Raw genomic sequence first — 71,199 nt, forward strand, 5'->3', positions numbered from 1 at the left:
AACAAGATCCAATATAATTTATATTAATCTTATCAAAACTGGAGAGAGACTACAGAGATATTGTGCCACCAAATAAATATAGGGATACTATGAACATAATCAATTTTGATTGGTTATATATGAGGTATATTTATCCATAACATTTTATGTTGCAGGAATATTTAAATTGGAGCATAGACTAGACTAGTTTTTTTGAAACATTAACAATATAATGTAGATTTATTATCAACATCTTTTTAATATCATGGTTTATATACACTGTAATAACGCATTGTTAGGCTCTCTCTCTCTTTTTTGAAAGCCGATGTTGCCTCTCTTAATTTGGCAGGGGTTCTTGGTTTCAGCTTTAGCTTTCTCTGGCTCTTCAGATGAAATGTTACTAAACATTAGCTCATAAAACGGGTCAATTGAAGAGGCCTTTTTTGTACTAGAGGAGTGTGACTTCTCTGTTTCTATGTGAAGCCCATTCAATTCAGGGCAGGGACGTCGGGTGCCTGGCTGCTCTCGGGTGACTTCAACATGATTCACCGTGCCAGCGACAAGAGCAATGGCAGGCTTGACCGAAGGGGCAAGCGCAGGTTCAGAAACTTCATCAACCAAGCACAGCTCGACGAAATTCAGTTGGTTGGCAGGGCCTTTACTTGGTCCAATGCGCGTGACCAGCCCACGCTGGAACTGTTGGATCGAATGTTTGTGACTCAAGAGTGGCTGGCTAGGTTCCCGGCTCACTTCCTGTGCCCTCTCTCCTCTGATTGCTCAGACCACTGCCCGATCTTGCTTCAAGTGGTTGTTGGAGTGAAGGCAAAACGTCGGTTTGGCAAGTGTGCCGGGGTTCATAGAGGTCGCAGCCTCACCCTGGGGGAACTCCCTCCCGGGCGCCGATCATTGCAGACAACTAGATTTCAAGCTCCGTAACACCGCCAAGGCTCTCACCAAGTGGTCCAGCGAGAAGATTGGTTCAGTGCGGTTGCAGCTCGCGGTTGCAAGGGTCGTCATTCTCAGGTTTGACACGGAGGAGGAACACAGGCAACTTCAGCAGTGGGAGTTGGAGCTGCGTAGGAAGTTAAAATTTCGGGTGCTTGGCTTGGCTTCCCTGGCACGTTCCATCGCCAGACAGCGTTCGAGGGTGCTGTACCTCAGAGAAGGGGACGCAAACACGAGATTTTTTTCACCTGCAAGCATGCCGCCGGGGACGGGTTAACACAATCTCATCGCTAAGGGTGCACGGGACCGAGGTGATTAACGATGATGCCATGGCGGACGCCCTGTATGAGCACTACAATGCGATCCTCGCCACAAACTTCGTGCGCTCAAGGGCTCTCAATCTACAGCTGTTGGGAGTACCAACTGAGGAACTCTCGCATCTCGAGACGCTGTTCTCGGAGGACGAGGTCTGGGCCGTTATTAGGGAGCTACCCAACGACAAGGCGCCCGGCCCAGATGGATTTACATGCAGATTCTACAAGAAGGCCTGGCCTGTCATCAAACTGGAAGTGATGAACGCCGTTAACACATTCTAGGCCTAGGATATGAGAAGCTTCCATCACCTAAACGATGCATATATGGTGCTTCTCAGGAAAAAGGACAATCCGGAGGAGATTAGGGACTTCAGGCCAATAAGCCTCATCCACAGCTTCGGCAAGTTGGTCACAAAGTGCATGGTGAACCGGCTTGTAGGCATTCACGATCGCCTGGTGCGCCGGAACCAGTCCGCTTTCATTAAGGGCCGTAGTATCCACGATAATTTTCGGGCAGTTAACCTGGCTTGCAAAGCTGTCCATGCCACAAGAACACCTTGCGTCCTGCTAAAGATTGATATAGCGAAAGCTTTTGACACGGTGTCTTGGGAGTTCCTCCTCGACGTCCTCCAGCACATGGGGTTCGGGCTCAGATGCAGAAACTGGGTTGCAACAGCTTTGTCGTCGGCAAGCACCAGGATCCTGTTAAATGGCAAAGCAGGAAGGAGGGTGTGCCATGCACGTGGGCTGAGGCAGGGCGATCCGCTGGCCCATGCTGTTCGTCATCGTTATGGACGTCCTTAACCACTTCAAGTGGATTGAAGACCAAGGCTTCCTTTCGCCGACGCCCGGCCTCAGCTCCTTCAGGGTTAGTCTATACGCGGACGACCTGGTACTCTTTGTGACGCCACATGAGCGTGACCTGGAGGTCATCAAGGCGACTTTGCAGATCTTCGGTAGGTCCAATATATAACCTGCTATGGAAACAAATTAAACAACCATAAAGTATACTATATATGTCTAAACTACCTTGTTATATCACTGCTAAATATAAAGTAAACATAAATTATATGTGTCAACATATTTAGTAAATATACTTATAATGGGAATTTATGTTAAATTACATTCAAATTCTACTACATTGAATTTTGCAAGTTGTTACTTTAGGTAAGTTTATATATTTTTACTAAAAAAAGCATGACATATACAATACATGTAGAGTGGACCTCTATTGTTTTCATAAACCAATACTGCTACACTTTTAATTATAATTCTCTGATACGTGAAATCATATCTTGAGTGCCTAAAATAATTATTTTTCGCAAAAGGGTTCAACAAGATCCAATATAATTTATATTAATCTTATCAAAACTGGAGAGAGACTACAGAGATATTGTGCCACCAAATAAATATAGGGATACTATGAACATAATCAATTTTGATTGGTTATATATGAGGTATATTTATCCATAACATTTTATGTTGCAGGAATATTTAAATTGGAGCATAGACTAGACTAGTTTTTTTGAAACATTAACAATATAATGTAGATTTATTATCAACATCTTTTTAATATCATGGTTTATATACACTGTAATAACGCATTGTTAGGCTCTCTCTCTTTTTTGAAAGCCATTGTTAGCCTCTCTTAATTTGGCAGGGGTTCTTGATTTCAGCTTTAGCTTTCTCTGGCTCTTCAGATGAAATGTTACTAAACATTAGCTCATAAAACGGGTCAATTGAAGAGGCCTTTTTTGTACTAGAGGAGTGTGACTTCTCTGTTTCTATGTGAAGCCCATTCAATTCAGGGCAGGGACGTCGGGTGCCTGGCTGCTCTCGGGTGACTTCAACATGATTCACCGTGCCAGCGACAAGAGCAATGGCAGGCTTGACCGAAGGGGCAAGCGCAGGTTCAGAAACTTCATCAACCAAGCACAGCTCGACGAAATTCAGTTGGTTGGCAGGGCCTTTACTTGGTCCAATGCGCGTGACCAGCCCACGCTGGAACTGTTGGATCGAATGTTTGTGACTCAAGAGTGGCTGGCTAGGTTCCCGGCTCACTTCCTGTGCCCTCTCTCCTCTGATTGCTCAGACCACTGCCCGATCTTGTTTCAAGTGGTTGTTGGAGTGAAGGCAAAACGTCGGTTTGGCAAGTGTGCCGGGGTTCATGGAGGTCGCAGCCTCGGCCTAGGGGAACTCCCTCCCGGGCGCCGATCATTGCAGACAACTAGATTTCAAGCTCCGTAACACCGCCAAGGCTCTCACCAAGTGGTCCAGCGAGAAGATTGGTTCAGTGCGGTTGCAGCTCGCGGTTGCAAGGGTCGTCATTCTCAGGTTTGACACGGAGGAGGAACACAGGCAACTTCAGCAGTGGGAGTTGGAGCTGCGTAGGAAGTTAAAATTTCGGGTGCTTGGCTTGGCTTCCCTGGCACGTTCCATCGCCAGACAACGTTCGAGGGTGCTGTACCTCAGAGAAGGGGACGCAAACACGAGATTTTTTCTCCTGCAAGCGTGCCGCCGAGGACGGGTTAACACAATCTCATCGCTGAGGGTGCACGGGACCGAGGTGATTAACGATGATGCCATGGCGGACGCCCTGTATGAGCACTACAATGCGATCCTCGGCACAAACTTCGTGCGCTCAAGGGCTCTCAATCTACAGCTGCTGGGAGTACCAACTGAGGAACTCTCGCATCTCGAGACGCTGTTCTCGGAGGACGAGGTCTGGGCCGTTATTAGGGAGCTACCCAACGACAAGGTGCCCGGCCCAGGCCTGGCCTGTCATCAAACTGGAAGTGATGAACGGATGAACGCCGTTAACACATTCTGGGCCTAGGATATGAGAAGCTTCCATCACCTAAACGATGCATATATGGTGCTTCTCCGGAAAAAGGACAACTCGGAGGAGATTAGGGACTTCAGGCCAATAAGCCTCATCCACAGCTTCGGCAAGTTGGTCACAAAGTGCATGGTGAACCGGCTTGTAGGCATTCTCGATCGCCTGGTGCGCCGGAACCAGTCCACTTTCATTAAGGGCCGAAGTATCCACGATAATTTCCGGGCAGTTAACCTGGCTTGCAAAGTTGTCCACGCCACAAGAACACCTTGCGTCCTGCTAAAGATTGATATAGTGAAAGCTTTTGACACGGTGTCTTGGGAGTTCCTCCTCGACGTCCTCCAGCACATGGGGTTCGGGCTCAGATGCAGAAACTGGGTTGCAACGGCTTTGTCGTCGGCAAGCACCAGGATCCTGTTAAATGGCAAAGCAGGAAGGAGGGTGTGCCATGCACGTGGGCTGAGGTAGGGCGATCCGCTGGCCCATGTTGTTCGTCATCGCTATGGACGTCCTTAACCACTTCTTCAAGTGAATTGAAGACCAAGGCTTCCTTTCACCGACGCCCGGCCTCAGCTCCTTCAGGGTTAGTCTATACGCGGACGACCTGGTGCTCTTTGTGACGCCACATGGGCGTGACCTGGAGGTCATCAAGGCGACTTTGCAGATCTTCGGACTCACCTTGGGGCTTTTCTCCAACCTTGAAAAGAGCGTTGCTACGCCGATGCACTGCTCTGATGAGGACATGTTGCGTGTTCAGAGCGTGGTGGCCTGCGGAGTCCAGCAGTTCCCGAGCCGCTACCTAGGGATTCCACTTTCTGTTCACAGACTAAAGCGCGCTGACGAGCAGCCGCTCGTTGATAAGGTGGCTGCGCGGATTCCAGGTTGGAAGGGTCAGCTGCTCAACGCGGCGGGAAGAACGACGCTCATTTCAGCAACATTGTCTGTCGTGGTGTGCCTGTCCCCTTGGGCAGTCAAAGCGATTGACAAGGTCCGTCGGGCGTTCCTTTGGTCGGGCACTGAGTCTGTCAGTGCAGGCCGGTGCAAGGTAGCATGGGCGACTTGCAGCCGTCCCAAGCAGCTAGGCGGGCTGGGTATCTCTGATCTTCGTCGCGCCGGGGTCGCGCTGCGGGTGAGATGGCTTTGGCGGGAGCGCTTGGAAGGCCGCGTGTCCGCGCAGGCCGACCCGACGGCGCTCGCTCTTTTTCGTGCAGCTGCTGTGCTCAACATGGGGAACGGTAGGTCCACCCTCTTCTGGAAAGACAGGTGGATGACGGCCAGTGTATCAAGGACCTCGCGCCGGCAGTGTTCCAGGCCGTCAAGCCCAGGAAGAGAAACGTGACGGTGGCGGAGGCTCTACAAAATGATGTTGGGTGCGCCATCTTCGTGGTCCGGTCACCGCGCAGCTGCTGCTGGAGATCAGCAGGTTGTTTGATCGGCTCGTGGACGTCAACCTTTCCTCCGAGCCCGACACGTTCCGGTGGGGGCTCACGGCGGACGGGCAGTACTCGGCGGCGTCGGCGTACGGGGCTATGTTTCTGGGGTCGTCTACAACCGTTGGAGCTAAGCAGCTGTGGAAAACCAGAGCTCCGCCAAGGGTTCGTTTCTTCGTCTGGCTCATCCTTCATGTGCGGTGTTGGACTGCGGAAAGGAGGTTCCGCCATGGGCTGCAGAACAACGACGTTTGCATCATCTGCGACCAGAGCTCAGAAACGATGGACCACTTGGTTCTAGGATGTGTTTTAAGTAGGGAGGTCTAGAGCATCCTGCTGCGCAGGCTTCACCTGGGGCACCTTCTCGTCGACGAGCAGGCCAGTCATCGATTGGTGGCTGCAGGCAAGGAAGACTGTCGATAAACCTTTCAGGGCCGGCTTTGACTCCTTTTTCTTGATGGCTTGGAACCTTTGGAAGGAGAGAAACGCTAGGACTTTTCAGGGGTTCAGAGAACAGCGTCGAGGCTCGCCAACGATATCCAGCAGGAGCTGAACTTGTGGTGCTCAGCAGGGTACAGGGGCCTCACCGCGCTGGCTGCTCGTTTCGCGTAGGCTGTTGTAGAGCCTGTCGAAGGTTCTCGTTCAATGTAGTCTCTTCTGTCTTCGAGGGGTGAGGAGAGTGCTCGTTGTTGGCTGGTAACCTGGATTACCTAGTCGTTCTTTGGATGTACTAAAAACTCTTCCTGCTTAATGAAATACGCGCCAAGGCGTGCTTAAAAAAAAGCAAAACAGGGCCCTAGAGAAGTGACGACCAATAAAAACATAATCCATCTGTGAAGTAACCTATTAATAACTGACATCGTCTCTATACACATACCATGGTCTTGTTTAGATCCAAAAAATTTTTAGATTTTGACACTACTATAGCATTTTTATTTGTATTTAGTAATTATTGTTCAACTATAGACTATAGGCTCAAAAAATTTGTCTTGAAAATTAAAAGCAAATTGTACAATTAATTAATTATTTATTTATCTATATTTAATATTCCACGTACACTAAACAAGTTTTTTGAATTTTGTTGTCAACCAAACAAGGCCCGTGTTTACGTACAAAAGCATCTTCCAATTTTGTAAAGGCGACGATATAAAATATGGCTAGAGGAGACCACCTGTTCACGCGATGAAAGAGCTAGCTAGCCCGGCTAATTTGATCAGAAAAGCTGAGCTTTCACTAATGTTACCTGGCTACATAAAACCTGATTTCTGTTTCGATTTCCCAAGAATTTTTCAAGGTTGGTTTATGCTAGCTGCTCTTGTGCTCTATGTTATGGTTAGCATGATCGAGTCATACTCGTGAGACAGTAATCCATGTCTCTAGTTTGGCAAACATTTTTTTTCCTGCAGCGTAATAAAAAAAATGATGTCTTTATTTTCAATACAAAAGTGTCCATTGTTAAGAAAAATATATTTGTAAAATTTATTACATTATATTCACAACAGTCAAGTTGAAGTCCAGAAATAAATTGAATTTATTTATATTTTATAAACCTATCAACATTCTAAGTTCTGTCTCATGAGGGTGTTTTCTCCTGGAACTAAACTTTAGTTTCTATTACATCGGATGTTTAGATGCTAATTAAAAAGACTAAATATGAGCTAATTATAAAACTAATCGTATAAATTGTAATTAATTCATGAGACGAATCTATTAAGTCTAATTAAGAACTAATTAGCACATATTTACTGTAGCATCACATGAGCTAATCATGAATTAATTAGACTTAATGAATTCGTCTCGCGAATTAGTTTCCATTTATAAAATTAGTTTTGCAATTAGCATATACTTAATATTTTTAATTGATCTCCAAATATCCGATGAGACATAAACATATGCTAGTCCGTACTTCAGTATCACCAGTAGCAATAATATATGAATGTCCGTACGTTTTGATGGGGAGTACAACTCCGGTCTCGTTCGTTTACAGTCGTGATGGGTAGTACAACTCCGGTCTCCTTCGTTTACAGTCGTTCTGTGCTAGGAATAAATTCTGATGCAGATGGCCTATACAAAATACAATAACGTTCCCGGCTGAAATATTTCCAGATCTTTATTCCCCTTGAAACGAACGCCCCTATGCCCCCTAAGGCCTTGTTCGTTTCGGCCGGATTGAGGCCTGGAACGACCCAATCCGGGTGGATTGGTGCGACCCGTTTTCAATGCAGTCATGAGCCCAAATCTACGTTCGTTTCGGTAAAATCTGGAACCAAAACAGGCCTGGCTTGGATTCTCATCTGCACAAAACGCCCTGGATCGATTTCGGACCTCCAGACCTCCGGAACGAAGTCGCTCGTGACCGCGAGCGACCGCGACCGCGCAAGCGCGAGGCATCCGCTGCTCCGCACACCTGGGGGCGCAGGAGGCGACGGCGCGACGGCGCAGCACGACCACCACCGTGACGACAACGGCGAGGGTGAACTCTTCCTCTCTGACGTCCACGCGCCCTGCCGCCTTCTCTCCGGTAAGGCACCGCGTCCTTCCCTCTCCTCTAGCGCTTTAGGGTTAGGGTTCTTGGTTCTTGGAACTACTGGTTAGCTTCGGCGGCGGCGAGATCCGGCCTCCCGTCGTAGGTGGCCACAAGATCAGGCTCTGGTGGTGGCTTCTCGTCGTTGGTGGCCACGAGATCCGGGCTTCCATATATGACCATTCAGTTCAGTTATTCTTTGCTTCGGACTATGTTTAGGACAAACTGGTTGACGGCAATCCATTTGTCAGTTGACCCGATCTACTAATCCACACTCAGAGTTGAGCCGTTACATTTTGTTAATCATCGCCTGCTCGCTTCTCTTCTTTGTTGTGGAAGCAGCACGCACGCATGTCCCCCGTTGCTAATTCAAAGACCTTTGTTTCAGTTTCAGAGGGCCAACTTGACACCTCACTGAGAAATTCATTGATTCATGACTTGACACCTAGAGGCTAGAAGCTCTCTTGTTTCTTTTTGGTTCGTTCATTCAGTGGTTTGTGCCACAGCAGTTCAATTGTAGCACCTTTCATGTCACACAAGATGTGTACGTACCATTTGCCATCATCTTATACTTAGCTATTTATCTTTATTTATTTACTGGGAACTTTAGCAAGCAGCTGTGGATTTTTTTCACGACCAAGAGTCATAATTTTCTTTGAGGCGCCTCCACTTTTACTACATCTCACATAGAGTACCTTTGCATAATAACAATAATAAAATCTAAAAAGGAACAAGCTTTCTTCACCTTTTATTTCAACAAACAAACAACCAGACACAGGTAATAGTACCTTACAGCAACAAATTAACAAGGCGAATGGATCAATCAGATGGAACGCCACACATCGACCAGACGCCTAAGTGTCACCAAATACCCCTCTGGACTCTGGTAGCAGCAGACTAGAGGCCACTCTCGGGCGCCAGACATCTAGGTGTCACCAAATACCCCTTTGAACTGGTTGATGACAAAATGTGTGGTAACCTGACAATCTTGACCGTGTGGCTAACCTGCGTGCTGTTATTTTGGGGAGTGTGTGTGGTCTAATTCTTTGCCGGTTTGTCAATTAGTGACTATTCGAGCACGATTTGATTTGGTATTTCGAAGTGCTGAAATGTATCTACGTTTTCCTTCACTGAGCATAGATGTTGTATGACTAACAAAGTTTCTTTGTGTGTAGGAGCTGGGATCATAGTTAGAAAACACTATGCTTGTGCAATGACAGAAATTGTGAGCATATTTTAAATTCTAGCATGTTGTTTTCAGCAATTTTTCAGTTTCCAGAAATGTAGCATGCAATGCTAAATGTATTGTGTATCCTCCAGCACTATTTAGATGTAGTTATTTCTTATCAATTGTAGCTATTTCTTGTTACTATAGCACTATTATGTATTCTCCAGCACTATTCTGTCGACGAAAGCTAGTCGGCAGTCTACCTTGGGGTATACCCACGGTAGTAGTTTATCGGTAGACGGTGCGCAAACTACGAACTCGATGGTGACACAAGACACGGACAAGCTTTTTATCCAGGTTCGGCCGCCGAGTTGGCGTAATACCTACGTCCTGCGTCTGGTTGTATTGATTTGTGCTGAGAGAATATGATGTATGATCCGTCCTAGGGGGTCCCCTTGCCCCTCCTTATATAGTCTGGAGGGCAGGGTTACAGATCTAGAAACTAATCCTAGCCGGTTACAATTGCCATAGATAATTCGATATCAATTCCTATTCTAACCGACTAGAATCCTGCCTGATCTCCACGTCTTGTTTCCTTGCGCGAAACTCGGGCTGTCGGATCAAGCCTTGAACTCGTCTCGTAGTGGACCAAGCTTCCTGGCTGAAGTCTAGCCGTAAGGGTATAGGGGTTTATACCCCCACAGCTAGTCCCCGAGCGCCATGTATTGTGATGCAACACGCCGTCTTGAGCTTCTTCGATCAGCGTGGCCTGTCGTCTTCAATGAGCGGGGAAATCGCCCGAACGGTTCATTGATCAACATTATCATCGAAGAAGCAGGTTGTTCGAAGAATGCATGGTGCTCTAAAAAAAATTTCTTTCCTGGTGAAGTGTGCCCACTTTGCCCTTTTTGTAAGGTAGCAGCATCCAAAAAAGGCAAGCAAATTCACCGCCAGGTGAAGTGTGCCCACTTAGTCCCCGAGCCTGGTAGTAGGTGACGTAGGCACGTGGTGCCAGGGTCAAGAGAAAATTCCCCAAAGTAGTTTTGAGATTGAGATGCATCGCTAGATGCATCGTACCGATGTAGTCCCCGAGCTTGCTGGAAGGCGAAGTATGAGCCTTGTAGCAAGGTCTAAAAAAATTGAATTCAACAGTCCCCGAGCATGTCATGCTCGTCTGCAATCGGAAAGACCAATCGACCAGTCCCCAGGCACTTAGTGCGCTGCCTGGAATTATATGTTTCTATACTGCACGACCAGTCCCCGAGCGTCGAGTGCTCAGTGGTCGGTGCATGCTTTAAAGCTTTGAGCTGATAGACTGAGCGACCAGTCCCCGAGCGTCGAGTGCTCGGTGGTCGGTGCAGTCCTTGAGGTTCCGAGCTGATTGACTGGGCGACCAGTCCCCGAGCGTCGAGTGCTCGGTGGTCGGTGCAGTCCTTGAAGTTCCGAGCTGATTGACTGGGCGACCAGTCCCCGAGCATCGAGTGCTCGGTGGTCGGTGCAGTCCTTGAAGTTCCGAGCTGATTGACTGGGCGACCAGTCCCCGAGCATCGAATGCTCGGTGGTCGGTGCAGTCCCCGGATTGCTTACTCACTGGTGTATGTGTCTTCTTACTTTTGAAAAAATCTTTCCCATTAAAGTTGACATGACGGGGTCTCCTGACGATATGTCAGACGGATGCATAAAAAGCCGCACCTGGCAACTGTACAACCGCTCTTTGCATGGTTTGAGAAAAGGAAACCATCAATTGGTACGAAAACTCCGCCGCATTAATTGCCTATAATCATTGTAAACCGAAACGCCGCGTCCGCCGCATGGCCTGCCCACTTCCCGAGAATACAGGAAGTGGGAGAGGTGGGGTCGCGGGTTTATAAGGGCCTAATAGGACCGCCTGTACCGCTTCTCCTGCCATTGCCTTCAAATCTTCCGCTCTCATCTTCTCCAATCTCCTGCATTTTCCTAGCTCCAGCTCACATTCGCACCTCTAATGGCGAAGAGCGATTCCAGGAAGAGGGCCGAGTTGATGGCCAAGGAGTGGAAAAAGTCTCGCAGCACCACAAAGTCTCTTGGTGACCTCGTCGACATGGGGCTTCTGCACGGCGCAGAGCTCGGCGGCTGGAGGGCGCCGGAAGGGGAGAGCTACCCCGACCCTCGCGCCGGTGAGATCGTCGTTTTTGAGGATTTCGTCAAGAGAGGCTTTGGTGTTCCTGTTCATCCCTTTCTTCAAGGTCTTCTTTTGTACTATGAGATCGGGATTTGCAATCTGCACCCGAACTCAATTCTCCTTATTTCCACTTTCATCCATCTGTGCGAGGCCTATGTTGGCATAGAGCCGCACTTTGATCTTTTCCGGTACCTTTTCTGTCTGAGGAAGAAGGGAGCAGTTGGAGGCTCCAAGGTTGCAGGTGGAGTATACCTCAACCTTCGTGATGGGATGAAGAATCGCTACCTGCACTGCCCATGGAACACCTCCTTGACCGAATGGTACAGGAAGTGGTTCTACGTCAGGGAGGAACCGGGCAGCTCCACGTTCTGCGACGTGGGGTACGTTCCCGAGAAGAGGGCGAGCTGGACTGACCGCCCAGAGTTCGACGGTCAAGTGGCAGATCTGATGAAGCTGATCGACTGGTCGCGCCTGGATGGGCTTAGCGTGGTCGGCAACTTCATTTGCCGCCGGGTGATGCCCTGCCAGAAGAGGGTGCACTCGGCGTATGAGTATGCCGGAAGCACAGACCCGACCAGGATGCGGTCGGAGATCCTGGAGAAGGCGGAGGTACAACAGCTGCTGAACGAGCTGTTTAACTTCGCGGATGGGGGCTTCACCCGTAGCAGTGATCGGGTGCAAGCCTTCAAGTTAGGACGACCAGCACCAAAGGTATGTAGCAGACTTCGTTTGATCATTCGTATGTCGTCTGTAGTTGGCTCATCTCTGGTACTTTTGCAGGTCGGTGATGTCGACCGGTGCGTAGTGTACGTATCACTGGCACCGGGGATGGAAGATCCTGTGGGAGAGGTCCCGCCAGAGGAAGGCCGAGCCCGCCCCGTCCCGACCTCCGAGGAGAGGGTGGCGGGGAAAAGGCCATTGCCGGTGGATCCCCTGCCGACGCCGGAGCTGCCGGCAGACCTACCGGCGGAGAGCAGCCAAGCGCCGAAGCGTCGTCGGCTCGTGCGGATCGTCGACGACGACGACGACGACGAGGAGGCTGCGCCGTCGTTGGTCCGACGGCCTCGGGGCCGCCCAGACGCTGCACCGGTCGCCACTGATCGAGTGGCCAGCGGCGCAGCTGCCCCGCAAGTTGCCGAGGTGGGGGCACAGGCGCCGACCGGCCGGGCGAGGAGGAGGTTCACCGCGACCCATCGCCGGTCAGACCTGTAAGTGTTCAACTTACGTATTTTGGACTCCTTTTTTTTTAACTTTTGTTCCTGTAGTGCGGCATCGGATGTCGACCCTGGCCAAACTGCCGGCCAGGGAACGGGCGAGCCTGCCCGCGGTTCTGGGGATGTGGCCCCCCAGACCACAGAACAGCCGACTGCTGCAGTCGCGCCTGGGAGCACCGAGGAGCTCCCGAGCGCGGCGCCGACTACAACAAGCGGCCCGACCAGGGCTGGGGAGGCTCCCCCAACTGACTCCTCAGAGAAGGGAAGGTCTCCGACCGCTCCTCCTGCCGGGGGAGTGAAGTCCCCCCGCCGCCCCGAGCAGGAGCCTCTCCGGCTGCGGGCTCCCCAGGTCTGGTCCAAGGGACGGTGACGCCTGGGACCACCACCGGGGGTGACGCAGCCCAGGAGGAGGAAACCAGGGCGGCCTCCGACGACGAGGTAGAAGAGATCGAGGGTCGTCCCCGTGATGGCCGCCAACACGTGTATGTGTGGCGCCAACGCGGGGATCACTTTATCGGTCATGAGGAGCTTGCCGAGTCCGAAGAGGCCGCCAGGGTGGAGCGCGCGGCCAAGCGCCTTGTCGACGAAGTCAAGGTAAGCGGCGTTTTGAGCTGCCGCGCATTCTTTTGCCTTGTCTTCTGCGCATTGTTATATGCTTGCTTTGTAGGACGTTATGAAAACGGCGAAGTACCGGAAACGGTGCTTTGACCAGATAGAAGGCGTCATGGCCGAGAACAAGGCCCTTGCCGCGGAGGTAGACCGGTTGCGGGCGGAGGTCGGAGAGAAGGTGGTCGAGATGAGCACCGAGAAGGAGCGTCGTCTCGACCTCGCTCGTCGCCTGGCCGACCAGTACCGGCTGCAGGAAGGTTAGTCACACGCTCCGAGCAGTTTCGCATACTTGTATAGTTTGCTTCGCTGACCAGTTTAGGATTCACGCAGACTTGGAGGAGGAGGTGGCGAGCCTCCAACAAGAGAAGGAGCAGCTCGGTCAACAGCTCGCCAGTGCACAGGAGTCCGGACGGCGAGCGGAAGAGGAATTAAGTCGGAAAGATCGGGAGTTAGCTGGTAATGGGTGCCGCCTTGTTGGTTGCTACCTGCTCCTTTGCTTGTCTGGTATGCCGAAAGTAACGTTTCGTTTCGTTTGCAGTGCTCAAGGTGAACGCCAAAAAACACCTGGATGAGCTGGTCAAGGACCGGGACTCCTGGAAGGTCAACTGTTGCAGGATCTGGAAGGGAGTGTCCCCGGTCCTGGACCTGATCAGTCCCGAGCTCCCGGAGAGCCAGCCCCGCGCGCCGCAGTTGACCCCGGTCCAAAAGGCGCAACGGGCGTGGGACTGGCTCCAGCAGTTTGTGAAGGACGCCGGGGAGTTTGCCGGCGCGCACGTCCTCAGCATGGTACGCGCCCACTACCCCCTGGTCGACTTGAGCAGGCTGGAGAAGGGGTACCCGAAGGAAGTCGGCCCACAGGAAGCGGACGAACTTCGGGGTAGTCTGCTGGACTTGTCGTCGACAGTGATCGGCGACATCAACCTGTGCGGAACGGCCACTCCTCCAGACCAGCCGAGCTCAGATAGGTCGGCCAGGGAGTTGTCGGGCGCGTCCTTTGCTGGAGATGGGCGGTCGACGCCTGCGGTCTCGACCAGCCAGGCGCCGGTGGCCCCGACCCCTTCGTCCGGGCAGCAGGGCCAGGCGGGTGATCAGCCCGAGCAGCTAGGCCAATAAAGTAGTCTGTAGTAATAGACTAGTATCTGCCCGTCAGGGTATTTATTGTAAACTTTGTATGTAAAGTTTGTAATAAAGTTTTCTTTTTGTCATGACTGTTGTTTTGAGCGCTGTAAAAATATCTGAGTGACGTGTCACCGTATTTGTCTTGGTTGTCGCCAAGAGCATCCATTGCGGGAGTTTTGCCGAGTGCTGTGTATGACAAGGTATAGGCAAAAAAAATAGAGAATTTTATTGTCACAAGTTATAAGACACTTACAAAAGAAAGTCGCTAAAACTTTATGGATAGAAACGTCGCAGTTTGTCGATGTGCCAAGAGTTAGGCACTCGTGTTCCGTCTGGGTATGCCAATCTGTAGGACGTAGGTCGTGTGACTTCGGACACCACGAAGGGTCCTTCCCAGGGAGTAGATAACTTGTGCATTCCCTCCTGGTTTGTTTTCCATCGAAGCACCAGATCGCCGACCACGAAGGAACGGTCCTTGACGTTCCTGTTGTAGTATCGCCTGACTGCCGCGAGATATTTTGCTGTTCGGAGACATGAAACTAAACGCTTTTCCTCCATGCAATTGATTTCGAGTTCTCTGGCGTTGTCGGCGGTCACCTGGTCGAAGTGCTCTATTCTAGGGGATCCGAAGTGTATGTCGGACGACAAAACCGCCTCTGCGCCGTACACCATGAAATAGGGAGACACCCCCGTGTTTCGACTGGTCTGAGTTCGGAGGCCCCAGACCACTGCCGGCAATTCTTTCATCCATCGACCGGGTGCTCTGTCGTTCTCGGTGTACAATCTTTTCTTTAGGGCGTCGACGATCATCCCGTTAGCACGTTCAACCTGACCGTTGGCACGTGGATGTGCCACTGACACATATTTTATGACTATGCCTCTGTCATCGCAGAAATCCCAAAAAGTGGTGCCAGTAAACTGAGTGCCCAGGTCGGTGATTATGCTGTTCGGGATGCCGAATCTGTGTATGATTTGATTGAGGAACTCCACAGCCTTCTCGGAAGTTGCCTTGACCAGGGGCATGTATTCAATCCACTTGGAGAACTTGTCGATTAACACGAAGACAAACTTGAAGTTGCCCGGGGCTGGTTTAAATGGTCCGATCATGTCAAGCCCCCAGCAGGCAAAGGGCCAAGACGACGGGATGGTTTGAATTTCATGGGCAGGTACGTGGGTCCTCTTAGCAAAAAACTGACATCCTTCGCAACGCCGAACCAGTTTTTCTGCATCGCTGACCGCGGTCGGCCAGTAAAAACCGGCTCGGAAAGCCTTTCCGACCAGCGTTCTAGATGCGGCGTGGTTGCCGCAGGATCCGGCGTGTATGTCCTCCAAGAGCTTGATACCATCGTCTTGGGGTATGCACTTGAGCAGTACCTCGGAGCTTGCGTTTTTCCGCATGAGTTTTCCGTCGACCAGGATGTAGTTCTTTGATCGTCGGATGAGACGCTCGTTCTCTGTTTTGTCCTGAAAACCTGTCCCGTCTGAGATGTATTTGATGAACGGGATACGCCAGTCGCGCCCACCGGTTGTCGGAGTGGCGTCATCTATGAGCATTGCCTCGGTGGGTTGCTTGTCGACCAGGGGGGAGCTTACGCTCGGCTCATGGATGTCCTGGACGAAAATACCGCGCGGGATTTGGGCCCGAGACGAGCCTAACTTTGACAACGCATCTGCTGCTTGGTTCTTATCCCGGACCACGTGGATGTACTCTATGCCATAGAAGTTAGTTTCCCATTTGCGAATTTCTTTGCAGTAGAGATCCATCTTCTCGTGGGTTGCGTCCCACTCCTTGTTGAGTTGGTTGATGACCAAAGCGGAGTCGCCGTAGACGTAGAGGCGCTTAACCCCCAGCTCGACGGCTAGTCGTACGCCATGTAAGCAAGCTTCGTACTCGGCGACATTGTTTGACGCCGGAAAAAGGATCCGAAGGACGTAGCGGAGTTTGTCCTTGTTTGGTGATACGAACAATATCCCAGCGCCTGCACCGTTGATGTTCAAGGACCCATCAAAGAACATTGACCAGTGGTCTGAGACATCGGGAACGGACGGTTCGTTGAGATCCGTCCATTCGGCAATGAAATCGACCAGGGCTTGGGACTTGACAGTGGTGCGACTCTGAAACTCTAGGGAAAATGGACATAATTCCATTGCCCATTTCACGATTCTGCCATTGGCGTCTTTATTGCGCAGGATGTCACCGAGGGGAAAGCTGGTTGTCACCAGGACTCGATGGCCGTCGAAGTAGTGCTTCAGTTTTCTTGACGTTATCAGGATGGCGTATATAAGCTTCTGTATTTGTGGGTACCTGGCCTTGGATTCGTTTAAAACTTCGCTTATGAAGTAAACGGGTCTCTGGACCTTGAAGACGTGTCCTGGTTCATCTCGCTCGACCACTATTGCCGTGGAAACAACTCTGTCGGTTGCAGCAATGTAAAGGAGCAGGTCTTCATTGGGCTGGGGCGCTGTGAGAACAGGCGGTGAAGTGAGGAAGGTCTTAAGCTGAGTGAACGCAGCGTCGGCGTCTTCTGTCCAGGAGAATTTTTCTGACGCTTTCAATAGTTTGAAAAAAGGGAGGCCTTTTTCTCCCAGCCTTGAGATGAAACGACTGAGGGCGGCCATGCATCCGGTTAGCTTTTGAATATCCTTGACGTTCTTCGGTGGTCGCATGTCGAGTACGGCTTTGACTTTTGAAGGGTTTGGTCGTATGCCGTCGCAACTGACGACGTTGCCGAGCAGTAGACCGGAAGGAACGCCGAAAATGCATTTCTTGGGGTTGAGCTTCCACTTGTACCTATTGAGTGCCTTGAATGTTCGGTCTAAGTTGTCGATTAGGGTGCTCGCATCCCTTGTTTTTACGACCACGTCGTCCACATAGGCCTCGACGAGGTCATCGCGAATCTCGTCGTGGAGGCATTGCTGGATGGCCCTTTGATAAGTGGCCCCGGCGTTTTTAAGTCCGAAAGACATGGTAGTGTAACAGTATGCGCCGAAGGGTGTGATGAAGGATGTTTTGATCTGATCTTCTTCTTTTAACGAGATCTGGTGATAACCAGAGTAGCAATCTAGAAAGGAGAGGAGTTCGCATCCGGCCGTTGAGTCGACCACCTCGTCGATGCGAGGAAGACCAAAAGGATCTTTAGGACAGTGTTTGTTGAGATCGGTGTAATCAACGCACATTCTCCATTCATTATTCTTTTTGCGTACAAGAACCGGATTGGCGAGCCAATCGGGATGATACACCTCTTTTATGAATCCGGCTGCTAAAAGCCGTGTTATTTCTGTCCTAATAGCCTCCTTTTTGTCACGAGCGAACCGTCGCAGTTTTTGCTTGATTGGTCTTGCGGTCTTCGAGACGTTTAAGGAGTGCTCGATCAGGTTTCGTGGGACGCCGGGCATGTCTGCGGGTTTCCATGCGAAAACGCTCACGTTGTCCCTTAGAAACCTGACGAGCCATGGCGACAGTTGTCGGGGGAGCGGCTGATCCCTGTGTTGATCGTCTTCTTCCTGGCCGCGTACGCGGTTCTGCTGGCGGCGGCCATCGGCGTCTCGACCACCATCGTCGCGCCGTGAGTCCCCTCGACGGTTGTCGGGGGAGCGGCTGCGGCGACGCCTGCTGGGCGAGGCCCGGCTACGATGAGTATGGTCGGAGGCGGCTTCCGTATAAGAGACGTCCTGGACTCTCTTGAGCAGAGTCGCTGTCTGTCCCATCGCGGCGATCAGGTGTGCTCGGATACTGGTTCGGACTCCCTGGCATTCGGGTGTGTCAGGAAGCCGATCCAGGTTGGCCATGGCGACAGCCACGTTGGCGCTTGGCGTTTTGTAGACCGGCTGGTCCCCGACCATGTCAAAGGCATCGTTGAGGTTACCTGGTGGCGTCTGTTGTTGCTCGTCCGCACGCCGTCGGGCGCGATCGGCGTTACGCTGTTCGCGGAGTTGCCTCTGGTCGTCTGTTTCTCCGTCAACAACCGGTTCGTCGGCGCTGACATTGAATACAATATCCCCTCGCCGGGGGGGGAATATCGGGAACCGGTCGAAACCCGGAGGGTGTGAAGGGAAATCCAGGTCGTAGTCCTCGTCTTCGGTGTTCACAACCTCGGTAGGAACGGAGCCGGTGCTTGAGTTGGTGCTAGACACCTGGCCGTCCCGTAGCTCTCGGATGGTCACCATGTTGACATGGTGACGATTGTTCCTTGTCGGCGACCAGCCCGCTTTGCTGAAAACGAATTGGACATGCTGTGAGTAAACAGAGGCCGAGTTGTTCAGGCCGCAAGGATAGTCTTCCTTTTTGAGCTCGACGGATCGTCCTGCGGGGGTTGAGGTTATCGTCAGGGACGTTCCTAGCCGTTCGTGTGTGGCGACACGAGTTGGCCGGCGGAATTTCGAAAAATCTGCTCGAGCGGCTTGGTCGGGCTGGCGCAGAACTCCATCTATTAGTTGGGAGACTTCGAGTAGCTTGGAATCAGCGCGATCGAGCGCTTGGAGGAGGTCCGAGCAGTCGATCTCCTTTCCCTTGTAGAGCGGGAACGGTGGTCGGGAGCTTGGTGCCGTCATGCGTGTGGTCGGAGACGGCGTGATCTCAGATTGGATCTGGATCTCTTTCGGAACCGTGGTCGCGAAACCGCCGCTGCACGTCGTCCACGTGATCTGGCCGACGGTGAACGTGAGGCCTTCGGGCACGGTCGCCGAAGCTGGGATCGTGACCATCTTGTTCGCCGGAAAAGTTGTACGCACACCCCCTACCTGGCGCGCCACTGTCGACGAAAGCTAGTCGGCAGTCTACCTTGGGGTATACCCACGGTAGTAGTTTATCGGTAGACGGTGCGCAAACTACGAACTCGATGGTGACGCAAGACACGGACAAGCTTTTTATCCAGGTTCGGCCGCCGGGTTGGCGTAATACCTACGTCCTGCGTCTGGTTGTATTGATTTGTGCTGAGAGAATATGATGTATGATCCGTCCTAGGGGGTCCCCTTGCCCCTCCTTATATAGTCTGGAGGGCAGGGTTACAGATCTAGAAACTAATCCTAGCCGGTTACAATTGCCATAGATAATTCGATATCAATTCCTATTCTAACCGACTAGAATCCTGCCTGATCTCCACGTCTTGTTTCCTTGCGCGAAACTCGGGCTGTCGGATCAAGCCTTGAACTCGTCTCGTAGTGGACCAAGCTTCCTGGCTGAAGTCTAGCCGTAAGGGTATAGGGGTTTATACCCCCACATATTCAGTTTCCAAAAATGTAGCATGCTATGCTAAATGTAGCTATTTCTTATTACTTGTAGATCTCTCCACCACCATTTAGAGTTGGGGAAGGTGAACCTCCGCCTTCGTGGGATCAGTACCAACTCCAAAAGGTACACTAGAATATTTAGCTTCTATATGACATGGTTAATAATATCTAGCTTCTTTATGACTATAAAATTATATGCTTCAGTTCTACAATGAGTCTATCACTGCGAGATCGCATTAGAAAGAGGAGGGAGGAGGAAGATGATGACATGATGCTATTTATTTTCCCTACCTTATATCTTATGAGTTCTATTAGAGGGGGAGAAAGGAGGAAACGCCATACTTCGGAAGAAACAGGCGAGGTTAAAGTTCGTAGACTCCTCAAGGGACATGTCAAGAACTGTCAAGTTGCATTTAGGATGGAACCATACATCTTTAGAGAATTGGCAACTTACCTTAGAAGGAAAAGGCTTGTTGTTGATACTAGGATCATGGTGGAGGAGAAGTTGGGTTTCTTCCTATATATGTTAAGTCACAAGTGTTCTTTGGGCACAGCAATGACACCTTCCATCATCACATCAACCACTTCTTCAAGGTTGTCATTCCTACACTCTCTCGCCGTTTCCTTCAAGCTCCTAATCCTAATCAAGTGCATCAAAAAATCCAAGACAATCCTAGATTCTATCCATTTTTCAAGAATTGTCTAGGTGCCATTGATGGAACTCATGTTCCTATTTCCATAGCCTCTGAGAAAGCTTCTCCATTTAGAAATCAGAAGGGCACACTAAGTATTAATGTGATGGTGGCATGTGATTTTGATCTCAACATCACTTTCATTTCTAGTGGATGGGAGGGATCGGCTACAGATTCTAGAGTGCTACGATCAGCTATGAGCAAGGGCTTCCAAGTACCTCCAGGCAAATTCTATCTAGTTGATGGAGGGTATGCGAATACTCCATCTTTCCTTGCTCCATATCGAAGAGTTCGATATCATTTGAAAGAATTTGGGTCTGGACGTCGAAGGCCACAGAACCCGAAGGAGCTCTTCAACCACCGCCATGCACTGCTGAGGAACCATGTGGAAAGGGCTTTGGGGGTGCTTAAAAAGCGCTTCCCTATTCTAAAAGTTGCCACATTCCACATGTTGGAAAATCAAGTAAAGATACCTATAGCTGCTGCCATCATTCATAATTTGATCCGATTACTTCATGGAGATGAGGAATGGTTAGATCATCAGCCAGATAATATCCCTCCAAGTACCTTAGTTGTTTTACCAAGTGGTGATGAATTGGATGTCCTAAATGTGGGTTCAGTAGAAGGCAACAGTTTAAGAGACACCATCGCCGAAGAAATATGGGTTCAGTACCGACAACATTTACATTAGTCTTTGAATAGGTTCTAATAAGTTAATAAGTTTGCATTGTAATTAAGCAGAGACTTCTTTTTAGTCTTTAAATTAGTCTTTAAATAGGTTGTAATAAGCTTTTGTCATGAATAAGCTTGTAATAAGATTGGCTTGTAATAAGTGAATAGGCTTGTGTCATATTTGACAACGATGGTTGGGAAGAGCTCACCAAAGCTCAATATAATTGCAAGGGCATCACCAAAGTTGCAAAAGTTCTTGGCAAACCCAAGTGGTATTAAAAAGAAGGCTTCACCTAAATGCAGTAAGGCAAAGAAAACTGGAGGTTCTCCAAGAGGTATGGTGTTTAATTCTCTGTTATTTCTCCGTTGCTATTTGCTATAAGGCAAAGTAAACTGGTAGTTGTTGTTTCACTACTATAAACTATCATTTCTATGTAACCTGATGTTTGACCATTGTTTATGTAGTAGTAAAGCAAAGAGCAGAGTGGAATCCAGCCCTTGAGAAGTCCCGGGTAGACATTCTCCATGAGTATAAAGATAGTGGTTATAGAGGTGACAATGGTTGGAGCTCAGAAGGGTGGAATAAGATGGTGAAGGAGTTCCATCTGAGGAACAAGTATGTCAACTACACAAAGAGTCAGATTCAAGACAAAGAAGTGCAACTAAAGAAAGACTATAGGATGCTAAAAGAGGCAAGACAACAGAGTGGGGCCACATGGAATGAAGATAGGCATATGGTTGAAGGAACACCAGCTCTGTGGGCTAACCTCAAAGTGGTAAGTTGATTTCTTGAAGTAAATCTATATATGTCCTCATAGTGATAATCTCATATTTGATCAATGGTTCTCTTTGAATGTGTAGTCATACCCTAAAATCAAGAAGTTCCGGAACAGTAAGGCAAGATTTCCACTATTTGATGCTTTGGGTGAGCTTTATGATGGTAGGTTCTATTTCCTCAAAAATAACATGTCATAATATTTTTTCTATATATGCAAATGCAACACTATTTGGTTTAGCATGTAATGTTTTGGAATCACAATATATTATTTGGTTCAACATGTAGTCTGTCGTAGCTAGTTGTTGAAATCTTTCTCTATGTCCTGGTCTTGCATATATCATTTCTTTCATCCTATTGTCAACTGAAGGTTGCAATGAGCTCTTTTTCTTCGTTGTGCCTTTGGTTCAGCATGTAACGATTTGGAATCACAAAAGTAATGATTGTCATCTTTTGTCCTAGGTTTGTTGTTGTTCTCAGGCAAGACCACTTTATAATATAGAGCAACAATAGTAAAACTTGAATTTCATCTGAGAGCAGCAATAATAAAACTTGGAATCACAAAAGTAATGCTTAATCTCATATCATGTTTGTGTAGGTCATTTAGCTGAAGGAACTTACAATCTCACCTCCCTTGAGCCACCACAAATTCATGATGTAGATGACTTGGACAACATTGAAGCTCATGAGGTACTAGATGAAAATGATTCGGTCACTGAGATACAAATGAGTTAGGCTATTGTTGAAAGAAGTGGACAGTGAGATTCTCTGTCACGAGATCAAGAAAATGAGGTCGTAGATGTTGAAAGAAGCGAGCAGCAAAGAACTACTAGATCAAGAAAAAATCATGAGAAGCAACAAAAGAGGCCTAAGAACAAGGGTGAAAGGATTGAAGAAATGATGGGGAGATACCTTGACATGAGGACTAAACAAGTACAAAATGAGTCTGCGGATCTAGCAAAAGAAAAGGAGGATCTAGCCAAAGGTTGCTCAAGGCAATGACTTCTCTATCAAAAGGTGTATTTCTGTTTTGAGCACAATGGATGTGACAAAGGAAGAAAAAGCAAAGGCATTTGCTGTCTTCATCAAAAGCAAAGAGAATAGAGAGGCCTTCCTAACTGGTTGTGAACTAGATCAAGAATCAACTTTGATTTGGCTCAAAAATGCGATGGTCTAACAGGTCAGTCTACTTAACTGCTGAAAACTAGATGTTTTCCTTCTATTTGACTACAAGAGTATGTTTGTAGATATGTCAGTCTACCTAACCTTAGGTATTTAGTTCGCATATGTTTGTAGATATGGACACAAGTTTCTCTAGGCCTGAAAACTTGATGCATTTTGCAACTGCGACACTACTCTAGAGATATGAAAACAATTTACAAATTTGAGGGTGACATGCTACCATAGCTTAGGTTCATATTTGTATCTAAAGCTAGTAGGAACCTATGTCCCATTTTTTTTAAAGAGTTTACTGCTCTACCAAGCTAGCAGTTGTGCTGAATGTACTGACTAGTACTAATTGCATATGCACGGTGGTTCTTGTACACAACACAAACAAGTGAGTTCAGAGTCACTCGAAAAAAGTGAGTTTAGAGTCATGCATCTATACAAATGCCATTATTTTTCTCAAGTTGTGATCTAAAGGACCTTTTCTGGATGCATGAAAATAATTTAGAATTTGAAACTACTATTGCCTAGATCCTTTTTTATCTTTACCCTAGTGAAGCCATGGAGTTATGTAGCACTATAGTTTACGGATGACATGCTACTGATGTAGGCTAGGTCCATATTTGTCACTAAACTTACAATATCATGTCTAGGTAGTGACTAGTGAGCTTGATTCTTTTAAACTGATATATTGATTTAATTATGCTTTGGTTGACTACATTGTGAGTCATTTTCGTTTAATTATTTAGTAATTTATAAAAAAGCTTGCTGTCATTTTCAAGGAGGAGGCAATGATCGAGAAACATTGGATTCGACAAAGAGCCTAGACACTTGAGTAGGCTTAGACTAGTTATCTACTTGTTTAAATTATGCTTTGAAATGTGCACTTTTGTGATGGTTTGTGTGAGAAAAGATTGTAATTTCATGAGTGGATCATGAGAGCATTTTGGTGCACCTTGTCACTTTCGGCACTAGCTAGCATGTCCTTTATAGACTTGCAGATCAAGAACCCCAAAATATGGGAGTATTTGCAACGTATTTTATGCAGTACTCAAATACTTGTGATAGTTGGTACATGGTTGAAGATCCATGCCTAGAAAAAGAGGTGTTTCTCAGTGTCCCAAGCAATGCCTGTTTTAAGGCCTGTTTAGTTCCCCATCTAAAATTTTTGTATGCATCTCATTGAATCTTTATACACATACATGGAACATTAAATATAGATAAAAAAAAACTAATTACACTGTTTGGTTGAAAATCGCGAGACGAATTTTTTAAACCTAGTTAGTCTATGATTAGCCTTAAGTGCTACAGTAGCCCACATGTGCTAATGATAGATTAATTATGCTTAATAGGTTTGTCTTGCAGTTTCCTGACGAGCTATGTAATTTGTTTTTTTTATTATTTTCTAAAAACCCCTTTCGATATCCTTTCAACACATCCGATATGACACCCAAAAAATTTTCATCAGCAATCTAAACAGGGCCTTAGATCCCTGTCTAATCGAACAGCATATGGTTGAAGCAGGGATTAGTTACAGACAAAAAAAAATTGTTATAGGGTGGGAACGAGTGACAGGCACGGTTTCACTCGTTCCAGGACTGGAAGAAATCCTGGCCGCCAACCGTTCCCAAGTGTGTCGACCGACGGATTAGACCAGGCGCAAGTAGTTCAATCAATCTCATGTAGTAGTATTCGATATATATTAAATATAAATAAACCACCAAGAAAATGATCTACCGCCGTCAAATGCGGCCACCACAAAGTAACCACTAAGCTTCCCCTAGAATTTCTAGGAATATCCTCCGGAGAGCGACAAGTAACCACACAACAACTCGCCTACGAAGAATCCAAAATTAATTAATATATAAGAGCCTTCTTAAACCTAATAATTATCTAAATTTTAATTTCTAGAGTTATTTCAATAAAAGATTTGCTCTATATTTCTCCGCCCTTCAAAGCAACTTCCTTATATCTTACCTGCCATTTTGGAGTCCCATTTCCGTTCTTTATCTTCAGGAGGAATGTTCGCTGGCATCGCTGCTGACCAGGTGTCTGTCGTTGCGTTGTTTTTAATTCGGTCCAAGTGATTAAGTGGCCCATCAGGAGTATCGGCCCAGCTATCCTCATGCGACTCGGTCCGATTCCGGTGCCGTTCGCAGGCACGCAGGTAAGGATGAAAACGGTTGGAAACGGTCGAAAAACTTCTAAATTGTTTTCTATTTTTATATTTAAAATACGAAAACGAAAACGAAAACGGTAAAATCGGACACGAAAACGAACGCGAACTTACGAAATATTAAGAATTTCGAAAACGAACCAATTCGAGCGGATTTATGTCGAATACGGTCGATATACGAAAACTCAATACGAAACACCGATATGTAGTACTAAGTGCATAACTAAGTATATACACGATCAAGTTTAAGTGCATATAATAATTAAAAAGTGCATGATTCTTGGTCTTAGGTATTTAATACAATAGCCCACACATAAATAAGAACAAGTAATTAATAGCTAGCAGGAACATAGCTAGCCACTAGTAGAAAGAACACAGATGCATAGTGAGTACTCTGTAATTAGGCTGTGTGACCATGCAATCGACTAAATTCGGTTTAAACCAAATTTTGAATTCGAAATATTTCAAATTAAAAGTAGAAAAGTAGAAAACGGTTGAAAAATATCTAAACCGTTTTCTACTTTTACATTTAAAATACGAAACATCTAAAATAGGAAAACGAAAACGGTAAAGTCGGACAAGAAAATACGAATTCGATCGGATCCAATATAGAAAGCGGTTCGGTTCGGTTCGGGATATTTCCGTTCCGTTTTCATCCTTAGGTACGGGTGTGTTCGGTGACTTTTGGTTTAGCTGGGCAATGTAGATTGTTTGGTTGGCTGGCCAGCCTACTTAGCTAGGTTTTAGGAAGCTAAAAGTTCCTTCCTAGCCAGACTTAGACTGAATTACCACCAGGTTGGTAATTTTTATAGAGACAGGTTACATTCGGTCTTCTTCGGGTTTCTCCTCACCGCCCCCAACTCCGCTCCGCCTCACCATCCCATCCCTCCTCCACCACCGCCGCTCTCCTCCACGCACGCCCTTTTTCCCCGCCGCCGCACACGACGCAAGCAGAGTCGAGCCGGAGGCGGCACTGTCGCCCCCAAACTCCCTCCCAACTTCGCCTTCTCCTCCCCCACATCCCATGGCGCCCGCCGCGCCTGTCACCGATGCCGAGAACTCCGACCGTCTCGCATCCCACGTGGCGGTGATGGTGGTGGGGGAGGCTCTGGATGTTCTCTCCCTCGCTCTCCCCACTGTCAAGCCCAATGGGGGGGGGCGCCCGCGCGACATAGAAGGTGGTGGAGGCCCTGGATCTCCCCTTCGCCGCCTCCTGCCCCCGCTCCGCTGGCGCTCCCGCCGCCGCCGCGAGCGTGCTGCACGGCCAGCCACAGCACCGCGGTGGGGAGGAGACGCCCGAGGACCGCCACCACCCAAGGGGTCATCGACGCCGATGACTCCGATTCCAACTCGGAGAGCTCGGAGTACGACGAGGAGCAGTAAGTGTCCCTGCCCCCACAGCACACGCCGTCGCACCACCACCACGTGCTGGTGCCGGTGGCACAGCAGCCCCAACCGTCGTCCTACTTTGCGGCGGTGAGGAGGAGGCAAACGACGGTGATCTCCATGCTCATCCTGCTCGAGGAAATGTTTGAAAGAGGGTAATCCTACCAATTGAGAGAAGAGGTAACTCTATCTCAACAAATCAAGCAACCAAACAAAGTCTAAGGCTAGCCAGACTGATATAGTACACGCAACCAAACAAGCAAGGATTGGCAAGCTAGGGACAGACTTGGACTAGTTAGGCTTAGTTTGGCTAGCCAGGCTTATCAAACACGTGTTCCTATTTGTTTCCTTTCTTATTATATTTATTTTTTCTTTTTCTTTTCATTTTATTTTCTTCTCTTTTTTATTTTATTATGTGACCTTTGATTCATCTTTTCACTTTTTTTATTTTTAACCTTTTTTATGTTTACCTAATTAATTTTTATTTGATTTTGTGTTTTCATGTTTTTTCTCTTTTCTTCTATTTACTTTTTTATTTTCATGTTTCATGTAGATTTTTTTCCATTTTGGTTTTCACTTTCTAGTTTTACTTTACTCTAATTATTTTTGTTTTAATCATTTTCCTGCTTTTGTTTTTTCTATTTGCTTTTATTATTTAAGTTCTTTATTTTTTTTATAATTAGCCTTTGTTATTTATGCTTTCATTTCTGTTTTTGTTATTTTATGCTATTTAATTACTCTAATAATTATATCTTTTACTCATTTTCAGATATGTGTGGATTTTCTATGATACTTTTTGTTTTGTTCTTTTATTTATTTCGCCATATTTATGTAATATATATATATATATATATATATGATGTTTTATGATATATTTTTGTCATATCTATGCAGTATACATGTCCATAGACTTTTGGGGCACTGTAGTGCATGTAATTATTTTTTTTATCACCTAGTTGCCGTGTGGTTCCCTGCCATTGTTGGGCGTATAGGCACAGAAGAGCACTACTAGAAAAATGATTCTAGAAGATAGGCTCTCTAATTAATGGAGGCGGGCACATCTAACGATTACATCCAGCTAGGCTATGAGCTTACTTGTATGTACAATTGCAGGCGGGGCGGGCTCTTAACGAGACCCGCACGTTCGCTCTGCAAAATTTTCTTTCGCGGCTGTAGCGGTCGAGCCGTATTTTTTTTTGGCCCAACATCTTTAGATCCGCGAAGCCCGTTGGCCAAGAGAAAAAAATCGTGAGAACCCGCAAGACCCGCAACTAACCCTATCTGTCTCACGACGCACCGTCGCTCTCCTCCCCTCGTCGGCTCGCCCTCAGTCTACGGAGATCTCACATACGGGCAACCGCAGCAGCCTCTGGTGGCGTCGGGCGTCACTCTCCTCCCCTCGCCCTTCCAGCTCGTCCTGGCCCTTACTTGTATAGTTGTATGCTTGTTTTTACTGGACCAGAGATCTCATACATAGTACATACATATCTGAAATACTATCTGGAATTAGGCCCCTTGTTTTTAAAGGCCGAAGTGCGGCCGCCCAGCTCGACCCCTCTCAAGGCCGGGCTTGGAAAGAATATGCCCAAAATATATTTGAGTAATGGTACATGCTTACAATAAAAGCATTGGTGGACCATATAAAAATTGAATTGTAGAGTGTTGCTTGCTACATCGAAATATCTGCCATGACAATTCCTTCTCCCAAGCTCCATCATCCCTACCTCTAACATATATTGTTTCAGCAACTCCAAATCCCTATCCTACGAAACACTCTAGGGAAACACATCCCCTAGGGTATTTTAAGACTTTCTCTATGGTTTTTTATCCTAAGAAAATAGGTGGATTCTAGTAGTAGATGGCCTTTTTATTTGTTAGTTATTGGTCTATTGTTGACTCTATGAGAAGTTTATGCAGGGACAAAGAATCCTCAGATTGAGACAAGGATGAGAAAAAATAGATCTGATAACATTTAGAAGGTTGAAAATAGAAACCTAACCCCCCATGAGAAATTCCACATTCTCATCTCTAATCGTCGGTCATCCAAACACTAGCACCAAGGGGTCATCCTATTCCATCTTCAATTATTCCTGCATCCAAACACATGTTAGGCTACATGCTATCAATAATTCCACTATATCTCTTATATTGTATTTTCTATAATCTTTATAACTAAAAATTATGGAGAGGATCCGTCTAGCACAACCGTGGTGAAGCCATAACTCCCGTCCCTTTTACTTTGTCATGATAGACTATACCATCAACTCAGGCCCCACTCACCCCTATATGCAAAATTATTTTAGCGAATTAAAAAAAAGTCATAACTCTTAAACCGAAGATATAAATTAAATTCTGATTGCACCATTAAATTTTTTATAACAAATCCTTTAAAACAAGATCACACATGGATATATTTAGATAAAATTTTATTAATAAATATTTATCTCTACAACTAAAAATTATAGAGATGACCCGTCCACAACTCACATCCCTTTGGTGGTCTTTTTACTGTACGATGACACGCTATCCCATCAACCTAGGCCCCACTCACCTATGCATGCAAAATTATTTTAGCAAATTAAAAAAGTCATAACTCCTAAACTAGAGATATAAATTAAATTCAGATTGCACCATTAAATTTCTTATAACAAATCCTACAAAACAAGATCACACATGAATACATTTAGATAAAATTTTATTAATGAATATTTATCTTATAAAGATAAAATATTTTCTTTTATTAAGTAGAGACAATATTCTAAGTTCAACAGACAATGTTCTGTCTTTGTAAAAAATGTTATCGATTTAGAAGAATAGTATTTTGGTTTTAGGTTTATGAAACTGATATTACAATATACATAAAAATACACAAATACATGACATAGATAAAAATAATAATAAAATCTAGAGCGAAAAGCATAAGAAAAGAATAAAACACAAAATATAGAAAAAATTCAAATAATGTCAAAGTGTTACTTTTCAAATATCGTAAATATATTTGTAGAACATTTACATAACTAAATACATCATATAACATCATTAAATATATTATAGAACATCACATCTATTATAGATTACATGTATACTAACTAAACACCAAAATAAAAATCATAGAACATCACATGTATACTACTTAAACATAACATAACACAACATAGAACACTAAATATATACTATATAAATATGACATATATATAAAAAATAAAAATAAAAAATTAAATTACTAAGAAGAAAAAATATAAAAACAAACATGATTAACAAATGATAAAAAGTGCAAAGAGCAAATAAAATAAATGAATAATTTAAATAACAATAAAAAGAAGATTAAAAGGAAATAAAATATAAAATAAGAATGAAGAAACATAGAAAACCTAAAAAGAAAAAAAAAGACAAACAAATAGAAGCAAGGAAGAACAATAAAAATAAAACCAAAAGAAAAACGAAAATAAAAGGTAAAATTGAAAAAAAAAGAATAAGAAAAGGACAGAAAATAAAATAAAATCGAAAAACAAAAACTGAAATGAAATGAAAAAGAAGAATATAGATAGAAAAAATAAAATAACAATGAAGGCCTTGTTTAGTTCCAAAATATTTTGAGCTAATGCAAAAATTTTTGCTATTTTGCATTTTGAAAGTAAACATGTCCAAAATATTTTGACACTAAACTTTTTGCAAAATTAAATAGGGACATTGGTCTTGTTTAGTTTCAATTTTTTTGTAAAATGGACATAGTAGCACTTTCGTTTGTATTTGACAAATATTATCCAATGTTTTAAATAGTGTGCTATTTTCGCGCTATAGCGCCGCTATAGCGGCCAAAATAAGTCGACGCGAAGCTATACCTCATTTTTACGCTATCGGCGCTATTGGCGCTATAGCGCGCTATAGCGCCGCTAAACTGAAATAGCGCTATAGCGCCGCTATTTGCGCGTTATAGCTGTTTATCTGCTAACAAGAAAAAAAGGCGGTTATGCACTTATTTGTTGTGCAGTGCTTATGCACTATGCAGTCATGCATTATGCTTATGAGTTATGTATTAAACTGTGAAACATCTATGATTTGTGATTTGTGATTGTGAAATATGATGGTTGTTTGAACTTGTTACTGTCTATTATATAGTTTGCCTGTTTCTAAATAAATAGCGCGCTATAGCACCGCTATAGCGTGGACTGTAGCGCCGCTATAGCGTTTGCTATAGCACAAATAGCGTCAGGAAGACACTATTTTCTATTGCCCACTATTTAAAACATTGATATTATCCAATAATGGAATAATTAGACTTAAAAGGTTTGTCTCGCAAATCTATACCTACTACTAAATTGTGAAAATTTCAGTCTGCCCCCAAAACTTTTTCTGCCTCCTTCCGTCTCGGTCCGACTCGCGCGCCGCTTCCTTTTTGTTCGGGGGTGGCTGGGTGGCGTCAACGCTCCTTCCGTCTCGGTCCGACCCGCGCGCCGCTTCCTTTTTGTTTGAGGTGCGGGTGGCTTCAATGCGGCCCTCCCGCGACGACGTCTGTTTTGGCGCTGGTGCGAGGTGGAAACGGCCGGGGGTGCTTCCGTAAAGGGAAGAGTTTCAACGCCTTTTTCGGGCTATCCCTGGCCCAGCGCCAAAGCGTGTTTTCGGGCAGGGCAGCGGCAGCCGGCAGCAGGGCAAGGAGCCAAGGCGAGATAGGCAAGCTGGCCGGCAGCACGTCGTGTCGCGGGGACATGGAGCGACATGGCGCCAGGCTGATCGCTGCGGCGCTTTGCGGCAGCCTTTGGGCCTTGGAGGAACGGAACAGAATTCTACTGGACGTGGCTGCTTTTCCATGTTCCCATGGGAACGTAACTTGTAGGTTGGTCAGCGAAAAGCGTCGGCAGCCAGAACGCTGCTGCAGGAGTGGCTTGCTTGTTGCCTGCTTGAAAAATCTCCGTTCCGAGAGGAGACAAGCCGATTAAACTTTAGCTAAATTTTCCCTAATTATTGTGAAAATTTCTGTCCGTCAATCTTCTCCAGAATCCGCCCCCTCTGCTTCTTCAACAATAAAAGAAGAAAAAAGACTAGAAGCTTTTTTAGGTTCCCAATATAAAATTTTCTGTACACATTAGAGAAATAAGGAAAGTACAGGAGCCTAGGTGCAAAGTATTTATTCTATTAATTTAATTTTTTTATTCTTTAAATCGACTAAAAATTGATAAATACATAGTAATTCATAGACTCCTTTCAACTAGAGAGTGTAAGGTGCCATTACGCCGTGAAATAAAAATCCTAAAAAGTCTAAGAGCATGTATATAAACTATATATGGACAAACTGTTTCAAAGTCAGTTTTAAAAGCTTAAAAATTGTCAAATGTAATACAAAGGATAAAACACAAATAAATATAATAAAGTGCTCGTTTTCTACAAATGTCTGTTTGCTCCCGTAGCAACGCACGGGCATATTTTGCTAGTTACATATAAAATATGCAATTAGTTATTTTTTATCTACATTTAATCCTCTATACATGTGCCGTAAGATTTGATGTGAAGGGAATATGAAAAGTTTTGTAATTTTTTTTAGTAAGTGAACACCAAAACTAAAAGATTTTAGTATTAGAATTTTGATGGGAGTCTCAAGATTTTGGGTTTTTGGTTTTTTTTAAAATACTTCATAAACTAAACAAGGCCGAAGAAATATGAACTAAGGCCTTGTTTAGTTCCGAAAATTTTTTAAATTTCGCTACTGTAGCATTTTTGTTTTTATTTGATAAATATTGTCCAATCATGAACGAACTAGGATCAAAAGATTCGTCTCGCGATTTACGGACAAACTGTGTAATTAGTTTTTATTTTCGTCTATATTTAATGTTTTATGTATGTGCCGCAAGGTTTGATGTGATGGGAAATCTTAAAAACTTTTTGGATTTCGGCTGAACTAAACAAGGCCTAGGTGGATTTTAAAACCTGGCGGAGACTGAAAACCCAATCCGATGTTTCAGGTTCTGGCCGCCACCCATCCATCCTGGCCGCACGCGCTCGGCACACGGTCCACATGGGTGAAGCAGAGTGACGGATGAGTGAAGCAGAGTGAGCAACGGGCCGTAGCCGAGCCCGCCATGGCGCCACCGCCGCTACCCCTCTTCTCCCCGTCCCCAAAGGCCCCGCCTCCGCCGCCATGGCTCCACGGGTCCTCCACCCAAAGCCGCGACTCCGCACCCCCGGTGCCTCCACCCCCCGCCGACGCAACTCCTCCCAAGCCCCGCACCCACAGCCCCAAATCGGCACCGGCAAAGAAAAACACCAAAACAACAGCCAAGCCCCTCACTGCCGGAGTCCCGGGGGGCCGCACACACCGAGCTGTCCTCGGCATCATCCGGCGCGTCCGCTCCCTCGAGCTCTCAGATGCTCCGAGTGCGAGTTCCGTCCACGACAGCAACGCCGGTGCCGCCGCCGCATTCCACCTTCCAATCGAGCCGTCCCCGCCGCGGGAACCAGGCCAAGAAGTGGTGGAGAAGGCGAAGCCGCGGGCGGTTCCGTGGGCGGCTGCTAGGGACGAGGGCCTCAAGGTCGCGCTGCGGCGGGAGAAGAAGCCGCGGAAGCCGACGCGCGCCGAGACCGAGCTGGAGACCGACGAGCTGGACCGGCTGCGGCGGTTGGCGCGCGGGATGGGCAGGTGGGCGCGGGCCAAGAAGGCCGGAGTCACCGACGAGGTGGTCGAGGAGATGCGAAGGGAATGGGCCAGTGGTGAAGAGCTCGCCGCAGTGCGTATCGTCGAGCCACTCCGCCGGTCCATGGACCGCGCCAGGGAGATTCTTGAGGTGAGTGAGAGCAATAGGCTTTTCTCGCTCAGGCCCTGTTCAGTTCCGATTTTTTTTTTGATAGGGTAGTTCTCTTGTTTTTATTTGATAATTATTGTTCAATCATGGAATAATTAGGCTAAAAAGATTCATCTCGTAAATTATAGTGCAATTAGTTTTTGTTTTCGTCTATATTTAATGTTTTTCCATGTGCTGTAAGATTCGATACAACGGAGAATCTTTAAAATTTTTTGGTTTTTGGGGTGAACAAAGGCCTCAATGTATTTTGTTCCTTGGGGTCTGATCCCCTGAGAATTGTATGCTCTCGGCATGATGATTTGGACCTTTTAGCACTTAGAGATTTGAATTTTGACCTTCAACTAAAGCAGCGCAGTGCAGCTAGTAAGTTGCAGTTTTGAACTTTTGATGCAATCTCTTGTTCGTGTGTTTTGCAACAACAAAAAAAAAAGAAAGAGGAGAGCTTAATTATATCAAAACAACATGATTACAAACTCTGGAGCTAAAGCCCCCGACACGCAGATCGTGATGCCAGTAGCAATAAAAACATCAGAGAGCTCTCTGCTACCAAACTGACATAGCTCATGAGCTTCCTCATTTGTGCTCCGGTGGCATTTGGAAACTCTGAATTTCTGGAAACGCTTAAGGACTTCCTTTGCTTCTTTGATAATGTGGCAAGTTACAGAACGATTTCTGCGTGGGTCCTTCAAAAGAGGCGTCCATTCCAGGAGGCGAGGTTATGTTTTAGACCCACCCAAGCAGCAATACATTCTGCTTCTTCAGCTGACCTGCAACGCTGATCGCTTGACCATGGAGACAACAAAACCTCGCCCACATGGTTCTTTGCAATGAAACCAAACCCGGCATGACCAGAGTGGGGATCAAAACCTGCATCCACATTTAGTATTATCCAGTCAGGGGGAGGTGGCGGACAAGGAACTTTTTCTTCTTTATCATTTTGAGCAGCAAGGAAGGACCCTGCATGCTCAGGGTAACAGATTGCTTTTCCTTTTCCTATGGCTGTGAACTTACTGTTTGGGTTCATCGGTGTGAGGTAGTTTTGTAGAAAATCAACCGAGGCAGATGTAAGGCTTTCACCATTCCCAAAGATGATATCATTTCTGAGATGCCAGACTCTCCAGAAAAGGAACATCAGATTGGCTCTTGTTTCTTTATTGACGCTATTGAGCAGGACACAACCAGTCAGGTCCTGTATAATAAAAAGAAGGCTCACCCGGAAGGTCCCAAATTTGTCGGAGGGCTCGTCGAAGAGCTTTCGTGCATCGGAGCATGGCATGGTATTCGGATTCTGGTTCCAATCCACAGATCGAACACGTGGCGTCCGGGATTAAATGACGTTACAGTCTGTTTGTTTGCACAGCTAGGCCATTTTGGGCCAACTTCCATGCGAAGACTTTTATGTTCTATGGCACTGGTGTTGTCCAGATCGCCTCAAAATTTCTCCTGTCAGTAGATGTGCTTGTGCTGCAGTCATTGGCATTCATCTCTGCTGCAAGTTTGTATGCGCTCCTAAAATAATCCACTTTTTTCAAAGTGCCAAGTGAGGATATGATCATCCTCATTTTCTGCAATCCTAATGCTGAGAATTTCTTCGGTTTCATGCTGAAAGAATATTTGCTTTATGAGGGCTTCATTCCAGCGTCATGGATTTTTGTGGATCAGGTCGGACACTCTCCGGATTCTGGTAGATTTTGCCGGTCGAGAAATATTTAGGGAGTTCGACCGTGGTATCCAATTGTCCCTCCAGATTTGGATGTTCTGGCCATTATTCACTCTCCAAATGGTGAGTAATTTGCTGGAAGCTAGTGTCCAGCAGATTTCCCTGAGGGAAATATTTTGCCTTAAGCAATCTTGCACATAGGCTATCAGGGAACTGTAGGAGGTGCCATGCTTGTTTAGCAAGAATAGCTTGGTTGAAGAGGGCAAGGTCAAGGAAGCCAATGCAACCTCTGAGCTTTGGTTTGGTAATTTTGTCCTAGGCAAGCCAATGAATTTTCCTTCTGTCGTGCTCATCTCCCCACCAAAAGTTCCTTATCAATTGCTCGAGTTCATCACAGAGACCTGCAGAGAATTTAAAGACACTCATAGCGTAAGTAGGGAGGTTCTGTAGGACAGATTTGACAAGAACCTCTTTTGCCCCACTTGAGAGGTATTTCTCTGACCAATCGTTTGCATGCTTGCTGAATCTTTCTTTTAAACTTCGGAATTTTCCTTCGTCCATTCTTCCTTCTGGAACTGGAAGACCAAGATATTTTTCATCCGCCTTTCTGTTTAGTGTTTCCCAACAGTGGTTGACTGTCTCAATGTTGTCCTCAGAGCAGTTTCGTCCAAATAGAACACTGCATTTGTTTTTGCTGATCAACTGACCTGTACTCTTTTCATACGTGCTCAGGATGTTTTTCACTAGTAGAGCTTGCTCTGCATTGGCTTCAACAAAAAGAACGCTATCATCAGCAAACAACAAGTGAGAGATCCCCGGTGCATTCCTGGAAATGTGTAGCTCTTTCAGCTGACCTGTAGAAATTTCTTTATTTAGTATAGTAGATAAACCATCTGCGACCAACAGGAAAATATACGGAGACAAAGGATCTCCTTGTCTAAGGCCTCGAGATGGTGTGAAAGAGTCGAGCATTTGACCATTGAGGAGAACTGACAACTTGACTGTTTTTACACATTCCATCACCCAACAAATCCATTTCCCATTAAAACCCAATTTTTCCATTGCCTTCTCAATGTAGTTTCAGTCAACTCTGTTGTAGGCTTTAGCCAAGTCCAATTTATAGGCGCAGAATTCCCCCTTTTGTCATTGCAGTGTGGCGGTGCAATAGTGTAATCATGGTCATTCTTGTGGTCTTGCCAGTTGTCACCATCTGAAACTTCAGATTTCCAATGCAGATTTAGTTAGTACTCCATCCCAAATTGTAAGTCATTCCAAGAATCTTGAAGAGTCAAAGCATCTCAAGTTTTGTCAGATAAATTCTTTCCGGCGGCGGTGAACTTGTTCACAATCGACGAGATGCAAACAAGAACAAAACACGACACAAGTAATTTTGGTGCTGTGCAAACCGCTACAGCTTTTCTCAATGTAGTTTTGACCTTTTTTATTATTATTTTTTTGAACGCAATGGCAGGAGCTCTGCCTTTCAATTAAGATAAGGAAAGAGAGTTTCTGTACAAGCAAGGACACTCAATAGGAGCGTTAAGGCCCCAAGAAACAGGAAAAGAGGGAAACACACTCCCCAAACAAGTGGAAAACAACACCTACACATAAGCGAATGCTCTCTTCCTTTGCTCTATATCCTCTTTTATTCTTGCGACCACTTGTGTTACTGTTGCTACAACATTGTTGAAAATTCTCCTGTTTCTCTCTTTCCAAATATTCCAGAAAGTGTAGATTATCACCCCGTTTAGTCTTCTGTATTCAGATTTGGGCACTTTACTTGCTGCCTCTTCCCACCACACTCTGATATGAATTGGGTCAATTTGGGGCTGTTGTTGCAGCTGAGTGAAGTTTTCCCAAGACAGGATTTGATCCCAAACTGCCTTAGCAAAAGGGCAACATAGACATAGATGGAGGCCAGTCTCCAAGGGACCGTTGCACAACACACAATGTTCCTGGTGTGGCCACCCTCTTTTTTGTAGGTTGTGCGCCGTTAGAATTTTATCTTGCACCAAAATCCAGGCGAAGATCTTGCATTTGTTCTCAGCTTGTATGAGTACTCAATTACTAATGTTGAATTCAAAAACTTACAATTTTCTTTGATGGATTATAATTTTTTTTTCAGATAAAAACAGGAGGATTAGTTGTGTGGACAAAAGGAGACATACATTTTGTCTATAAAGGAAGCAAATATCAGCAAAACGCAAAGCATAGTCACACTTTTGTAACTAATGTTCATAAAGGTTCTCTCGTAAAACAAAATGTTCGTGGTGAAGCAGATGATGCTTTTCAAGAAAATGATCAGAGCATTTGTGGCCAGAAGGATGAAGAACCTGTCAAGGGAACACTATACGAGAGGGAAGTCAATAGACTATTGGACACTTTGGGCCCTCGATTTGTTGATTGGTGGTGGGACACACCATTACCTGTGGATGCTGATCTCCTCCCAGAGTTCATTCCAGGCTTTAAGACTCCATTTAGGCAGTGCCCTCCTGGTGTGAGACCAACACTAGCTGATGAGGAGCTGACATACTTGCGCAAGCTTGCGCGCCCTTTGCCAACACATTTTGCCCTTGGTGAGTATGCTGTATGCATTTAGTTACCAAATGCACTTTCTGTTAAGTATACAAGTATACAACTAAAGTGTTCCTTTTGTTTGTGATTTGATACACACATTGAGTGATAAGCATCTTTGTTGTCTATATCCTTTCTGTCTTATACATACATCACCTTCTATGTGTTCAATACGTGTCATCCACTTCTGTTGTTTATATGGTTACCATCTTCGGGTTATATCGCATTAGCTTTACATTATGAACAAGACAATTGTAATTTTGTGTGTCATTGGCAGGTAGAAATACAAGATTGCAGGGTTTGGCTGCTGCTATACTGAAGCTTTGGGAGAAAAGCCTTATAGCAAAAATTGCAGTGAAAGTAGGTATCCAGAATACGAACAATGAACAAATGGCATGGAACCTGAAGGCAAGTATTATTCTCATGAAGTACTTTCTGACATTTATGTTATTGAAGTGCATTGTAGTCAATTCATTTGACTAGCAAAACCTAAAATGTTGTCAGTCACCTCCTTGGTAATTACAATGCTTGGTTTATCTTGATTACTACAGTTTAAAGTGCTAATTCCTGTTTTTATTCTATCATAGGCTAAACTAGTGACCTAGAGTATGGTAATGAATTGGACTAAACATGAATCCTTAGTTTCTTACTGCAAGTTTACATGGTTCTTAATCAGATATCCATGCCTTTCTGTTTGTATTGGTCCTTTATTTGTATTTTCTTGTGTAACACTGAAGCTCCTCAGTGCAGCATCTTACGGGAGGCACTGTGATATTGAGAAACAAGGATTTTGTTATTCTATATAGAGGCAAGGATTTTCTGCCTGGTGGAGTTGCTCAAACTGTTATTCAACGAGAAGCTCAGGTAGATGATGAACAGGTGAAGGAAGAGGAAGCTCGACTGAAAGCAGTTGACTCTCTTCAGATGGTTGGTGAATTATCATCTGATGAAGAAAGTTCTGTAGGAACTTTCAGGGAGTATAAGGATTTCCATGCTGACTTTGTGCATGCAAACACTGAAAAGTCCAACACCATGATTGAATTAGAGGCCGAGAAGTATAGATTGGAAAAGGAACTGAAAGATCATGAATGGAAGCTTTCCATTGTATGTGTTCATGTGAAGCATCTCCTGCTCTGATTTAAAGCCATTGACTTGTAATATTATTAGTTGTAGTCTAACACCATTATATTTTGCAGCTCAACAAGAAGATTGAAAGATCTAACCAGGCACTGGCAAAGCTTCGCAGTTCTTGGAGCCCTTCAGAGCAGTCTGCTGATAGAGAACTATTGACAGAAGAGGAAAAGATAATGTTCCGCCGGATTGGCCGCAAAATGGATGGGCTTGTTCTCCTAGGTACAGCTATCTATATATGCCCTTATTACTGTACCAGTTACCTACAATGCCCATTTTATCTTTCTCTGGTCACTGAATCTGCATACCATCTGTTTCCCAATACAGGAAGGCGTGGTATCTTTGATGGTGTAATTGAAGAGATTCATCAGCATTGGAAACATAAAGAGGTTGTGAAAGTAATTACAAAGCAGAATCAAGCCCGACAGATCATGTACACAGCGAATTTGCTTGAGGTTGAGACAGGTGGAATATTAATAGCAGTAGAAAAGCTCACAACCAGCCATGCCATAATACTTTACCGTGGGAAAAACTATCGCCGCCCAGCAAAATCATCATTTAGTAATCTCCTAACGAAAAGAGAAGCTCTCCGAAGATCACTTGAGGTCCAGCGGCGAGGGGTAAGAATCATCATATAATGTTTATCCACTAAAACTTCCATTTTGTTCTCTTGCTGGCAATTGGCAATCTCATGCCCTTTAATTGAATATTGCAGTCAATGAAATACTTTGTCCGGGAGAGACAGAAGTCCATTTCGGAATTGAAAAGGAGACTGGTCAGTAATATAATACTTGATATACTTTTGTAGCTAGAAATTTTTGCCCTGATGTTATTTTATTTTATTGCTACAGAGATATGTGACAAGGCAAATCAGGTATCGAACCCCATGATCATGAAGAAGTTGGATGCTTGGATAGCATGGTCAGTGAAGATATTTGCAAATTGCAGTAATGACTGTCAAGATTTTTTTTCTTATTATGGGATAGCCGTGTAAAACTGTAAAGCCGAAAATGAACAATTCTGAAGTGTACAGCTTATATAATTGTCTGTTGTACATATGTGCCACTTTACCCACATTTCATAAAAATAAGTGAAATTTCTCTGTTTTGGTGCAATTCGCCATTCCCTGTTATTGAGATGGCAGAACAAGCTTGGCCTGCTTCTTCACTTTTTGATTGAGAACATTCAACCATTTTGCTGTATGAAAGCACCATTGATGATGGCAAACAGAGAAGGCACACAGATTAATCATGCAACTTTATAGACAGTGGTTACGTGTTTGAAGTTTGGACAGAACAATATAGCCACAACAAGCTTAAATTCGCGTCATCGAACATTATGCCAGGACAGCAGAAAGAAACAAGTGCAGAGAGCACAGAATTGCGGAGGCAACCTGCACATGTCTAATGATGTCTCCTCGTCACGGCTGCTTAGAAGAGGAAGGGAAAGTGGGGAGCTTCTCTGCTTTGGCCTTGAGCTCCGGCTTGGGCCTCTGCGGCGCGTTCCTGGGGTTGGTGAACCAGGTGGTGTAGAGGAACTGCTTGTGCGGGCCGTCGTGGTCGCAGATGAGCCTCAGCTTCTGGCGCTCCCTCATCCACCGCAGCATGATCTTCATCTGCCTCTTGCTCGTCAGACCTCGAAGCCCGACATCCTGAGGATGAACGCATGAAAGCAAAGATTAATCTCAGCTGCTTGTTAGAGGAACGCATGCAAGGATACACCGCCGGAGTCCAGTCCGAACGAGGGGTCTTTGGAGAAGCATTCCGTCGAACAGTTTCCATTCATTCATGGATGTGACCGTGCTGCGCGAGATGCAGGCAGGGGTGGAGGATGCTCTTGTACCTTGACGTGGTCCCAGACGTCGGAGATGGTGAGCGGGCCGTGCTCCCGGACGACGTCGAAGATGGCGCGCGTGATGGACTGCGCCTGCTCCGGCGGCGTCGTCAGCTCGATCGGCGCCATCTTGGGCTTCCCTTTCTTGGCCGCCCACCGCGCCGCCGTCGCGAACATCGCCGGACGGTCTCCCTGCGCACGTGGTCCTCCCGAATCCTGATCTCACCAGCGCCCGCACGCACTTTCCACTGATGAGATCAGTGGCACGATTGAGAAGGCTAGCTCCTATATCCGTCTGTTTCTGGTCACACTGAATTGAGGACTCGTTTGAACCTGTTTAGATTTTGAGAATCTCACTGCACGCCATCCAAACAGGGGAGAGAGAACAGAAAAAGGACAGTAAAACAGGGGAGATAACAGAAAGGGTAGCAAGGACCTGTTTAAGAAAACTCTAGCTATGAAAACACAAATTTGGAGCACCAGTGGCCTCCCACCGTGAAGCTGATACACTTGTTTGGTTTACAGCTCAGCTCCAGTTCCAGGAAATGTAGGTTTTGGTAGGAATGACTACTTACCCTCGGAAAATGGAGGTACGATGCATTAGTGAAGGCAAGTAAAAATATAGAGTTGAATAAACATTGCAAGCACATAAGCAACATTGAGAGCCTAGGCAGTCCAGTCCACTGTCATCTATCAAGTATTAAATCTAGCATTGTGCTTTACACATAAATCGCACTTACTATCACCTAAACATGCAGTTCCTAGATAGGTCTTAACTGTCATAGGCCAAATTATGTTTTATATTCCTTATATGACAACAAGGGGTGTTTTACCAGCAAGACAAGAGAGGAAGGCTTCAAATAAAACCATGCATCAGTAGCTAGCTATTGCTTCCTCCAAGTCTCCAAATCTCCTCCTCCACATCTCACATACAGTTCTGAACCTCCACTGTTTAATATGTCAACAAATTCATATAACTCAAATTCGGATAGCAATATCTGTTCATTGCTTTTTTTTTTGTGAAGTTTCATGGTATGGTCAGATCAGAAACCTGTTTGTAGTGCATAGTTGCACTTGAATCATTGAACAGCCCTGCAGTTCAGTGGAGTCCAACCACAAGATTATGGCATCATAACTCATCAACACAGATCAATAAAGATTCAGTTTTCGACAACAACACACATCAACCACAGATTCAAACTTAAAGTAATTCATTTTGGCCATGTTCCTTGTGAGTAATTCATCGAACAGCCACAGGTCACTGCACAGCAAACAACCATGGCCAGAAAAAAATGCAATAGAACAGAAAGGGAGAGGGGTAGCCGTACCTGAGCTGATATAGGTGGTAACCAAGGTTTAAAATCTCCGGCTAAGGCTCTTAGCCGTTGTCCTCCGCAACAGCTAAGTGAAGCTATAGCTGGAGATAGCTGCAGCTAAGAGATTTAGCTGTTTTTTACCAAAAAAAAAATCAGGAAAAAAAACATGGAAATAATGGATCCATGATCATCAGATCATCAAACATAACAAAACAATGAATCCATCACCATCAGACATCAGTAAAACTAAGCATAGATTGAAGAAGCATAGATCTTTAATGGATTGTAGTGAATTTGAAACTTGCCATATTGCTCTGCCATAGTGTTTGCACTTGGAACTAGTGGAGGTGGTACTGGGAAGAACGGAAGGAGAACTAGAGTGGGGATTTTAGTGTCAACTTCATAGATGCCTCCGTCGTTGCTCGTAGCCGCGTCCACCACTGCTCTGTTGGATTTAATTAGGTTTGTCCAATTTTTATTCAGCAATTAAATCAATTAAAATTCCAAGATTAAAGTTAGTGTTATGTGTATTAAGTTGGATCCTTTATGTGGTGTAACTTATGGTTTGATAATGGTTAAGTGCATGATGACCATTATGTGATGATAAATCATGATTTAGTGGTTTATGGTTTCCGTTACTAGTAACAGACATTGAATTATCGGTTTCATAAGTTACTGGTAACGGACAATGACATGATGACCGCTAATTCTTCATACACCTGACCCTTTGCCTTCCTGTGTTGCTCCTCTTGTTTTGAGAGGATTGAGAACACAAAGATAAAACATCATCATATTGCTGTTGCGCTGCTATCTGTCATCTCCGTCCCGATTCCTACGCGCACAGAAATTGGGAGAGTAGGCCTCCGGAACGACTGCCGTCTTCGAGTTCATCTGCACGGGTGAAGGGCAGCAATCATGTTTTTGGGCAGTGTCGTTGGCGGCACGACTACTCGCATCATCATCTTCTTCCTGGTGGCGACGCACGTCATCGGGTTGATCAGCACTACAACACTCCTGCACGGCATCGAGCGGGACGACTACTCCTAGCGCAACCGACTCTGGTGCCGATGGGTATAATCTTATACTCTTCTTTCCAACAAGGTCTTGTGTTAGATTCTTGCTGGTTAGCCTTGCCTACATGATGTTCATGTTTAGAACACACAAGCACGTTTTCGATGTCACCAACATAATTATCATGTTAATTTTCTGGATTAAATTGCTGCTGAATTTGTCTAATATTTTAACAATCCAAAAACGTGAAACACAATTTTCATTAGTTGGCTTTGCGAGTACGCTAAAACCAAATATTTTTCAGGGCACTCACTATAAGAGGTGGCGGGCAAAGTGTTTATTATTGTTGACTACTATGCACTGCTATTTTGTCGCTGAACCTAGATCAACTGGGCCGCATACTCAAGAGGAGGAGCGTGCTTGGAAACATGCTGATACTATGTTTAAGGCAGCAATTTTCAGCATAGTAGATGTCTATGTGCCGCTACAGACCGTTAAAGCCATTTGGGAAGCACTTGAGTCCAAATATGAGGTTTCTGATGCTGGTACTGGATTGTATATCATGGAGTAGTTTCATGACTACCGGATGGTTGATGACCGTTCTGTAGTGGAACAAGCTCATGAGATACAAGCACTGGTAAAAGAACTTGAAATATTTGGATGTGTGTTACCTGACAAGTTTGTGGCAGGTTGCATAATTGCTAAACTGCCACCTACTTGGACTAATTTTGCTACTTCTCTGAAACATAAGAGACAAGAGTTTGGTATTACCGAGCTTATTGGATCTTTGGATGTTGAAGACAAGGCGAGAGCAAAAGACGTCTGTGGCAAGAAGGTCGGTGATGGGAGTTCTAGTGCACATCTGGTGCAAAAGAATCATCCCAAGTCTCAAAAAAAGAAATTCCAGCAAGAACTTAAACAAAAGCCTACCACTACTTTTAAGAAGAACAAGAAGAACAAGGAAAAAGGGAATTGTTTTACCTGTGGCAAAACTGGACACTATGCATGAGAGTGTCCAGAGGCTAAGTGGAAGCCTCTAGCCAAGAAATCAGCAAACACCGTTGAGACTGATGCAGGAACATCGGGGTATGGTAATTTATTGCCTACTGTTCTTTCAGTTTGTCATTACCCTGATTGGTGGATTGATACCGGTGCAAATATATATGTGTACTGATGTTTCCCTGTTTTCTACTTATCACGCAGGCCGGGCTTCCTCTTTATTGATGGGGAACGGAGCGTGTGCGGCTGTACGTGGTGTTGGTACGGTCGCTCTGAAGCTTACTTCGGGAAAGACCGTGCAGCTCAAAAACGTGCATCATGTCCCCTCAATAAAGAAGAATTTGATTAGTGGTTCTTTGCTTTGTCGAGATGGTTATAAACTTGTGTTTGAATCTAATAAGTTCATACTTTCTAAGTATGGTACTTTTGTTGGAAAAGGCTATGAGAGCGGAGTCTTGTTTCGCTTGTCTTTGACAGACACTTGTTTTAATTCTGTGAATCATGTCAGCCATGATGTTGATATTGATATTTGGTATTCACGTTTATGTCATATTAATTTTTGGTAGCATGATTCGCTTAGCTGGTTTAAATTTAATTCCAAAATTTGATGTGATAAAAAGTTCTAAGTGTCATGCTTGTGTTGAAGCAAAACAACCTCGCAAGCCTCACAAGGCTGCTGCGGCGAGGGAGTTGGCACCGTTAAATCTCATTCATTCTGATGTGTGTGAAATAAATAGAGAGTTGACTAAAGGTGGCAAGTGATATTTCTTAACTTTTATAGATGATTGTACTAGATTTTGCTATATGTATTTAATAAAAACAAAAAACAAAGTGTTGCATTTTTTAAGATCTATAAAGTTGAGGTAGAAAATCAATTTGAAAGGAAAATTAAACATTTAAGGTCCGATCGTGGGGGAGAGTATTTCTCAAATGAATTTTCTGAGTTTTGCGCGATGCATGGAATTATTTATGAGAGGATGCCACCATGCTTATCACAGTCCAATGGGATTGCAGAGAGAAAGAACCGTACTCTAACTGGTTTGGTTAACACCATGTTAGAGATAGCGGGACTATCTAAGGAATGGTGGGGTGAGGCTATTGTTGACGGTTGATAACGTCAACTTTTATTAGAACTTTAGACTCAAAGGAAAATATGAAAACACATTAGTCTAGGTTTAAACTGACAATTTCACGAGTTTTGTATATTCTGTGATTTCCAGGGATTATTTCACAAAGTGCTGAAAAGAGAGATTAAATTGCTAATCGGCCATGAAATTTATCCACGATGGAAGAATGACACCAGAGAATTCTAGAACACTCTAGAAGACACCCGATGCAACGGGGGAGCCAGCAGCCGCCAGGTGGGGCTAGCCGGCCCCACCCTAGCGCCGGCCGGCCCCCTATGGCTAGGGTTTGCTCCCCCCTTTCGGAAGCTTCCTCCACCGCCTGTGAGGAGCCATCTCGACCGCTTGTTAAGTCGGTTTGATCATACAGCGCACGTGCACTCCACCAGGCTATAAATAGAGGGGCAGAACCCCCTCCCAGGAGACACCCCAGATTCAATTCATTCCTCCTGCTTCATTTGTCAAGAGTAGTCAGAAGTTAGGGTTTCCAGATATTAGAAGTAGAGCTCTAGTTCTTCAAGTTCTTAGTATAGGCGTCTAAAAATTGGTAATATTATCTTGTATTTCATTATGACTTCGCTCTACTTTAATATATTGCTATTTATTTAGTTCTTTGTTTATTCTAGTTGCATATTCGATATAGATGTGGTTTATGATGATTATCATTATATGGTCGTAAAGCGCCTGATTCAGTACTCGAGTGAGTCACGTGGTGCACATTATGTAGACGTGGTGTCTAGATATAGGCCTTGTTTAGTTCCAAAAAAATTTGCAAAATTTTTCAGATTCCTTGTCACATCAAATCTTTAGACGTATCCATGAAGTATTAAATGTAGACGAAAATAAAAACTAATTACACAGTTTGGTCGGAATTGACGAGATGAATCTTTTGAGCCTTGTTAGTCCATGATTGGACAATATTTATCAAATACAAACGAAATTGATACTATTTACATTTTGCAAAATATTTTGCAAGTAAACAAGGCCTTGTGTACCTACGGAGGCATCCTGATGTGTCGGGTCGTGTGGTAGTCCGCGTAGGTGATAGCTGCGTTGGTTCCTTTGTAGTCCACCCCCCGTATGCAGGACTAGCCGAGCGCGGTCGTGAAGGAGGTGACGGTTGCGTCTTAAAATCCTCATTAGTTGATGCTCCTTATGATGTTTTCTGAGTTTACCACACTATAGATAAAAATGTGTAGCATGGCGTAGGCTGTAGACTTTATATTAGTAATTACATAGGTTTCTTTTATTTGAATATCAAGATTGTCTTGCTACATTAGTGAGTCTTTATTTTCTTTCTCTAGAATACCATTTACTTCATTACTTAGTTATCATTTATCATTTATCATATTTTATTATTGATTAGTTATCGCTAAAGCATTAGTACTATTGACAACGATAGATTTACATAATTATAATTTCTTTAGTTCTTACAAGATTAAGTAGCCTAATGAATAGAATGTTCTTTTATCCTTTTGGCATAAAATAAATCAACGATACTCGGAATACTTCATGGGTGAAATGCTACAACGGGAGAATTATCTATGCACTTGAGGATATATTCTATTTAGATTTATTGCGTCTAGATAATTTTTATCCTTGGTTTTCGCATCATGTTAGGGATGACAACTTAATATGAAGTGATGCTAAAAATACCAACAACTATATTGACAGCTTGTCATGTCCTGAATAGGTTGCCCACAAAGAACAAAGAGAGTACACCATTCGAGGAATGGGAGAAGAAGAGATTAAATCTTTCTTACCTGCGAACCTGAGGTTGTTTGGCAAAGGTGAATGTGCCAATAAACAAAAAGCGAAAGCTTGGACCAAAAATTATTGATTGTGTCTTTCTTGGTTATGCCATTAATAGCGTGGGTTATAGATTTTTAATAATAAACTCTGGTGTTCCTGATGTGATTGTTGGTACAATTATGGAATCTAGAGATGCAACATTTTTTGAGAATGAATTTGCCATGAAGAATACACCTAGCACTTATAGTCATGATTCTATTTTTCTACCTAAGACACTTGAACCGGTAATACATGCTGATGAAGAAACCCATGATTAAAATCCTGAGAAGGATAATAATATAGTGAGTCGAAAGAGTAAAAGACAAAGGGTTGCAAAATCCTTTGGTGAAGACTATATTATATACCTTGTGGATGACACTCCCACAACCATTGCTGAGGCATATTCATCACTTGATGCTGATTTATGGAAAGAAGCTATTCAAAGTGAGATGGATTCTATTTTGTCTAATGGGACTTGGGAAGTGGTTAATCGTCCTTATGGATGTAAACCTGTGGGGCGCAAGTGGGTATTCAAAAAGAAATTAAGGCCTGATGATACTATTGAGAAGTACAAAGCAAAGCTAGTGGCTAAAGGCTATACTCAAAAGGAAGGAGAAGATTTTTTTTGATATTTACTCTCCTGTTGCCCGTCTAACGACCACACGCGTGTTGTTGTCCTTGGCTGCCTCACATGGTCTTCTCATCCATCAGATGGATGTTAAGACAACTTTCTTGAATGGAGAGCTTGAGGAAGAGATCTACATGGATCAGCATGATGGATTTATAGCAAAAGGTCAAGAGGGTAAGTTTTGTAAGCTATTAAAATCTCTGTATGGCCTAAAACAAGCCCCCAAGCAATGGCATGAGAATTTTGATAAAACTTTAACATCAGCTGGTTTTATTGTAAATGAAGCTGATAAATGTGTCTATTATCAGTATGGTGAGGGAGATACTGTGATTTTGTGCTTGTATGTGGATGATATATTAATCTTTGGAAATAATTTCAATGTGATCAAAGAAGTGAAAGACTTTTTATCTAATAATTTGAGATGAAAGACTTGGGTGAGGCTGATGTTATTCTTAACATTAAGCTACTGAGAGAAGGAAATGGTGGGGTAACTCTTGTGCAGTCCCACAATGTTGAAAAGGTGCTGAACTGTTTTGGTTATAGTGAATGCACGCCTTCGCCAACTCCCTATGACCCAAGTGTGCTATTAAGGAAAAATCGCAGAATAGCATGGGATCAATTAAAGTACTCACAGATAATTGACTCTCTTATGTACTTGGCTAGCGCAACAAGGCCTGATATCTCATTTGCTGTGAGTAAACTTAGCCAGTTTGTTTCAAATCCAGGAGATACACATTGGCATGCACTTGAAAGGGTTTTGCGCTACCTGAAGGGTACAATAAGTTATGGCATTCACTTTACCGGGTACCCGAGTGTACTAGAGGGCTATAGTGATGTTAACTGGATATCTGATGCTGATGAGTTGTACGCCACGAGCGGATATGCGTTCTTGCTTGGAGGTGGTGTTGTCTCCTGAAAGTCTTGCAAGCAGACTATCTTAACGAAGTCTACAATGGAAGTAGAACTCACAACATAGACATCGCTGGCGCTGAGGCCAAGTGGCTTCGTGAACTCCTGATGGATTTACCCGTGGTAGAGAAACCTATACCGGCTATTTCTATGAACTGTGATAATCAAACTGTGATAATTAAAGTTAACAGTTCTAAGGATAACATGAAGTCTACAAGGCATGTGAAAAGGCAGATAAAATCTGTCAGAAAATTGAGAAACTCTGGAGTAATTTCATTGGACTATGTCCATACATCTAAGAATGTGGCAAATCAATTCACTAAGGGTCTGTCATGCAATGTGATAGAAGGTGCATCAAGGGAGTTGGGCTTGAGACCCACTTGAGTCATACCGTAGTGGTAACATGTCCTATGTGATCGGAGATCCCATGAAGTAGGATGGCGAAACAAGCTAGTGATTGACTGAGGGAGAGATCCCTTATACTAAAGTCTTAACTTGTTGGAGATGCACCATTTCTCCAGTACTGTAAGGAAGGTTGGTTAATTCCTTAATGTGATCTGAGTGGCTTATTTTTAAGCAGGGATGTTGTCCTACATAACATTCTAGAAAGAACACACCTATATAAGCTCGGCTGCTAGTCACAGTCTATGAGATGTGGGTAATCTTTAAATGCTCATGAAAGATGTGGGTAATATCTAAATACTCATGAAAGGCCAGGAAGTGTGTCTTATATGCTTCAAACAGAGATGATGCTTTAGGCATCCTTGTATCAGTAATGCACTTAGGTGAAACTTATTTCACACAAAACTGTCAATTCAAGGCATAGTCCATTGTTCAGTTGTGAAGAAGTATAACATTTGTTCTAGGTGGATGTTCAACTTTACAGTCTCCATCAAAAAATTGGTATATCAAACATCAGCAAGATTGAGAGTATTTCTCTATATCTTAGAATTTGGTGGGGATTGTTAGATTTAATTAGGTTTGTCCAATTTTTATTCAGCAATTAAATCAATTAAAATTCCATGATTAAAGTTAGTGTTATGTGTATTAAGTTGGATCCTTTATGTGGTGTAACTTATGATTTGATGAGGGTTAAGTGCATGATGATCATTATGTGATGGTGAATCATGATTTAGTGGTTTATGGTGTCATAGTGTTTTCCGTTACTAGTAACAGACTATTGAATTATCGGTTTCATAAGTTATCGGTAACGGACAATGACATGATGACCGCTAATTCTTCATGCACCTGACCCTTTGTCTTCCTATGTTGCTGTATAAAAGGTGAACTCCTTCTCTTGTTTTGAGAGGGTTGAGAACACATAGATAAAACATCATCATATTGTTGTTGCGCTGTTATCTGTCATCTCCGTCCCAATTCCTGCGCGCACAAAAATTGGGAGAGTAGGCCTCCGGAACGACTGCCGTCTTCAAGTTCATCTGCACGGGTGAAGGGCGGCAATCATGTTTTTGGAGAGTGTTGTGGGTGGCATGACTACTCGCATCATCCTCTTCTTCCTGGTAGCGACGCAAGTCATCGGGTTGATTAGCACTGCAACAATCCTGCACGGCATCGAGCGGGACGACTACTCCGATAGGCGCTATGTCAACTAGCGCAACCGGCTCTAGTGCCGATGGGTATAATCCTATACTCTTCTTTCCAACAAGGTCTTGTGTTAGATTCTTGCTGGTTAGCCTTGTCTACATGACGTTCATGTTTAGAACACACAAGGACATTTTTTAATGTCACCAACATAATTATCATGTTAATTTTCTGGATTAAATTGCTGCTGAATTTGTCTAATATTTTAACATGCTCGCCGCCTCTGTCGCCGCCAAAGCTTCGCTGCCACCTCCGCCTTGCGGGCTCCAGTCTGCTCGTTAATGCTTGCTGCCTCCGTGTTGGCAGAGAGAAAGATGGTGCCGCGCCGCCGTATTCAATCAGGCACCATGTCTCCACCAGTCCGTCTCCATTCCGGCACCGCGCCGCTGCCTTCAATAGGGCACCCCGCCGCCGCCGATTTGGGAGAGAGACATGTGTGAGAGAATGAGGTTTTTAACTTTTTGCCATCCTTATGGAGACCTGTTGACACCGTTTTTGGACACGTATCTTTGGATACGCACCTGGAGTTAATGAAGTGTAGATCGGCAGGTGGGGCAATAGTGACTAGTCTACAGGGGAGTTGCCGATGAAGGTTGGTGCCGATGGGAAAACAACTAAATATGACCAAGTCCAGGAGTGGTGATGCGTTCATGCCGATGACCAGTGCCGATAGTTGCCAATGGCTGTAACAGGCGGTCTGCCGATGCTTATGAAGAAAAGCACAAGGGTTACCGATTGACTCGTGGCGGTGTACCGATCGGTTGCGGAGGATAGTTTAATGATTTCCTTAGTTATTAGAATTTGTTTTGTATACGGATTCCGTTTAGTTTGGGATTCGAGTTCTAGTCGTGTCTGGTTGTAGTTCTTTTGAACAGGGTATAAATATAGACCTCGTGGCAATGTAATGAGATATATATCAATCAATCAAACACAAGTTTTTACACATATCCTAGCATCTACTTTTCGACGACTTCGTCATACTTTTCTTTTTACTATGAGTTCTTAGAAATTCGTCGAGTCAAACTCAGCGCGTTCTCAAGTTCCGCGTGAGCACCTCTTGGCCATGACATCCGGGCGCATCGCTGTTGTCGGGACCAAAGTGTTCGAGTTACCACCTTTGTCGATTGTAAGGTCAAATCGGCTGGCACGCCTTAACGTTTGAATCAGGTATTAGCCCTTTGTGTTTGCAGATCAGCTTTTGCATCAACCCATCCTTTGGCACGCCGAGTGGGACAGAGATTCAAGATCAAGATCAACATGTCGAACACCGATTTCGACTTGGAGAACGTTATCCCCGTGACGGAAGCCAATCTCAGAGATGAGCAGAAGCAAGCTATGGCAAAAGCCATGGAGGACTACAAGCAGCTATGCTTGAAATCCTTCAGTATCAACAGGAGTGGCGAGGTAATCCAGAAGGAAGCATTGCCGATGCCTCAACAAATCACTTTTGAGGCCAATCCTGGTAAACTTCAAGACATGGTTGACAGTGCTATTAACCGTGCCTTGATCAATCAGTCTGGTGTACTTTCCAACACAGTTTTCAATGCTGTGGCTAGAACTTTCAAAGAAGGACAAGTACCACCATCTTATGTGGGTCGTGCCTATCATCAGCCAGGGTCATCGGTGGTTACGGCTCCATCGGCTACTACTGCCGTTGAGTGCAGAGGTTAATTCCCCTCCAAGCACATTAGGGATGACTAATGCGCAATCTACACCGATGACGACTAATCCATCAACATCAGATGGGTAAATCAAACTTGCCACAGATTTATTAGCATCGGCGATGTCAGGGACTGTTCCTCCCAGCTGGTGGGGCTATGGTATGCCCCCAGAATTGATGGCAAAAGGTCCTGAAACATCTCAAGTGGCTGACGTGACAGGCAAGGCTCCCATGGTATCGGCACCTCCAGGTTCGCCGATGACCCAGAATCCCAAGTATTCTACGACTACTACTGGAAGACCTTTTACTGGGAATTCTCAAGCACCAACGTTCCAGATGTCTAATGCATCGGTAGATCCTATGCCGATGCAGCAGAGGTTTATGACACAGCCAGGGTATGTCAATTCAATGATGGTGCCTAATTACTAGTCATCGGCAGGACCTACGCCGATGAATGTTAATAATGGATGGACAGGGCAGTTTGTCTTTCCATAGATGCCTCAGCAGAATCATCAGACTATAGGGTTTCAACAAGGACCAGTCCAACCTGGGTTTCAGAATCAAGGGTTGATCAACCAGCCGATGAATCTTGGCCAGCAACTTGGTGGTCAGCAGGCAATGGTTAATCCAATGTTCCATGGAGATCGTGCACCTCAGAGACACGTGGAAGCTTATCAGCAGGTGCCAGATCCACAATCACCTCATCGGCAAGATGCCGATGCCTATTGGGCCGATAAGATAGCTGAAGTGATGAGAGACCAATTTGGGATGAAACCCAAAGTCAACACTTACTCTTATCGGGCACCGTATCCTCCTGCATATGATTTAATTCCACTTCCAAATCGGTACAAGGTACCAAATTTCACCAAGTTTTCTGGACAGGATGATACATCAACCATGGAGCATGTCAATAGGTTCATCATCCAGTGTGGAGAAGCTGCTAATAGAGATGAGTTAAGGGTTCGCTTGTTCTCGTCATCTTTGTCTGGATCGGCCTTTACTTGGTTTATTTCATTACCTCCTAATTCAGTGATCACTTGGGCCGATCTAGAGAAACAATTCCATAAATACTTCTTTTCTAGAGTTCATGAGAAGAAGATTACCGATTTAGTCAGGCTGAAACAACGCAATATGAATCGGTTGAGAGTTTTGTGCAAAGATTGCGAGAAGTCAAGAATAAGTGCTATAGTCTGGTTCTGGACGATCGGCAGCTAGCCGATTTGGCTTCCCAGGGGTTGTTGCCACATATCAGAGACAAATATGCTTCTCAAGAGTTCGAGAGTCTAAGTCATTTGGTGCAGAGGATTTCTGACCAAGATATTAAACCTTTTGAACCCAAGAGAGCATGGAATAAGAAGGTGTCATTTGTTGATGAGGCAGCAAGCTCAGACTCTGATGAAGAACCAGTCGTCGACTTGGTAGAGTGGGTGAAAAATAAGAAGCCGATGTCTTGGCCTTTCGGGCATAAAGAGCCAGAGAAGTTTGCATTTGACATCACCAAAACCGATAGGATATTTGACTTTCTACTTTAGGAAGGGCAAATCAAGTTGTCACCCAATCATGTGATTCCATCGGCTGAAGAATTAAAGAAGATGAAATACTGCAAGTGGCATAATGCAACATCTCACAACACAAATGAGTGCAAGGTTTTCAGGCAACAGCTGCAATCGGCTATAGAATCTAGGAGAATTAAGTTTGATAATTCCAAAGCTCAGAAGCTGATGAAGATCGATCGACATCCTTTCCCAACAAATATGTTGGATGCTAAGGGAAAGATCAAGGTCTTGACGTCAGAGGCAGCTGAAAGAAGCGCATCTGTGGATCCTCAACATCAGATTACTACCGATGACGCTAAAGGCAATGGTTTGATTCAGGAAGGAACCAGCTCAGGAAGACCTCCCCGATATGGCATTGTGATAACTCATAGAAGGAATCGGGATACCTGGCAACAACGTGAAGATCGGTATCGGCGCCAACAGGAGGATCATCGTCGGGAAGAAGAAAGACGCCGACATGAGTGGAATCGGCATAAAGATCACTGGAACTGCCCGTTCTTTATCCATTGCTGGGAGCAAAACATTAAACTGCCCACTGATAGAGATTGCCCTGAGTGCAATGGTTATGATCGGTATGATAGACCTAATCGGCAGTATCAGAACAATGATCGGCGATTTAGTGGGCCGATTAGGGGGAGAGCTTCAGTTCATGATCGGCTGAGGGGCAGGCTCAGTGTGCATGACAGGCTTGGTGACCGTGTCGGGTATTTTCCCAGGAATCAAGAGGAGCTTGAGGAAATGGCAGATGCACGAGTTCCCGATAAGTTCATATTTTGCAGGGATGCTAATACTTATCGAGTGGAATCAAGAGGAAATCGCTACCAATCGGTAAGGCAGCCGCAACTTCCTCCATGGTGTCTAGAGGGACTGACTAGGACACAGAAAAGAAGGCTGCAGCATGAAAGACGAGAAGAGCTGAGCAAAGGAGAGAATTCTGGTAAGTCAGAAGGTCAGCAGTAGCCACATCCTAAAGGAAAAGGGCCATCGGCAGATGTTAATATGGTATTTATGTTGCCGATGGAGTTCCTTGCGCCGTCCAGTGATGATGAGGAGGTGAATTTTTCGACCAGATAGCTCAGTTGGCTCTGGATCCAATGATGGCTATCTTTGAAAAGCCTGCCAACAATGAAAGACAACATCTTAAAGCTCTGTTTGTCAAAGGTAGGGTTGATGGGCAGCCGATGACCAAGATACTTGTTGGTGGTGGGGCTGCTATCAATATTATGCCATATGCAGTGTATCGAAAGCTTGGGAAAGGAGATCAAGACTTGACCAAGACCGACATGATGCTGAAGGACTTTGAGGGGAATGTGTCTCCGGTTAAGGGGGCAATATGTGTCGAATTGACCATCGGCAGCAAAACCTTGGCGACAACTTTCTTCGTTATCAGTGGAAAGGGTGCTTATAATCTACTATTGGGGAGAGATTGGATCCATGCCAATTGTTGCATCCCGTCTACAATGCACAAATGTTTGGTTTAGTGGGTAGGTGACAAGATTGAGATTGTCCCTAGAGATTCTTCATATGTTATAGCATCGGTAGAGGCAGATACCTATGAAAGGACCAGATGCATTTCAGGGGAGATTTGGGAAAAGGATTTTCTCAAGGTTGCCGATTAAGAAATTCCACCGATCCAAGCAGTCGGTTCTGACGAGGAGTTTTAATGGATAGGTTCGCCGATGATGGAAAATTAGGCCAGGGGTCTACATCGACCGATGATTTAGTAGAAGTAGATATAGGTAATGGTGATAAGCTAAGACCTATGTTTATTAGTGCTAAGTTAGATTCTGAGTGTAAGCAACAGTTAACCGATTTGTTAAAGGAATATAAAGATTGCTTTGTTTGGGATTATACCGAGATGCCTGGTTTAGACCGATCGATCGTTGAACATCGGTTGCCTATCAAATCTGGATTTCGGCCACTGTTGGGTATTTTAAACGCAAACAGAAAAATCCGCAAGCGCACGGATACCGATGTAGCTTTCACCCGAGAGTATTCTAGAGTATCGATTTTCCACAGAGAACGTGAGTGTACTAATTAAGATCCAAGATCGCCCAGGGATAACCATATAAGTATTTTTGGTGGGAAGAGAGGAAGTTTCTTGAGAGTTCTCTAGTTGATCTAAGAATCAAGAATTACTTCAAGATTATCTATATCGGGACATCAGAGCACTAACCACAGAAAGAGATGAGAAGGGGGCTAGGAAGGTCTGACTACGGTCCTACAAACACCGATCCAAACGAGGTGGAATACGTCGACCGTTAGGGCTGTCACTACCCTAAGGCTACCACAACAATCCGCAGGATTGGGTGCAATTCCAGGTAATTGCAAGACTAAACACCACTTCTAATCTATTAATTACTACTCTAGCGTTATAAAGACTAGAGCACTTGATGCAAGCGGGAATCCAATAAATAACTTGAATGTAAATAAAAGTAATTAAAGAACTCAGGAATTATGAATTGAAGAACATGGAGAATGATGAAGGATGAACCAGTTGCTGCAAAAGTACAATGTTGAGGAAGATCCGATAGATCCGGCTCCTCCTCCGCTCTCCTCTTCTCTCTCCCTATTTTATAGATTACAACTAGAACTAACTAGAACTAGAACTAGAGGAACTAGAACTAGATGAACTAGAACTAGATCTAGATGAACTAGAGGTAGAACTAGAAGAACTAGAGGGATCCTCTCTACTTGGATGAAGAATTGAAACCCTAGCTTTGATTCTGTAGAAGAGGTATGCCTCCAGGGGCTGGTGGGGGTCTGCTTATATAGTCCTTTCAGATGAATCTGGGCCGTCGGATCAAACCGACACTGATCGTGTGGTTTTCCTTGAAGTATTAGGTCGGTGGAGCATGATCCCCGAGCTTCGCCCTGATTGGTCCAAGGGGGAGGGCGGGCGCCCAGTGAGGGAGGGCGGGCGCCCAGTGCCCGGCCCCGTCACGTCTCCCGTTCGCTCCCGAGGCTTCTGGACTCTTCTAGATGGTAGATAATTGCGTGTCAAGTTAATATCCTGTCATTAACCCGACATGTGGGCCTCTTTTCCATATTTCCTGATAACCCCCTACAGAAATAGACAAACACCAAAACTCGTGGAATTCTGTCAGATAAAACCCTAAGTCTAGGTGTTGATTGTATTTGGATCCTTTTCCATGATTAGTTGATGGTTAAATGTGAGCATTAAGGACCGTCAACAAGCTCCCCCAAGCTTAACCTTTGCTCGTCCCTGAGCAAAGCTAAAATCAACAAGAAAATAGGGGTTACTTTTATGCCTCTTACTACAGGGTTTTTAAGTTATCACTAAGGTCTTAAGTGATTGAAAAACAGAATGATCAAGTCAAGCACTATGTCTCAAGTTTTTTTGTCTTACCTTTGTTCTGGAGTTTTTTATAAGTCTGCAAAATAAAACTGAGGCATTTGCCTTCTTCTCGAAAGATATATAAGTAGAGCTTTAAAAGTTTTAGCATACTTACTTTGCATTTTGCTATGTTAATGCTCGGAGCAAGGGAGAGGAATGTCATACTCCTAGATCAAGACCTTTGACCTTTTGTAATAGTTTGTCATCTCTTACTGGCATATTGCTTATTAGAGGGACCATGGGCTATCGTTTTTCTTCTTTTTTTAAGTGGGCACCAAGTACCCCTAATTCTACTATCGGACATGTGTCCATTTATTTCCACTCAGGTGGGTATCTTTATACCCCTAATTCTACTTCGTAAGCTTGTCCATTTTTACCTCTTGTCTCACTCTCTTTTTTTTCGAATCAAATTTTTGCATAGTCCCATGCCTCTAACGCAATAAAACTTCGGAAGAGTGAATCTTTTATATTTTTAAAACAAAAGATCTTGATCTTTGGAGCATGATAATTCTCTCAACCAAAACTACAAGAATTAACAATGGCTTGAACAAAGCAAGTTCCGATAGTTTTAATATTTATATCTTATAAGACTCTAGGTATTATGTCAAACAGGATCTCAATTTTTTTTAGATTTTCAAAAGATAAAATCTCCAGAACTCTAGCAAAACTTGGAACAAGTTAAATAGTAGCTCAGACCTTCTCATATCATGTTAGTCAATTACCTAGACTTGGATAAAACTTTCTTTTTATTTTATCTAAAACTTTGGATTACACAAAACTTATTGTATATTACTCAAAAGAAAAACTTTATTTGGTTTCATGATTATGCATTATTTATTTATTTATTTATTTATTTATTTATTTATTTCTGAACACTAGTAAATAAAACCAAGAAAGAAAATTAATACTTATCTAGATACACGTGGGGGTGCCTCCCCAAAGCTGGATGTTGACATAGTCGTTCACTCTTGTGGCCTGCATATTCGGTCTCACTCTTCTTAAGCCTCAAAATCCTGCACAACCCAAATAGACAACAAAACTCGTGGAACATGTTAAGGGTTAGGTAATTGTCTAGATCTTATGAGAGCTTAATGTGAGAATTCTATGAACTCAATCACATCAAGTTCCTCTACTAGGTTGTTTTGTGGCTCGAGATAGATTTTCAAGCGTTGACCATTTACCTTAAAAGTGTTACCTATGTCGTCTTGGATGGTAATGGCTCCATGAGTTGAAGTGTCAATAACCTTGTATGGTCCATCCCACTTACTTCGTAGCTTACCATGCCCAAAGAGCTTAACTCTTGAATTGAATAGTAGAACCTTATCTCCAGGCTTAAACTCCTTGTGCTTGATTCTCTTATCATGCCATCGTTTTGTTCTCTCTTTATAGATCCTTGAATTGTGGTAGGCTTTCTCTCTCCATTCTTCTAGCTCAGATAGTTGCATCAGATGATTCTCGCTAGCGAGGTGGAGATCCATGTTCCATTTCTTGAGTGCCCAATGAGCCTTAAACTCTACTTCCACAGGCAAGTGACAAGTTTTTCCATATACAAGTTGATAAGGTGACATGCCTATGGGTGTTTTGAATGCAGTTCTATATGACCAAAGTGCATCAGGAAGTTTGTCCTTCCACCCCTTACCCATCTCATCTACGGTCTTTTGTAAAATATTTTTGATTTGTTTGTTAGATGTTTCGGCTTGACCGCTAGTCTGAGGATGGTATGGTGTTGCGACGTTATGTCGAACTCCATGATCGGCTAGGTACTTCCGGAAGATTTTGTCGATGAAGTGGGAACCTCCATCGCTTATAACTATCCGGGGTATACCAAAGCGAGGAAAGATTACTTCATGGAACATTCTCTTGGCATGTTTTGAATCAGCTGATCGACAAGGTAGGGCTTCTACCCATTTGGACACGTAGTCCACAGCTACTAAGATATACTCGCAATTCCCAGACATAGAGAATGGCCCCATGAAATCAATGCCCCATACATCGAAAAGTTCTACTTGAAGATTATTTGCGAGAGGCATTTCATTTCGTGAATTGATATTCCTATGTTTTTGACATCGGTGGCATCTCCTGACAAAGTCCTTTGTATCTTCATACATCGTTGGCCAGAAAAAGCCACTTTGCCAAATTTTAGCATGTGTCCAGAATGCTCCATAGTGTCCTCCATATGGCGAGGCATGGCATCTTTCCATAATTTGAGTAGCCTCGGCCATAGGAACACACCTTCTCAAGAGTCCATCAGCGCAGACTCGGAAAAGATATGGCTCATCCCAAAGGTGGAAACGACTATCATGAAGCAACTTCCTTTTGTTTGCACCAGGTGGGACATAGCCTTTTACTATAAAGTTTACGATGTCTGCGTACCATGGATCTGCATGTGTTATCTTAAGTAGGGTGTCATCCCTTAGGTAGTCATTTATGGGAAGTTCATCATGTGTTTCCTTATATTGAAGCCTAGACAAGTGGTCGGCTACGGAATTCTCAACTCCCTTCCTATCTCGGATTTCTATGTCAAAGTCTTGGAGTAGAAGAATCCATCGAATTAGACGAGGCTTAGCATCTTTCTTAGTGAGGAGGTACTTGAGAGCAGCATGGTCTGAATAGATGATTATCTTTGCCCCCACTAAGTAAGATCTAAACTTGTCTATAGCAAAGACAACAGCTAAAAGCTCTTTTTCAGTTGTAGTGTAATTGAGCTGTGGTCCAGACAAGGTTTTGCTAGCATAGGATATGGCATAATGCTTTCTATCCTTGGTTTGTCCTAAAACGGCACCAACCGCAAAATCGCTAGCATCACACATGATCTCAAAAGGAAGATTCCAATCAGGTGGTTGGATAATCGGGGCTGAAATGAGTGCTTTCTTAAGAGTTTGAAAAGATTCATGACACTCATCACTAAAGATGAAAGGTGCGTCCTTAGCTAGGAGATTAGTTAGGGGTCTAGCAATTTGAGAGAAATTCTTGATAAAGCGTCTATAGAACCCTGCATGTCCCAAAAAGCTACGGATTCCTTTCACATTTGTGGGAGGTGGAAGTTTTTCAATAACTTCAATCTTTGCTTTGTCCACCTCTATACCATGTTCGGACACTTTATGTCCTAGCACTATTCCTTCCTGAACCATAAAATGGCATTTCTCCCAGTTCAGGATTAAGTGCTTTTCTTCACATCGCTGCAAGACTCTATCTAAATTCTCCAAACAATGATCGAAGGTTTTGCCATAGATGGTAAAATCATCCATGAAAACCTCCATGATCTTCTCAATCATGTCCGAGAAAATAGACATCATGCACCGTTGGAAAGAAGCTGGAGCATTGCACAATCCGAACGACATTCGTCGGTATGCATAAGTTCCATACGGGCATGTAAAGGTAGTCTTTTCTTGGTCATCTGGATGGATTGGGATTTGGTGATATCTAGAATAACCATCAAGGAAACAAAAGAACGAGTGGTTTGTAAGCCGTTCCAACATTTCATCAATGAAGGGTAACGGAAAGTGATCTTTCTTTGTAGCCTTGTTGAGTTTTCGATAGTCAATACACATATGCCACCCAGTGACAATTCGTTGAGGGATGAGTTCATTCTTCTCATTCCTAACGACCGTCATTCCTCCTTTCTTTGGCACTACTTGGACAGGGCTAACCCACTCACTATGTGGCACAGGATAAATAATCCCAGCACGATAGAGTTTGAGGACCTCTTTCTTAACAACCTCTCGCATAGCATTGTTAAGTCTCCGTTGTGGCTCCCTTGAAGGTGTAAAATTAGGATCAATAGGGATACGACGAGTGCAGAGAATGGGACTAATGCCCGTGAGATCTTTGAGAGAGTAGCCAAATGCTGATCTATGCCTTTCAAGAACAGTGACAAGTTGTTGTGTTTCATAATCAGAAAGCTTGTCACTGATAATTACTGGAGTGTTTGGGTTATTGTGCAAGAAGACATATCTAAGGCCAGAAGGAAGAGGTTTTAACTCTATCGAAGGAGGTGAAGATTGTTCATTTTTGTCTAGCTCAACGGGTTCTACCAACTCTTCTTCTTCTTGAACAAAGTGTTCATGATTAAAGAATGGTTGGGCCATCTCCTCTTGAGTCAGCATTAAGATCTCCTCAATAGGATCTGGTTTAAGTTTGGGTTCCACTATCGTGTTAATTGATCTAGAAAGAGGAACAACAGTAGTGGAATTCCCAACCTTGAAGTCTAAATGACCTTGTTGTGGCTGTTCTTGTAGAAGTTTCATGATTGGTCTACCAATCAAGAGAGGAATCTCTGGTATGTCAAAAAAGTGAAAGTCTAGACATATTCCAGAGTCCTTGATACTAACAGGAACTGCCCTTAATACCCCATGGCTTTCTAGAATTAATCCAGATGGACTTCGTAAAAGTTTTTGAGATAGGGTTATGGACTCGTTGGGATAAAGAGTGTCAGCTCACTCCTTGGAAATAACATTTATCCCAACATATGGATTGTAGTGGACCTTCCTAGCGGACCATCTAATTTGGCACAGAAGAATGGTTGAAGGAGTGATGATCCGAGCTACCACAGGAGACAGCTCTGCTTCTGTTAGCCATTCATAACTCAAAATAGCCGAAAGGCTTTTGATGTGTTCTATGTCAACAGATTCTACTCTTAGAACGGATTGAGTGGTCCCTGCTAGAGGCTGTGTTTGAATAGGAAAATTCGAGGTGTTTCCATAATCTTCAAAAAGATCTTCCTCGAATTCAAAGGGATGCTCTAAAGGTGGTGGTTCATCCTCTCTTAGTTGGTTTTGCATTCCCTTATCAGGAGGTTTCTCTACAACCAAAATAATGGATGGGTCATGTGGAATTTCTAACTCGGTTGCAAGTTCCTCATCTTTTGGTTTAGGATTAGGCTCGACTTCTTTTTCTTCTTCAGGAAACTCATCATAAATGCTTGTGTAAGGGGTATTTTCAAGGATTCTTTCTAGGATGGCTCTCCCCTCATCTGTGAGTTTGTGTGTGAATGAGCCTCCTGAAGCAATGTCGAGGTGAAGAGCAGCTTCCTTGTTTAGACCACGATAAAAGTGGTAGTACAGTACATGGTCAGGCAGGGAAAGGGTTGGACCAGAATTGGTAAGGCTTGTGAACCTAGCCCAAGCTGCTCCTAAAGTTTCCTTCTCTCTTTGTTTGAATGTAAGAATTTTGATTCTAAGGTCAGCGATACGAAAAAGTGGGAAGAAAGCGAGACAAAAGTTGTCCCGAAGTTCATCCCAATTTCCATTAACACCTCCTACAGAATGAGCATACCACTTTTTTGCTCTTCCCAAGAGGGAGAACGGAAACAATTTCCATTTAAGGGTTTCTTGTGTCATGCCGGAAATAGATCGGCAAGAGCACAACTGCTCGAATTCTCTAAGGTGGGTGTATGGATCTTCATCTACTTGTCCAGAGAAGGGTTGCTCCTGAATCATGGCTATTAGATCAGGGCCGAGGTCATAGCCATCTATAAGAATTGGATGTGATGATGGTGGTGGCTCTAATAACTCGCCCTTTGGAGCAAAGAATTTATAGATAGGAGTGAAATCCATGTGGTATGGTGAAAATGGTAAGATGAGTGTGGTAAAAAGAAAAGAAAAAGGATACATGAACGACTTGGTTCGAAACTAGCACAGCTACCGTTCCCCGGCAACGGCGCCAGAAAGCTTGTTGGGTATTTTAAACGCAAACAGAAAAATCCGCAAGCGCACGGATACCGATGTAGCTTTCACCCGGGAGTATTCCAGAGTATCGATTTTCCACAGAGAACGTGAGTGTACTAATTAAGATCCAAGATCGCCCAGGGATAACTATATAAGTATTTTTGGTGGGAAGAGAGGAAGTTTCCTGAGAGTTCTCTAGTTGATCTAAGAATCAAGAATTACTTCAAGATTATCTATATCGGGACATCAGAGCACTAACCACAGAAAGAGATGAGAAGGGGGCTAGGGAGGTCTGACTACGGTCCTACAAACACCGATCCGAACGAGGTGGAATACGTCGACCGTTAGGGCTGTCACTACCCTAAGGCTACCACAACAATCCACAGGATTGGGTGCAATTCCAGGTAATTGCAAGACTAAACACCACGTCTAATCTATTAATTACTACTCTAGCGTTATAAAGACTAGAGCACTTGATGCAAGCGGGAATCCAATAAATAACTTGAATGTAAATAAAAGTAATTAAAGAACTCAGGAATTATGAATTGAAGAACCTGGAGAACGATGAAGGACGAACCAGTTGCTGCAAAAGTACAATGTTGAGGAAGATTTGACAGATCCGGCTCCTCCTCCGCTCTCCTCTTCTCTCTCCCTATTTTCTAGATTACAACTAGAACTAACTAGAACTAGAACTAGAGGAACTAGAACTAGAACTAAATGAACTAGAACTAGATCTAGATGAACTAGAGGTAGAACTAGAAGAACTAGAGGGATCCTCTCTACTTGGATGAAGAATTGAAACCCTAGCTTTGATTCTGTAGAAGAGGTATGCCTCCAGGGGCTGGTGGGGGTCTGCTTATATAGTCCTTTCAGATGAATCTGGGCCGTCGGATCAAACCGACATTGATCGTGTGGTTTTCCTTAAAGTATAAGGTCGGTGGATCATGATCCCCGAGCTTCGCCCTGATTGGTCCAGGGGGGAGGGCGGGCGCCCAGTGAGCGAGGGCGGGCGCCTAGTGCCCGGCCCCGTCACGTCAACCGTTCGCTCCCGAGGCTTCTGGACTCTTCTAGATGGTAGATAATTTCGTGTCAAGTTAATATCCCATCATTAACCCGACATGTGGGCCTCTTTTCCATATTTCCTGATAACCCCCTGCAGAAATAGACAAACACCAAAACTCGTGGAATTCTGTCAGATAAAACCCTAAGTCTAGGTGTTGGTTGTATTTGGATCCTTTTCCATGATTAGTTGATGGTTAAATGTGAGCATTAAGGACTGTCAACAGCCACATCAGCAGCCAGCTCGCCGATGTAAACCTAATATTCTTCCTGATATTAAGGCCGAAATAACTAAACTTATGGAAGCTAAATTTATTCGGCAATGTCGGTATGCCGAGTGGATCTCCAATATCGTTCCAGTTTACAAGAAAAATGGGAAGCTTCGAGTCTGCATTGATTTCAGAAATCTTAACAAGCCTACGCCGATGGATGGTTATGCAATGCCAGTTGCCGATTTGCTAGTTGATGCTGCGGCTGGACATCGGATCATTAGCTTTATGGACGGCAATGCAGGATATAATCAAATATTCATGGCTGAAGAAGATATTCCAATGACCGCGTTTAGATGTCCTGGTCATGTTGGGTTGTTTGAATGGATAGTCATGACCTTTGGCTTGAAAAACACTGGTGCTACTTATCAGAGGGCTATGAATTTTATCTTTCATGAGTTCATCGGCAAGCTGGTAGAAATTTACGTTGATGATGTGGTGGTTAAGTCTGGGGATTTCACAAAGCATCTTGCCGATCTACGAAAGGTGTCGGAGTGCACAAGGAAACATGGTTTAAAGATGAATCCTAACAAGTGTGCATTTGGTGTATCGGCATGGCAATTTCTTGGTTTCATGGTACATCAAAGAGGAATTGAAATTAGCAGGAGATCTATTGATGCCATCAACAAGATAGTTGCTCCTACCAATAAAACTGAACTCCAGTCTTTGATCGGCAAGGTAAATTTTATCAGGCGGTTTATATCTAATTTGTGTGGTAAAATTCATGCTTTTAGTCCTTCACTTAAATTGAAAGCCGATCAAGAGTTTGTATGGGGAAAAGAGCAACAATCAGCCTTGGATGAAATCAAGAATTATTTAACAAATCCTCCAGTTCTGATTCCACCTCAGCAAGGAAAGCCTTTCAGATTATATTTGTCTACCGATGGGATGGTCATCGGTTCGGCTTTGATTCAAGAATTTGAAGAGAAGGAACGTGTGATTTATTATTTAAGTAGAAGACTGATTGATGCTGAGACCAGGTGTTCGGCAATAGAAAAATTATGTTTATGCCTATATTTTTCATGCATTAAGTTGAGGCACTATTTGCTATCGGCCAAATGCACTGTTAAATGCAAAGATGATGTAGTTCGATACATGCTATCTATGCCGATTATGAGTGGTAGAATCAGTAAATGGATTTTGGCACTGTCGGAATTTGATCTACGTTACGAATCGGCTAAGGCAGTTAAAGGGCAGATTATGACCGATTTTGTGACTCAGCATTGTGGTATAGTGGGGACTTTCGAAATTTTTCCTTGGACGCTCTTCTTTGATGGATCTACGTGTGACCGGGGGCAGAAATCAGTATAGTATTAGTCTCTCCTCAGGGAAAGAAGTATGAGTTTTCTTTGCCGATTTTTGCCACATCAACCAATAATCAAGCTGAATATCAAGCTTTGATCAAGGGGTTGGAATTGTTAAAGGAGGTTCATGCTGATGCTTTTGAAATCTTTGGTGATTCTATGCTTGTTATAAATCAATTGGCTGGAATTTATGAATGCCGAAGTGAGGTTTTGATAACTTATTATGAAAAGAGTATGCAGCTATTAAAGGAATTCAAAGATTTCCTATTAGAGCATGTTCATTGATTACATAATGAAGAGGCTAATCGGTTGGCTCAGCATGCCTCGGGATATCAACTCATATTTAACACGTTATCGGCAATCGGTGCCGATGATTGGTGTCGGCGTTTTCCCTCCGTGGGGTCACACCAACGAGTAAAACTAGTGCGTGCTCCCCTTCCCAGATGGTGATGCAAGAAAAGACACAAAGATTTATCTTGGTTCGGGCAAGAGAAGGCCCTACGTCCAGCGGGGGAGAAGTTTCTATTATCTTGCACCTAAGTGCTTGTACAGGGGTGAATACAAGTATGGTATGGATGGAGATGGAGTATGGTTGCTCTTCTACGTATGTCTTGTGTCTTGTATCCGCTCCTGAGCTTCCCCTTTTATAGTTCCAAGGGTAGGCCTAGGTTACATGCATAGGCAACAGAGTAGGGGTCGATAGGGGTGTGGCGCGCTGGCCTACTCGAGGCCTCCATACCGGCGTGGCCTCGAACCGTCTTGTCTCGGTACCTTGATGATGATTACGCGTGCCCCTGAATCCTGCTCTTGTGCGTCGTCCTGGACCGGTTTATCCGTCGCACGCTTGTACGTCGTGGTTGCAGTTGTGTCAGAGTGGTTGAGGTGCTGTCTCTCGTCATCCGACTCTTCTCCGAGAAGGAAACATGCCTGCTTGAGGGTCAGGTGCCGCGCAAAGCCTTGCTGAACGGAATGCTGACTTTGGGCGTCTCGAGGGGGTCCTAACGAGACGTTCCGACCAGCTTACTGCGCCTGACCATACTCTAACTCGTTTAGTGGGCAAGGCTGCAAAAAGGAACGATTATACGGATGCTTGTTCCCTATCACGCTTCCCGTGACTGTCAGGTTAGGTGAGAACGCAGCAGGCGCATTAAATGGCCTGGTTCCTATGCCCGCGTCAGGCGGCGGGCGGCGTCCTTGCGCTCGAGGCCTTTCGATTCGTAAGAGCCTGTTTCCGTATTCGACGGTCGCCATTTGGTCGAGCCCTAGTCGATTTGCACGGCGCTCTTTCCGTGTTCGAGGCTATGGACGTTGATAACCGTGCGTGCGACCGGGGGGCGTCGAGTCGGGGACCTCGATTTTTCGTACGGGTGCTTTCTTCATGTGCGTTAGTTAGGGTATCCCTTGCTGATACCCTCGACAGTAGCCCCCGAGTCTTTATTCGAGCGCTTGCGCTCGGGTAGAGGCTCTTCTTATTGGTCGAGGTTCCGTGGGGTCGCGCGAGCGACCCCGCGGGGGTAGCCCCCGAGCCCTTGGAGGAGTTTTTGACTCCTTCGAGGGTTATGTTGCCCAATTTGCGGAAGCGCTCTTGATGTTCATCATGGAAGGTGAGCCAGAGGCTCCGATTGGTTGGTTTCGCGTCGGGGTTGTGACGTACTCCCGGTAGAGCGAGCGCCACCTACCCCAGATTGAGCTCCTAGCGGGTAATCCAAGTGAGAACCTGTGCCCCGTTCGAGGGGGTCAGCTGTAGCACGAAGGCGTTCTCATAAAGCGAGGTCGATGTGGTCGGGGTTACTGGTCTCATTGGATAGAGTCCAACGGCTCGACGCCTACCTTCGGGGGGATTCCTCTCGACCGTCTCGTCCTCGCCTTGGACATCCCCAGCGAGTTCTCGAGGCGGGCCTCGTTTTTCGACCACTCACTGGGCATCCCTGACTCTGGTACTCGAGATCAGCTGTCGAACCCATTCGGTGGGACAGCCCACGACCTCTCGAGATTTTCTTCGTAACGAGTGCGTACCTTAGCTTACAGGGGAAGGAAAAGGTCGCGGCGGTTCGCCTTTTTGCCCGTTGGGCGCGCCTTTCAGGGGGGAGCCGTTGCGGCACTGTACTGGCATGGAATTCGTAGCGTCCCGTCTGTGAGAGAGATAAGGACTGTTAGGCGGCGCATTTACTAGGGGAGTTACCGTATCCGTCGGATCTGTCCGTTGGTGGTCAGCCGTATATAAATATCCCTAGGTCTCCTTGCCGTCGCTCCTTCCGCCTTCCGCCCCTATTCTTGCCTCTGCCTCCTTGCCATCTCACGCGCGCGCACCCTCGAGCAGTAGCGAAGTCGCTCTCCTTATTCTTGAAGATGCCGGTGAGACTCATCACCACCGATGACTGGCGCCCGTCGTCGATGACGGAGCGCCGGCTGTTGGAGCTCGAGAGGGAGGGGCTCCTGCGTCCCTGCGTTTCCTCGTCTCGGCCGGAGTGGGTTGCGCCGGCAGCGGATCACCGGGAACCAAGGCCACCCAAGGGCTATGTGGTCTCCTTCGCCAAGTTCCACCGCCACGGCCTAGGCTCCCCTCCGAGTCGTTTTATGCGGGCGCTCTGCCACCACTACGGAGTGGAGCTCCAGCATTTTTCGCCGAACGCCATCACCGCCGCGGCGGTTTTTGCCGCGGTGTGGGAGGGCTACCTCGGGATGATGCCACACTGGGACCTGTAGCTCCACCTATACCGAGGCGAGCTCTTCCATGCCCCCAGTGGAACCACAGGGGTGAGGAAGCCGGTACGGGCTGGGTGCCTCAACTTGGTGCTGAAGACTGGCAAGGCGGAGAAGCCACGTGAGTACATCCCGGTGGGGTTGACGTCGAACCACGCCAGGTGGGACTCCCAATGGTTCTACCTGTGGAACGACGACGACCACCTCCCCGCCTACACTGGGCGCTTGATCTCGGAGCGCCCGGACCACCGGAGGTTCGGTGTTGTCCAGACCTACCAACCGCGGCTCGATCCCATCCTCAACGCCCTAAAGAAGATGCGCGAGGAGGGCCTGACAGCCGCGCTCGTCCTCTCGACTGTCCATCACCGGAGGATTCTCCCGTTGATGTCTCGGCCGCTGAGGATGGACGAGATGGGTCCCGGCGTTTGGTCCCGGGATGTCGAGGCATGCCGGATGTCCAATGAGGCTCCTGCGGACGAAGAGGTTGCAGCTAGAGTTAAGGCGGCCGTTGCAGGCGACTTTCAGCCTGAGCACATCAACGGCTTCCCTATGAGACCCGGCAAGGGGTCGATTGACCTAGTAAGTCCTTTTCCCACCTAGGGCATCGATTCTTGATTTTCTTCGGTCCTTTTTAAGACTTATCTTCGCTTGTGCAGGGATCGATCAACGCTCGATCCTCGAAGCCTCTAGTAAAGGAGGATGAAGTCGATCGTGATAAGCGGCGTGAGTCCGTGGAAAAGCAGAAGTCCGCAAAGGACTTAGAAAAGAAAAGGAAAAGAAGAAGAATCTCGAGCGTCAAGCGCTGGAGACACGTCGGGCGAAGTCCAGGCAAAGGGGGGAGCCTGAGGAGGACTCTCCCGACGAGGACGACGGCGATGAGGGCGACGACGGCAGTGACGACTCCGAGGGGATGGCGTCCCGTCTCGACAGGATCCTCGAGGGCCCGCCGCAAGCCGACATCGCCGTCCCGCGGACGGGAGCCCCTAAGGGAGCGTCGAGCGGATGCCGCGATGGCCAACAGGGGGAGTCTTCTCTGCGCCGTTCTCACGCCGACACCCCTCCGGCGCCTGCGCAAGGTCGGACCGTCCCCCACCCCCAACCTCCTCCCACGTCTAAGACACAAAGATTTATCCTCGTTCGGGCAAGAGAAGGCCCTACGTCCAGCGGGGGAGAAGTTTCTGTTATCTTGCACCTAAGTGCTTGTACAGGGGTGAATACAAGTATGGTATGGATGGAGATGGAGTATGGTTGCTCTTCTACGTATGTCTTGTGTCCTGTATCCGCTCCTGAGCTTCCCCTTTTATAGTTCCAAGGGGAGGCCTAGGTTACAAGCATAGGCGACAGAGTAGGGGTCGATAGGGGTGTGGCGCGCTGACCTACTCGAGGCCTCTGTACCGGTGTGGCCTCGAACCGTCTTGTCTTGGTACCTTGATGATGATTACGCGTGCCCCTAAATCCTGCTCCTGTGCGCCGTCCTGGACCGGTTTATCCGTCGCACGCTTGGACGTCATGGTTGCAGTTGCGTCAGAGTGGTTGAGGTGCCGTCTCTCGTCATCTGACTCTTCTCTGGGAAGGAAACATGCTTGCTCGAGGGTCAGGTGCCGCGCAAAGCCTTGCTGAACGGAGCGCTGACTTTGGGCATCTCGAGGGGGTCCTGACGAGACGTTCCGACCACCTTGCTGCGCCTAACCATACTCTGACTCGTTTGGTGGGCAAGGCTGCAAAAAGGAACGATTGGACGGATGCTTGTTCCCTATCACGCTTCCCGTGACTGTCAGGTTAGGTGAGAACGCAGCAGGCGCATTAAATGCCCTGGTTCCTGTGCCCGCGTCAGGCGGCGGGCGGCGTCCTTGCGCTCGAGGCCTTTCGATTCGTACGAGCCTGTTTCCGTATTCGACGGTCGCCGTTTGTTCGAGCCCCAGTCGATTCGCACGACGCTCTTTTCGTGTTTGAGGCTATGGACGTTGATAACTGTGCGTGCGACCAGGGGGCGTCGAGTCGGGGACCTCGATTTCGTACGAGTGCTTTTGTCATGTGCGTTAGTTAGGGTACCCCTTGCTGATACCCTCGACAATTGGAGAAAGGAGATCGTTGATTATTTAAAAGATCCGTCTAAAAAGGTTGAAAGGCGTATCAGGTTCCAAGCTGCCAAGTATGTGCTCCTTGGGGATGAACTATATTATCGAACAATAGATGGAGTTCTTCTCAAGTGCTTAGGTGATGATGAAGCTAAAAGTTTGATGGGTGAAATCCATGAAAGAGTATGTGGAGCGCATCAGTCGGCTTTTAAGATGAAATGGATGGTTAGTAGAAATGGGTACTATTGGCCGACTATACTCGAAGATTGCTTTAAATATTTCAAAGGATGTCAGGGATGTCAAAAATTTGGCAATATTCAGAGGGACCCCGCGTCAGCTATGAATCCTATTATTAAGCCTTGGCCGTTCCGGGGATGGGCTATTGATTTAATCGGCCAAATTTATCCACCATCAAGCAAAGGGCATAAGTTCATCTTAGTTGCCACTGATTATTTCACTAAGTGGGTTGAAGCTATTCCCTTGAAGAAAGTAACATCGACCAATATGATTGATTTTGTGAAAGAGCATATTATTTATCGATTTGGTATTCCTCAAACAATTACTACCGATCAGGGTACCATGTTTACATCAGGAGAGTTTGATGAATTTACAATCGGTATGGGGATTAAAGTGTTGAATTCTTCCCCTTGTTATGCTCAAGCCAATGGGTAGGCCGAGGCGTCTAACAAGGGAATTATTAAACTCATCAAACAAAAGATTGAGGAAAATCCTAGGAGGTGGCATACTGTTGGCGGTTCTTAATGACATATTTACCCCGCCAACATAGTCCATGCAAAGGAAGAAAAGCATGTATTTTACTCACATATACTTATTAAATGCTTACCAAGTTCCACATGTAGTGCAAGTTGTGTTTTGCAGATCATATACAGGCATACAGGTGGAAAGCAAATAAAAAGGCGCAATCCGACACGTCAAAAAATGCACAAATAAACAAGTACCCAAAAGCCCAATATAGAAGTGCATCAATTTGCAGGTGGATCTGGACTCAGGGGCCCGAGAGGAAGGCAACGGGCTTCGGGCCGGGGCCAGCGGGGCCCACCAGGGGGTGGCCGCCCCCTAGGGTCGGCCGACCCTGACCCAACCCATCTCGGCACCGCCTTTCGCAGAGGCGGTGCTGAGCCTATCCTCCCGCAGTCCCCGCGTGCAAATTGCAGTTTACACCCTAGGGAATCGACCTTCCCCACCTATTTAAGGAGGGGGAGAGGGAGGCTCCATTCATCTCATCACATTCACAATCAACACTCCACCTTCAAGGCACTTGGGCACTACCTCTTCTTAGTTTTTCCTTTTAGCTTTTAGAGAGAGTTGGGTGAGCTATCAAGGAGGGCTTGGCTCCTTGGAGAGAAACTTGGGTATGAATAAAGAATATCTTTACTCCAAGTCCACACCTTATCATGTCCGATATAGTTCTTCATATGAACTAGAGTATAGTTCTTATGCTATGGTATATGACATAGATCATAGGCCCTGTTTTATGATGCAAGCATATGAACTAGAATATAGTTCTAGTGAAAATGATATGACATACATTTTAGTATATAGTTCTTATAGTATAATGCTACCCTAGGGCTAGTAGTGTATTATATGAACTAGTGCTAAGTGTATGTTGTATTATTCTCACTTAGGACTTTAGTCTAATTGCTTCATGTTAATTAATTGCCTAGAAATAGCTTTGTGTGAAGATGGGGGTTTATCATGCTCTTTTGAGTAGGCTCGGGCTTCTTACCTGTCGATCCGTAGGGTCGGGGACCCGGGGG

The 71,199-nt window shown here is 45.1% G+C and overlaps 3 protein-coding genes across 7 annotated transcripts; 2 read left to right on the forward strand and 1 right to left on the reverse strand.

Annotated features, from left to right (window-relative positions):
* LOC8069882 lies at window positions 7,789-22,842 on the forward strand. 4 transcript variants are annotated; one of them, XM_021464601.1, is made up of 6 exons: window positions 7,789-8,025; window positions 19,581-19,652; window positions 19,733-21,227; window positions 21,358-21,668; window positions 21,754-21,832; window positions 22,266-22,842. In XM_021464601.1, exons 3-6 carry the CDS (start codon window positions 21,083-21,085, stop codon window positions 22,400-22,402), a joined length of 672 nt encoding a protein of 223 aa, XP_021320276.1. In that variant the 5' UTR covers window positions 7,789-8,025; window positions 19,581-19,652; window positions 19,733-21,082; the 3' UTR covers window positions 22,403-22,842. The 4 variants fall into 4 exon arrangements, with proteins under 4 accessions (XP_021320276.1, XP_021320278.1, XP_021320277.1 ...); XM_021464603.1 differs by having other exon boundaries at window positions 21,361-21,668; XM_021464602.1 differs by having other exon boundaries at window positions 21,061-21,227.
* Window positions 32,350-39,670, forward strand: LOC8069883 (chloroplastic group IIA intron splicing facilitator CRS1, chloroplastic). The gene is made up of 8 exons (XM_002444170.2): window positions 32,350-33,172; window positions 36,976-37,426; window positions 37,702-37,832; window positions 38,175-38,528; window positions 38,621-38,777; window positions 38,883-39,175; window positions 39,271-39,330; window positions 39,407-39,670. Exons 1-8 carry the CDS (start codon window positions 32,471-32,473, stop codon window positions 39,443-39,445), a joined length of 2,187 nt encoding a protein of 728 aa, XP_002444215.1. The 5' UTR covers window positions 32,350-32,470; the 3' UTR covers window positions 39,446-39,670.
* LOC8069884 lies at window positions 39,796-41,820 on the reverse strand. 2 transcript variants are annotated; one of them, XM_021465051.1, is made up of 3 exons: window positions 40,825-41,820; window positions 40,398-40,721; window positions 39,796-40,206 (listed from the first exon to the last, which is right to left on the reverse strand). In XM_021465051.1, exons 2-3 carry the CDS (start codon window positions 40,563-40,565, stop codon window positions 39,976-39,978), a joined length of 399 nt encoding a protein of 132 aa, XP_021320726.1. In that variant the 5' UTR covers window positions 40,566-40,721; window positions 40,825-41,820; the 3' UTR covers window positions 39,796-39,975. The 2 variants fall into 2 exon arrangements, with proteins under 2 accessions (XP_021320726.1, XP_002445393.1); XM_002445348.2 differs by lacking the exon at window positions 40,825-41,820 and having other exon boundaries at window positions 40,398-40,814.

Source organism: Sorghum bicolor, chromosome 7 (genome assembly GCF_000003195.3).
Source record: "Sorghum bicolor cultivar BTx623 chromosome 7, Sorghum_bicolor_NCBIv3, whole genome shotgun sequence".
Lineage (NCBI taxonomy): Eukaryota > Viridiplantae > Streptophyta > Magnoliopsida > Poales > Poaceae > Sorghum > Sorghum bicolor.

Bases quoted from the DNA above. Each gene is read 5' to 3' on its own strand.
- LOC8069882 (XM_021464601.1), top strand. From the start codon at position 21,083: ATGGTTGGGAAGAGCTCACCAAAGCTCAATATAATTGCAAGGGCATCA. The intron at 21,228-21,357 runs GTATGGTGTTTA...TTGTTTATGTAG, and splicing joins AACTGGAGGTTCTCCAAGAG to TAGTAAAGCAAAGAGCAGAG. The intron at 21,833-22,265 runs GTAGGTTCTATT...ATGTTTGTGTAG, and splicing joins TTTGGGTGAGCTTTATGATG to GTCATTTAGCTGAAGGAACT.
- LOC8069883 (XM_002444170.2), top strand. From the start codon at position 32,471: ATGGCGCCACCGCCGCTACCCCTCTTCTCCCCGTCCCCAAAGGCCCCG. The intron at 38,529-38,620 runs GTATGTGTTCAT...TATATTTTGCAG, and splicing joins ATGAATGGAAGCTTTCCATT to CTCAACAAGAAGATTGAAAG. The intron at 38,778-38,882 runs GTACAGCTATCT...TTCCCAATACAG, and splicing joins GGATGGGCTTGTTCTCCTAG to GAAGGCGTGGTATCTTTGAT.
- LOC8069884 (XM_021465051.1), bottom strand. From the start codon at position 40,565: ATGTTCGCGACGGCGGCGCGGTGGGCGGCCAAGAAAGGGAAGCCCAAG. The intron at 40,207-40,397 runs GTACAAGAGCAT...GTTCATCCTCAG, and splicing joins ACGTCTGGGACCACGTCAAG to GATGTCGGGCTTCGAGGTCT.